This window comes from Eretmochelys imbricata, chromosome 28 (genome assembly GCF_965152235.1).
Source record: "Eretmochelys imbricata isolate rEreImb1 chromosome 28, rEreImb1.hap1, whole genome shotgun sequence".
NCBI classification, from domain to species: domain Eukaryota; kingdom Metazoa; phylum Chordata; order Testudines; family Cheloniidae; genus Eretmochelys; species Eretmochelys imbricata.
Genome location: NC_135599.1, coordinates 3717719 through 3785360, shown reverse-complemented (window position 1 = coordinate 3785360; position 67642 = coordinate 3717719). Strand labels below are relative to the sequence as shown.

The window sequence follows — 67642 nt, the reverse complement described above, 5'->3', positions numbered from 1 at the left end:
ACCTTCCCTTGGTGAATCCATGCTGACTGTTCCTGATCACTTTCCTCTCATGCAAGTGCATCAGGATTGATTCTTTGAGGACCTGCTCCATGATTTTTCCAGGGACTGAGGTGAGGCTGACTGGCCTGTAGTTCCCAGGATCCTCCTTCTTCCCTTTTTTAAAGATTGGCACTACATTACATTGGCCTTCTATTAGATTGGGGTGTAACCGTGCGGCTCAGTGGGGGTGAGTGTGTGAACACCTCTGAAATCTACACAGGGAAGATGTTAGGAAGAATCGTTCCCCAAATCTTAATAGCCTGAAAACTCTGTCCTATGAAATGACTGAATGCATGCTCCTCACCTATGGAAGCATTGCAAGGAGTTGAGCTGTCAGATATATATTGTTCAGTGAGAGCTGTTTGAATGAACTTCTTTTACTAATGTCTCTATAAGGTCTGTATGTGTTTTGGGGTGAGAGGGCGATGAGAAGTATTAGCTGCACAAGAGTGAAATCTAAGAAGAAAACTGTAATTAGCTTTGAGGTTGTAGGCTAAATGTAAGCAATAATTTGGTTTCGGTGTTGAAATATTAGCTGGCTAGATCTGGGTTGCACTGCCTGGGTAAAAGTCTCTCGTTGGGGTTTTGACATCACTAAATATGCACCTGCCTTCTTGGGTTGCTCTTTTAGGATTTGTAAGGGTTGATTTTCTGCTGTATTAATCTGATGGTTTGGCTACATTGATGACTTGATTCCAATGCAATATCCTTGTTAACTCATTGATTTACTGATTTGACCTGAACTTTATAGCTGAGTGGTGTTTATAGTCATTTAGCCTTAGTGATGTGTGCCCTTGGATTTATTTTTTCATGTTAATAAAACATGTATCTGGGATCTTGAGTCGTTTCTTTCAATAAGCAACAGGGGCTGGAACTTTTATTTGTATATTTTGCTTTAATTCAATCTCCATTTTCTGCATTTCGTTACTGTTCTAAGTTAAGGAACGTGCAGCAACGCAAACGGACACAAACCTGTTGCTGCCCCATTCTGTGCCCATCCATCAGGAGTAAAGAACAAACATCTCCTGGAGCAGGGATTGTAACACTGGACTGTAAATACAGATGCCTGTTCCCAAGGTTTGCTGTCTTTCTCAAATCATGGCATGAGGGTGACACCTACAGCTGCTTGTAATCATGCCTGGCAGGAAGGAGACCCCTATGTGTATTCCCTTGGGAGGCAGGGGGATCTGAGAGACCCTGGACATGGGGGATATTTACCCAGAGCTCAGGAGCAGTCTACTCAGGGGTGATGCAGTAGAAAAGAGCTGGGTGCTGCTTTCCCCTCTTATTTCTCCATATCGCCTTTCAGTCTCTCCGCTTTCCCTTTCTTCCCCCTCCCCCCCACCCTCTGGCAGGGAGACTTGGTCACTTCCCTGCTCCCAGGGGCACTCACTCTCCCACAGCTGGGTTGGCCCCTGCGAGTGCTAATAGGAGTGAGCACCTGGGTGCGGGTCACTCCCTGCAGCGGCTCTGGGACACACAGAGGCAGGAGGAGGAGCAGAGATGGGGCCAGTTCCCACCTCAGAAAGTCCCTGGCCCGGTGAGTGCGGCAGCTGCAGCCCGGGTTGGGCTTGAAGTGGGTTGGACTGAAAAACTTGTGGATCTAAAGGCAGAGGAGGCCTGGGATTACTTCAAGTCAAAGCTGCAGAAGCTATTGGAAGCCTGCATCCCAAGAAAGGGGAAAAAATTCATAGGCAGGAGTTGTAGACCAAGCTGGATGAGCAAGCAAGCACCTCAGAGAGGTGATTAAGAAAAAGCAGAAAGCCTACAGGGAGTGGAAGAAGGGAGGGATCAGCAAGGAAAGCTACCTTATTGAGGTCAGAACATGTAGGGATAAAGTGAGAAAGGGTGAAAGTCAAGTACCGTTGGACCTTGCAAAGGGAATTAAAACCAATAGTAAAAGATTCTATAGCCATATAAATAAGAAGAAAACAAAGAAAGAAGAAGTGGGACCTCTAAACAGCGAGGATGGAGTGGAAGTTAAGGATAATCTAGGCATGGCCCAATATCTAAACAAATACTTTGCCTCAGTCTTTAATGAGGTTAATGAGGAGCTTAGGGATAATGGTAGGATGACAAATGGGAATGAGGATATGGAGGTAGATATTACCACATCTGAGGTAAAAGCCAAACTCAAACAGCTTAGTTGGGCTAAATCAGGGGGCCCAGATATTCTTCATCCAAGAATATTAAAGGAATTGGCACATGAAATTGCAAGCCCATTAGCAAGAATTTTTAATGAATGAATCTGTAAACTCAGGGGTTGTACCGTATGACTGGTGAATTGCTAACATAGTTCCTATTTTTAAGAAAGGTAAAAAAAGTGATCCGGGTAACTACAGGCCTGTTAGTTTGACATCTGTAGTATGCAAAGTCTTGGAAAAAATATTGAAGGAGAAAGTAGTTAAGGACATTGAGGTCAATGGTAATTGGGACAAAATACAACATGGTTTAACAAAAGGTAGATCGTGCCAAACCAACCTGATCTCCTTTGAGAAAGTAACAGATTTTTTAGACAAAGGGAACGCTGTGGATATAATTTACCTTGATTTCAGTAAGGCGTCTGATACAGTTCCACATGGAGAATTATTAAATTGGAAAAGATGGGGATCAATATGAAAATTGAAGGGTGGATAAGGAACTGGTTAAAGGGGAGACTACAGCGGGGCACACTGAAAGGTGAACTGTCAGGCTGGAGAGAGGTTACTAGCGGAGTTCTTCAAGGATCGGTTTTGGGACCAATCTTATTTAATCTTTTTATTACTGACCTTGGCACAAAAAGGGGTAATGTGCTAATAAAGTTTGCGGATGATACAAAGCTGGGAGGTATTGCCAATACAGAGAGGGACCGGGATATCCTACAGGAGGATCTGGATGACCTTGTAAACTGGAGTAATAGTAATAGGATGAAATTTAATAGTGAAAAGTGCAAGGTCATGCATTTAGGGATTAATAACTAGAATTTCTATTATAAACTGGGGACGCATCACTTGGAAGTAACGGAGGAGGAGAAGGACCTTGGAGTATTGGTTGATCATAGGATGACTATGAGCCGTCAATGTGATATGGCTGTGAAAAAAGCTAATGCGGTCTTGGGATGCATCAGGCTAGGTATTTCCAGTAGTGATAAGGAGGTTTTACTACCGTTATACAAGGCACTGGTGAGACCTCACCTGGAATACTGTGTGCCGTTCTGGTCTCCCATGGTTAAGAAGGATAAATTCAAACTGGAACAAATACAAAGAAGGGCTACTAGGATGATCTGAGGAATGGAAAACTTGTCTTATGAAAGGAGACTCAAAGAGCTTGGCTTGTTCAGCCTAAACAAAAGAAGGCTGAGGGGAGATATGATTGCTATCTATAAATATATTAGAGGGATAAATACCATGGAGGGAGAAGAATTATTTAAGCTCAGTACCAATGTGGACACAAGAACAAATGGATATAAACTGGCCATCAGGAAGTTTAGACTTGAAATTAGGCAGAGGTTTCTAACCATCAGAGGAGTGAAGTTCTGGAACAGCCTTCCAAGGGAAGCAGGGGGGGCAAAAGACATATCTGGCTTCAAGACTAAGCTTGATAAGTTTATGGAGGAGATGATATGATGGGATAGCCTAATTTTGGCAATTAATTGATCTTCGACTATTAGCGGTAGATATAACCAATGGCCTGTGATGGGATGTTAGATGGGGTGGGATCTGAGTTAGTACAGAGAATTCTTTCCTGGATATCTGGCTGGTGAGTCTTGCCCACATGCTCAGGGTTTAGCTGATCGCCATATTTGAGGTCGGGAAGGAATTTTCCTCCAGGGCAGACTGGCAGAGGCCTTGGGGGGTTTTCGCCTTCTTCTGCAGCGTGGGGCACAGGTCACTTGCTGGAGGATTCTCTGCACCTTGAAGTCTTTAAACCATGATTTGAGGACTTCAATAGCTCAGACATAAGTTAGGGGTTTGTTACAGGAGTGGGTGGGTGAGATTCTGTGACCTGCGTTGTGCAGGAGGTCAGACTAGATGATCATAATGGTCCCTTCTGACCTTAAAGTCTATGATTCTATGAAGGAACCAAGAAGGGGCCAGAGCAGCAGGGAGCTAGTAGGAAGGAAGGAAGTATCATAAGGTACTGGTGCGGCTGCCTCCAGTGTGAGCTGGGAGCCCGGGCTGAGCTCCGGGCTGCTGCTGCGGCCCCAGAGGGGCTGGCCCACGGACAGACTTTCACTGAAGCACTTTCTGTGCCCATCCGAGGGGGGGACTTTCCCCAGCTGGGCCAGTCCCAGGCTCTGCTGCCCTCAGCTAAGGGCTGCCGGCACCAGGGGCCAGAGAGACCCCAGGGGCAGCGTTGGGTTGGAAGGAGAGAGACTCCACACAAAGGCCCCAGAAGCCGAGGGTCTCGCAGCCCCTGGGGATCTGCTCCTGGGTGGAGCCACTGCCCTCATGCTGCCTCAGGTGTGGTGTGAGAAACTGCTATCTGTAGGACTTTGCTACTTAGGGCGCACTGAGCATGCTCACATGAACTGAGCATGCTCAGTAACATCTGCTGAAGCCACTTCCCTTCACCCTGCCCTTACTTGGAATCAGATTCTGCAGACTGCTATTTACAGCAGTTCAAAGGGGACAAATCGGAGGAGGGGGTGGCCTGAGGAGGAGGCAGAAATTGACTGGTCCAGGGGGTTAAGCAGCTGGAGGCAGGGTTAGGAGAGGGGCTGAGGAGCAAAATCGGGGATGGGGGGAAAGGAGCTGGCATTCTACACCCAAGCAATGGCACATGGAAAAGCACTAAGGGTGGATTGAGAGGCAAAAGCAGTTGCAAAAGGCAATCGCCACTGGTGGATTGAATGAAAACAAAGTTCGGAGGCCAGGCCAGAAATTCAGTCCGGCTGGAAGTCGGATGATCCTGCAGAATAAACTTCTGCTCTGAAAATAAGAAGAAAAATTTAGAATTAAAAATTCCAAATGAGAAATCTCATTAAAAAACGTAGCCAGAGCACTACTAGAAACAGCTGTCGTTGCTAAAACTAGACTGCTGCAGATTTTCAATGAGTACTTGTTGGTAAAATATAAATTAAATAGCGCAATGACATGCATCTGCAGAATAACAAAGTGAAATGATGACGTCTTAAGAGTAATTCAGGGAATCCAGTAATTCAGGGAATCCCAGCAGCAGGTAAGACAAATTTGTGAACTGCTCTGAGACGTTATGCAGCCAGATACACTGATAAGGGATTCTTTTTGTTTCCGTAAAATATTTCACTGAATTAAGTCTCCAGAGCACCTACATCAGACAGAGAGGAGCTGCAGTGACTAGGCCTTGGGTTGCCTCTGCCTTTAAGAACCCAGCCCTGGGACGCCTATGCTGAGAGATGCTGTCTGTGGGAGGGGAAATAAAAAAGCCCTTCTGCCCCCCCCCCCATTTTTGGGAACACTGGTGTCTCAGTCCACTGAGGTACCTGTTACTCCTCTGTCCTTGCCTGTGCAAGGGTTTTGCCCCCTGTCACCATCTGGCAGCGCTTTCCCCCTGGGCTTAACTGTTGAGAATAGGCCACTTCCACCTTAATTGAATTAGTCTCATTAGCACTGATGCACCCCACACTTGGCAAGGCAACTCCCATATTTTCATGTGGTGTAATATTTATACTGCTTTCTGTGTTTTCCGCTCCATGCATCTGATGAAGTGGGTTTTAGCCCACAAAAGCTTATGCCAAAAACAAATGTGTTAGTCTCTACGGTGCCACAAGGACTCCTCGTTGCTGTTGCCGGCACCCAGTGCCGAGAGGCAAAACAACAGCAGGGTTTGGTTCGCTACCCGGTGTGCTTCACCCAATAATCACAACGGGGTGGAGAAGCAGAAAAGTTTATTTGAAGCTTCAAAAAGGTGCAGGGAGAATAGAATCTCAAAGCCTGCACACAGAGCAGGAAGTTACACAGGCTTTTATACATCCTTTCTTCAGCATACTTATACAATAGCAAGCTGCCCTAAGTATCCATATAGCCAGCCAATCCAGTTACCAGCTAGTTCCCTTGTTTTTTGTATTATTTGTTAAACTATACATAAAGCTGCTTTATTCAGCATTTTTCTTCCATATCTGCCCTGTTTGGCCTTGTTTAGTTTCAGGCAGTCTGACTCTGCAACATATTGTTGCAGATCCTCAGCATAATTGCTGGGAGTGCCTCCAGGCTGGGGGGGGCAAGGACACTTGGGCCTAGTATGCAGAGCTGCTGTGAGTGCCTCCAGGCGGCCGTGGGGGGGGGGCAAGGACACTTGGGCCTAGTGCGAGGGGGCTCCATCGACACTCGTGGTCTTCCATCCCCTCGAGTTACCTAGTGACCATCCCCAGTGTCCCCAACATTATCTTTGCTGATACAGACGAACCTGGCTGCCCCTCTGAAACCAGAGTCCCTGCTGCTGATCAGGAACGAGAAGCACATTCCCTTTAAACACCTGGTATTTGAATGCATCTGAAAGTTACAAGGAACAGCGATCTGTGTTAAAGGAAGGTTGCCATTTATTAGAGCCCCAATTGGTATTGTGCGCACAAAGGGAGGTTTGAATGTGTAACAGGTAGTTTGGTAAATCTTGGTTATTTTATTTTTGTAAGAGGTTCCTGTCCACCTCCAGTAGAGTTTTCAGTCCCAATGGCAACTTACTTAGCAAATGTAGCACAAACTAGTCCATTCCTCCCAAGTGGATGGGGTTCTTGTTCTTCTGCACATTGTAGCCCATGGAGACCAAGGACCTGCAAATGTGCCTTCATATTATACCTTTGTTTAATGGATGAAAACATAAACTAGACACTTAGAGGATTGGAACTGATTTCAGCTGAGGAACCTGTTTGCTAGGTTTTTATGCGTTTGCACAGGAAAACATTGAGTGTTTCCATTCATTTCAAGCATCCCCATTAGGTGAAAATCCTGAACAAAATGGCAATGGATATTCAAATATTTTTGTTAAAGGAAGAAGGTTTTAAAGGGGCACTTGGATTTGAACCAAGGACTATTTGATCGCCAATCAAACACTCTGCCACTGAGCTACACCCCCATACCATTTGCATAGGGGAGTCAGCTCTTAAGGATCTTGAAGGACAGGCCCTACCTCAGCGAGCTCCTTTTCCATTCCCAGACCACAGTGGTTTTAAAAATGGGGTTCGATTAAACTTTATCTATGCAGGTAAACACCACAGCTTGCCCACCCACCAACAGAGCTTCTCCCACTGACATAGCTACCGCCTCTCGGGGAGGTGGATTAACTACACGGACAGGACAGCTCTCTCCCATCCCCTTAGAGCATCTTCATTATTTATGAATAAGTAGGAAATCACCTACTGAATGGACAGCCACCAATTTATCAAACATTGCTGTGTCTGCATTCAATATGGGTAACTGGGCAGTGAACAAGACTGTTTTGAATAAGATGTACCTCAGTTAGGATGCAGTGTTACTGACCCCAGATTGTGACTGGTCCTAATGGGGAATTTGTTTTAAAAAACTGGCACATTGCCGATTCACTACTGTTTGGTTATACTCTAAGGGGAATCCCAATTAGCTGTTTATTGCTAATAAGGTTTGTCAACTTTCCTCACCATTGTTTTTTAAAGTTCTATCATGAGCTGTTATGGTTGTTGCTGTATAACTCTGCTAAGCAGTACAAATAATTTCTTTAAGAAATTGTTTTATTCCTTGCCTTCATATTGTTTCCTGAAATTAGTTTATTAATTTTCACTTGTGTTCGTTAAACAGTTTAGCAATGCCATGCACATTTTAAAAGGTTTCTTCAGTAGCCAAGCCCTTAATACCATGAATTATAGTTGCAAAGACAGTTTCTGCTGCACAGTGGTCAAAATAGTAAATGTTTTGTTTTACGTATATATGTATATATATATATTACTGTGCTCCAAATAGATGCTCCAGATTCAGATAACCTTGAAACGAAACCCATAATTCCATTTCAATTTTGGAGTCTCCTAGTTTAAGAGACACCAGAGTGTGGAATAGTCGTTTGCCCAGTCATTAGTCTTGTGCATGTTCCTGATAAGAAAGGTACAGTTGCCTTTACATAGTAATAATTTGCTTGGTAACTTACTTTGTTCTGTCTTTTATTACTTGCAACCACTTAAATCCTACTTTTTGTATTTAATAAAATCACGTTTTACTTATTAATTAACCCAGAGCAGGCAATTAATACCTGGGTGAGCAAACAGCTGTGCATATCTCTCTATCAGTGTTATAGAGGGGGGAACAATTTATGAGTTTACTCTGTCTAAGCTTTATACAGAGTAAAAGGGATTTATTTGCGGTTTGAACCCCATTGGGAACTGGGTATCTGGGTGTTGAGACAGGAACACTTCTTAAGCTGGTTTCAGTTAAGCCTGCAGCTTTTGGGAGAGGTGGTTCAGACCTGGGCCTGTGTTTGTAGCAGGCTAGCATGTCTGGCTCAACAAGGCAGGGCACTGAAGTCCCAAGATGGCAGGGAAAACGGGCTCACAGGTAGTCCCGTCACATCAGGTTGCAGTCCCAAGGGGGGCTCTGTAACCCAAGTGTTAGGATATAGATATTCAGGCCTGTCTGCAAAGGCCTGTACTTTAAGAATTTAGGTGTATTCTTATCACTTGGCTAGTTCTAGAGGTATATATTATAGTTCCCACTTTGCTATTGTTTGTCTGTGTAATCTCTGTCTGGTTCTGTGATTGTTCCTGTCTGCTGTATAATTAATTTTGCTGGGTGTAAACTAATTAAGGTGGGATATAATTGGTTATATAATCTGTTACAATATGTTAGGATTGGTTAGTTAAATTTCAGGAAAATGATTGGTTAAGGTATAGCTAAGCAGAACTCAAGTTTTACTATATAATCTGTAGTCAATGAGGAAGTGAGTGGGTGTGGGTGGGAGGGGATGGGTGTGTGGGTGGGGGGATGGGAACAGGGAATGGGGGTGCAGAAATTGGAATCATCTTTTGCTAAAGAGGGGACATGGGAACAGGGAATGGGGGTGCGGAAATTGGAATCATGTTTTGCTAAAGAGGGGAAATGGGAACAGGGAATGGGGGTAAGGAAATTGGAATAATGTTTGGCTAAGGGCAGGAATGGAAACAGGGACACAGGTGTAAGGCTCTGTGGTGTCAGAGCTGGGAAGGGGGACACTAAGGAAGGAAACTGGAATCATGCTTGCGGGAAGTTCACCCCAATAAACATCAAGTTGTTTGCACCTTTGGACTTCGGGTATTGTTGCTCTCTGTTCATGCGAGAAGGACCAGGGAAGTAAGCGAGTGAAGGAATAAGCCCCCTAACAGTAGCTACAACATGAGATTGCTTGTGGCATTCTCAGAAGTGCTGACCACAGTGGAAGGCCACTTTTGGGCTTGGGAAACAAGCACTGAGTGGTGGGATCACATCGTCATGTATATCTGGGATGAGGAGCAATAGCTGCAGAGCTTTAGGATGAGGAAAGCCACATTCCTGGGACTGTACGATAAGCTCGCCCCAGCCCTGCAGCACAAGGACACGAGAATAAGAGCTGCCGTAGTTGGAGAAGCACTTGGCAATTGCACTGTGGAAGCTGGCTACTCCAGACTGCTACCAATCGGTCACCAACCAGTTCAGAGTGGGAAAGTCGACCACTGGACACGTGTTGACAAAAGTGTGCAGGGCCTTTAATTGCATCCTGCTCCGAAAGCCTGTGACTCTAGGCAACATGAGTGACATTGTGAATGGCTTTGTACAAATGGGCTTCCCTAACTGCAAAGGGGCGATAGATGGCACACATATTTCAATTCTGGGACCAGATCACCTAGCCACCAAATACATTAATCACAATGGGTATTTCTCTGGTTCTCCAGGCACTTGTGGATCACTGTGGGCATTTCACGGACATTAACACAGGCTGACCCGCTAAGGGGCATGACGCATTCATCTTTCGGAACACTGGCCTGTTCAGGAAGCTACAAGCAGGGACTTTCTTCCCGGACCAAAAGATCACCGTAAGGGAAGTTAAACTGCCCATTTTGATCCTGGGAGACACTGCCTACCCCTTAATGCCGTGGCTCATGAAGCCATACACGGGGCACCTTGACAGCAGCAAGGAACAGTTCAAAAAGAGGCTGAGCAAATGCAGAATGACTGTTGAGTGTGCTTTTGGCCATTTAAAGGCCTGCTGGCACTGCCTATATGGAAGGCTGGACTTGGCCGATGACAATATTCCGATGCTTATAGCCACATCCTGTATGCTCCATAATATTTGTGAAGGGAAGGGTGAAAGCTTCTCTCAGGACTGGACCACTGAGCCTTAGCACCTGGAGGCTGAATTTGAATAGCCAGAGACCAGGGCTATTAGACGGGCACAGAGCACGGCCATAAGGATCAGGGATGTCTTGAGGCAGCAATTTGAAGCTGAAAGCCATGAATATTTGTTGCTATCCACAGGAGTACAATGCTTCTAATGCTAGGAGGTGATTGTGATTGGTGGAGACAATGCACTATGGAGGTTTAAGAAAGTTGCCCGTCGCTTTGCAGGGCTCTGTTTGCTTTCAGTTAATGGAATGAAGATTGCTTTCAAACAAAACCATTCTTTTATTTAAAAACAACCACTGGAGAGAGACCAAAAAAAGAAAACAAAACAAAAAAAAACCCACATCAGCACTGTGGGGGATGGGGAAAGGAGGGTCCCATGAGGAGGTGGGGTCCTGGGACCATTAAAGATTTGTGTATGTCCATTTATCATATCCAATCTTATCCTTCGGAGTACAGTGCAGCGGGTATCTGTACTTCGGCAGGAATAAACTGCCGAGGGACGGGTGTGGAGTGCAGTGGGTACTGGGAGTCCACGGGGCTGGACTGTGATGGGGCAGGAGTGGAACGCAGCAGGTACCGACTGGAGCCAGGAGGTTGAGAAGAGTGTGTTGGCGGGGTCTGGGGGCACATGGGAAGGAGTTTTGTGACAGCAGGTGCAGGGGAGGGCGGGCGCGGAGCTGCTCAGTTTGCAGAGCTAGTAGCACCTGGAGCGTGTCCGCTTGGCAGTCCATAACGTTTAAGAGCGGCTCCGCGGCTTTGTTCTGGGGCACCGCGCTCTCCTTTCGGTCCCTCTTCTCGCTGTCCGGCCACTCCTGCAATTCTTGTTTGTCGGCCATGGAGTGCATCATGACATCATGCAGAAAGTTCTCTTTAGTTCTTCACGGCTGCTTTCAAATTCTGCACAGCCATTCAGCCAGTGATAACAGAGAGGGCAGCTGGGCTCCCAAGGTCATATCTGTGAAGCCAAAATGAAACATTTGACAGAAGCAGTCTTGTCTGCAACACACAGATCACTGATGCAGTGATTTAAAACACAGCCACTATGCACATACCTATCACTAACTGGCTGACCCCAGGCAATCACATATGAGCCACAAGACCCCCAAAATGGTGAGTAACCACACGGGCAGGGGAAATCGCTGTTCCAGGATGGTACAGTACACTGGGCACACAGCTCTTGGGGAGAGCCAGCACTATGGGGGGGCCTTAAATCATTCCTGTACCCACATTTTCCACAGACTGTGTTCATTATAGAAGATATCTCGCTGCTGAAGGTGAGCAGGGAATCAAGGGAGGGTCTTCTCCAAGACTGTGGCTTCCACCCTGGCCCTTATGTGGCTCACCTGTGTGCAGGAATGGTCTCCACCACCCACCCTGTGACAGCAGAGTGGCATTGGAAAGTTACCCTTAGTGGGGCAAGGAACAAAGGAGCTCTGCCAAAGAACCCGCGGCAGTGGATTTCCCAGTATCTCCATGAGAGTTTCAGGGAGATCTCTGGGGCACATTCCCGTGAAGTGAGGGAGTCAATCAACACCCTGTTCCGCCGCTCAGACTAGGCATGTGGTGGTACACACATCATACAGACACAAGTCTCCTTTCTGAAACCCCCCTGCCCCCAACAACTCGCTTCAGCGATTCCCAACATCAAAGGCACTTACCAGGGGCCTCCTCTCCTGTTTGCGCTTCACCAACCTCCGACAGCTGTGACTTGCTAGCCTCCTCCGGGAAAGAAAAGAACTCCTGGCTGCATGCATCTCTGACCTCCGAGTCGTCCTCTGCCTCTGGGTCCCTCTCTGCCTCCACATCCTCATCTAAGATTTCCTCCTCCTGTCTTGGTCCACTCTCGACTGGCACGCGAGCCACCGAAGTATCCACAGTGGCCTTTGCAGTGGAGGTGGGGTCACCACCTAGTAACGCGTCCAGCTCTTGGTAGGACCGAGAGCTTATGGGCGCAGCACTGGAGCGGTGGTTTGTCTCCTGTGCTTTGTGGTAGGCGTTCCGTAACTCCTTCACTTAGACCCTGCACTGCAGTGTGTCCCGGTTATGGCCCCTTTCTCTCATGCATTAAGAAATCTGTCCATTGTTATCATAATTCCTATGGCTGGAGCACAGCTGGGACTGGAAAGCCTCCTCTCCCCAAATGCTGATGAGGTCCAGCAGCTCAGCATTGCTCCAAGCGGAGGATCACCTGGTGCGTGGAGCAGGCATGGTCACCTGGAAAGATGCGCTGAGACCACTGCATGTCTCACCGAGCAAACAGGAAGGGGACTTTCAAAATTCCCAAGGAATTTAAGGGTGGGGTTCATGGTTGGTCACCTGAGGGCAGTGCAGTAGAGTTCAAACTGATGATTAGAGAGGCGAGAACAGGGATTGTGGGACACCTCCCGGAGGCCAATCACAGCACTGTCATCAACCAGGGTGTCTACACCGGCCCCGCGCGCTGTACCCCCGGCGCAGAAAGCTCTACGCCGCTCGTCAGGGTGGCTTTTTTTTACAGCACTGCAAAGTGCAGTTTCTGCGCACAAAGTGGCTTGGCCGTGCGTACACCTCAGACGTTACACTGCAGAAATTAAAAAAGCAAAACAAACCAAAAAAAAGAACCCAGAAAAGCTGCCATCACACATCCGTCACCATTTTATATTTTGACATCTCCTGCCTGACATCTTTGCTTTGCAAACAAGAGACCTGGGGAACTCTGTGGCTGTTACCGTCTAACTGGGTAAAAGGTTACACACCTTGTCTCAAGTAATTTTCCTCCTAACAGAAGATTTATTTTAAAATTTATCAAAATAAATTCCATTTTAAATAGAAATAATTACAGTCTACACTGGGTCTCTATTCTCATACATGCTTTTTCTCTCACATATTCCCCCACTCTAATTCCTTTGGAGTGAGGTTTTAATTTCAGGATTAGCCACTATTTCCGAGATAGTAGGAGGGGGCAGGGAGAGAACTCCAAGAAAAATCTGAATTATGCTGTAACACTGAAAGTTATCACAGAATCAGCCTCTTACGTTACACTAATTAACTTCATGTTTAATTTCCATGTCGCTGGTAACAACTTATTCAAAGATTACAAAATATAAACCTATAGGGCAGTTTTCTCTTAATTCCCATTTCCACCCAGTGAGCTTTGTGTGAAGTCACATTCTACAATAACCTAGGAGCCTTCCATTTCTGTGAGTTCATGTCTCCCCGGGTCTTCTCCCGTAAGCGTGGGTGGAAAGGGTCTAAAACTACATAGGAAGGTTGCAGCATGAGAAAAACCACCTGTGCTCTATTTTCACACTTTCTAATCTTTCAAAGTAGCGGGAGGTGGAGAAGTGATACAAATGTGTTAGATTCAAGAGCAAAACTAAGAGACAAAACCACAGCATCAGGACTTAGCATTCATGGATCCTGCAGTCTGAACTTGGAATCTGATACATTCCCCCATTGGCTACCATCATTTGCCCAGCATGGAAGTGCTTCTTGTCCAACAAGTCAGCCAGACTGGGACCCATAGGCACAGAATTGTTCTGAAGCAATCAGCTGTTTCTCTCTGTGCTTCATGAAGCTTTGGATCCAAATGGTAAAAGACAGTTGAGCCCAATTTAATCACGGCATCCTTTAGGACCATGATCAATGCCGCTTAACTAGGGAGCAGCATTCTAAAAACAGTTTACCTGGGCCACAGGTCACCATAGCGTCCATCTCTGGGGTGAAAATCAACTACTCGTACCTGCAATTTCTACCTGAGTTCTTGTCAAAACATTGACCTTATTTGGAGTAATTTTACACTTCTCTGGCGTAGAATTCTTCACCAACCACACAAGATATCAGTAGCAACAGTGAGGTATAACTCCCCAAACATGCCCTTTTATTTCTTTAATCTGGTGGCGCAGTTTTAAAATAGGGACTAAATTAAGGTGCAGTTTAGAATCCCTGTAAGACATCAAATGTCAGTTAACTATTAAAAATAGGTATATTTCTGCAGCTCTATCACATTCAACATGGATTTCATTTTCTACACATTTGCAGCATCTCCCAGGGGTGAGAGGAACAGAAACGTCACTTCCATTTTTCCCATCCCACCTAGCTAGGGATTGTATTTCCCAAATAATAGGCATCATGCATCTGATTTGGAAGGAAATATCTGCAGGAGTCACCTCCTGCAGGGCCTGGGTCACAACTGCTTTGGGAGCCAAATGCATGGGTATGTTGCTTAGTTAAAAGTCATTTACTAGGGAATCCTCTTCCCAGCCCTTTTGAAAAAAATATTGACCTAACCGATTGAGCAACAGGGGGATTGGGATGGTGATGGGGAATAAGGGAATCCCTCTGACTTATCCTATCTTCTTCTGTTGTTACAGAGGGTGAAATGACATTTTTCCCTATCCCAGCCCTGTTCCTGCTCTTTGTTATAGTTCAATATATTTTAAGTGAGGAAAATGGTGGTAAAAATATCTGCTCTCCAGCACAACCTGAAGCAACATGAGAGCCACCTGAAATGAAACAGGAACTCGATGACTAACAATTGCTTTGAAATGGGGGAACAGTAGAACCGTGATGCTCAGGGTTTCTTTAGACTAGGAAAAGTGATGGAGTTTAGGTCAGGTCAAGGGGAAAGCTAATGCAACCACTGCACCTGGGCTGCATCAGCTCTACAACTGTAATTGTCTTTTTACACCAAGATCACTAACTTGAGCAGCCAACGCTATGTACAGTTCTAGTGGATGTAGGGGACAGGTAGTTTTTGCCTCAGTGTAGCTTGTTGGGAATCAAACCTTTGTCCCCCACCTGGAGCAGTTGAACATTCCGGGCTGGAGGGCCTTCTATGATGAGATAACTGGCTCTGTGGATATGGGGAAAGTGGTGGAGGTGATATATCTTGACTTTAGCAAAGCTTTTGATATGGTCTCCCACACTATTCTTGCCAGCAAGTTAAAAAAGTATGGATTGAATGAATGGACTGTAAGGTGGAGAGAAAGCTGGCTAGACTGTCGGGCTCAATGGGTAGTGATCAACGTCTAGTCTAGTTGGCTCCATGTCTAGTTGGCAGCTGGTATCAAGCGGAGTGCTCCAGGGGTCACTCCTGGGGCCGGTTTTGTTCAACATTTGCACCGCTACAGACTAGAGACCTAATGGCTAAGCAGCAGTTCTGCAGAAAAGGACCTGGGGATTACAGTGGACGAGAAGCTGGATATGAGTCAGCAGTGTGCCCTCATTGCCAAGAAAGGCAACGGCATATTGGGCTGTATAATTAGGGGCATTGCCAGCAGATTGAGGGAAGTGATTATTCCCCTCTATTTGGCACTGATGAGGCCAAACCTGGAGTATTGCGTCCAGTTTTGGTCCCCCCACACTTCAGAAGGGATGTGCACAAATAGGAGTAAATCCAGCGGAGGGCAACGAAAATGATTAGGGGGCTGGGGCACATGACTTACCAGGAGAGGCTGAGGGAACTGGGGTTATTTAGTCTGCAGAAGAGAAGAGTGAGGGGGGATTTTATAGTAGCCTTCAACTACCTGAAGGGGGGTTCCAAAGAGGATGGAGCTAGGTTGTTCTCAATGGTGGCAGATGACAGAAGAAGAGGCAATGGCCTCAAGTTGCAGTGCGGGAGGTCTAGGTTGGATATTCGGAAACACTATTTCCCCAGGAGGGTGGTGAAGCACTGGAATGTGTTACCTAGGGAGGTGGTGGAATCTCCATCCTTAGAGGTTTTTAAGGTCAGGCTTGACAAAGCCCTGGCTGGGATGATTTAGTTGGGGATTGGTCCTGCTTTGAGCAGGGGACTGGACTAGATGACCTCCTGAGGTCTCTTCCAACCCTGATATTCTATGATTCTATGACACACAGTCATACAACTCAAAAGGAAAGGAGGTAATAGAAAAGATCAGAGCACTGACCCCAAAGAAGGGTGAGCTGCAAATGGCAGAAGCAGGCAACTCCTCTGGGGGAGCTGAGAGACCATGGTGAAGATGCTTCAAAGATCACTATGTGGGAATTAGCAAATGTGATTTTTAAAAAAATTTTTTTTTTTGGCCAGCCCTAGTCAAGGCATTTATTACAGTTCCCTCTTATGTGGATTTTCTGGTGTCTAGTAAGGTTTGAGCTCTGATTGAAGCTTTTCCCACACTCAGAGCATGTGTACGGCGTCTCTCCTGTGTGGATTCTACGATGTGATATAAGATTTGAGCTCAGATTGAAGCTTTTCCCACATTCAGAGCATGTGTAGGGTTTCTCTCCTGTGTGGATTCGCTGATGTGTGACAAGCTGTGAGCTCCGACTGAAGCATTTCCCGCACTCAGTGCACGTGTAGGGTTTCTCTCCTGTGTGGATTCTACGATGTCTGAGAAGGTGTGAGTGTCGACTAAAGCTTTTCCCGCACTCAGAGCACGTGTAGGGTGTCTCTCCTGTGTGGATTCGCTGATGTGAGATGAGGGTTGAACTATGAGTGAAGTGTTTCCCACACTCAGAGCATCCATAAGGTTTCTCACCTGTGTGGATTCTACGATGTCTGATAAGGTGTGAGTGTCGACTAAAGCTTTTCCCACACTCAGAGCACGTGTAGGGTGTCTCTCCTGTGTGGATTCGCTGATGTGGGATAAGGGTTGAACTATGAGTGAAGTGTTTCCCACACTCAGAGCATCCATAAGGTTTTTCACCCGTGTGGATTCTCCTATGTGTGATAAGGTGTGAGCTCTGACTGAAGCGTTTCCCACACTGAGAGCATCCATAAGGTTTTTCACGCGTGTGGATTCTCCTATGTGTGATAAGGGTATAGCTCTGATTAAAGCTTTTCCCACATTCAGAGCATGTATAGGGCCTCTCTCCTGTGTGGATTCGCTGATGTGAGATGAGGGCTGAACCATCAATGAAGTGTTTCCCACACTCAGAGCATCCATAAGGTTTCTCACCAAAGTGGATTGTCTGATGTGTGGTAAGGTGTGAGCGCCGATTAAAACGCTTCCCACACTCAGAGCATCCATAAGGTTTCTCACCCGTGTGGATTCTCCAATGTGTGATAAGGGTAGAGCTTCTATTGAAGGTTTTCCCGCACTCAGAGCACATGGAGGGTTTCTCTCCTCTGTGGATTCTCTGATGTATGAAAAGGTCTGAGCCCCCATTGAAGCTTTTCCCACACTCATGGCATGTGTAGCGTGTCTCTTCCAAGTTGATTCCCTCACGTGTAATAAGGTCTGAGTGGCTACTGAAGTTTTCCTTTGGCCTCTGCTGACTCTCACAGGCTTTTGCTTTTTCTGCGAGTGCACAACTCCCGGAAACATTCCCTTTGGATCTTCCTGATAACGTCCCATGTGGTTCTACTTGCTCAGCATCTTCCTTCTGGGGTTTCTCCTCCTCATTCTCAATCACTATCCCATCACCTGATGGGAGACAGAGAGAATCCAGACATAGGTCACTCCCTGTGCCAGAGAGAAAGGAAATCTCAGAGACAGGAATGGAAAAAGGGATGAACAAACCAAAACGTGTGCAGGAGAGATCAAACCTATCAGGAGCTGATTTTCCCCAAACCTTTCCCCAGAGGAGAGAGGAAGGGATCAGTTTTCGTCTGCATCTCACCAGAACACTCTGGGGAAAGCGAGATTGGGGAGGGACCTGCTGCCAGTTGTCAGTCAGGATAGGTGGGAAGCCATGAGTGACATCTACCTAATGATTCCACATCGCAGGGAACAATCCTGAACTTGGAGAGCTCACAAGATCTCTGTAGGGCATCGCAAATGTTTCCTGTATTCATGGACAGTTTTTGAGTTGGTTTAACCAATTCCTCACCTGTGGAGGCAGCTCTCGGGAGCACTTCTTTCTCAGAGCCCTGGAGGTCTGGGACCCAAGGCTCTTCCCCTCGTTCCAGCTGCAAGATCACATCAGGTTGGGAAACTGGAAACCCTACTAAAGGCAAAGAAAACAAGGGAGGTCAGTGGAATTTGTGGGATATTTGTCACAAAGTATATTCCATGGTTTTAAGCCCAGCTCATTTTTAAGCAGTAACATCCCAAGGCCATCTTTCTTGGTTCAAAGTATCAAGAGAGTTATTACTATAAATCATTTTCATTACCTTAGTACCTAAGGACCAACTAACAGTGGGTCCCCATTATGCTAGGCACAGTACAAACACAGAATAGTAGATGGCCCATGCCCTGAAGAATTTACAATCTAAATAGACAAGACAGACACAGAATGGGGGAAGGGGTAGAACCCACTGTTAGAATGTAGATATATTGAGGCCTTCCTGTAAAGCCTATTCTTTAAGAACTTAGGTGTATTTTTATCACTTAGCTAGTTACAGGGGTATAAAAACAAAGAATCAAAATCACAGTCTGCCTGCATATGGACCTTCTCTCACTAGGATAGTGTTGGGGACACTGGGGATGGCCACTAGGTAACTCGAGGGAATGGAAGACCATGAGTGTCAATGAAGTCCCCACGCACTAGGCCCAAGTGTCCTTGGCCCTCCCCGCCTGGAGGCACTCGCAACAGTCATGCTGGGGATTTCGCAACAATATGTTGCAAAGTCAGACTGTCTGAAACTAGACAAGGCCAGACAGGGCAGATATGGCAGAACAATGCTGAACAAAGCAGCTTTATATATGGTTTAACAGATGGTACAAAGAAAAAGGGAACTAGCTGGTATCTGGCTGGCTATACGGATACTTAGGGCAGCTTGCTATTGGATAAGTATGCTGAAGAAAGGATGTATAAAAGTCTGTGTAACTTCCTGCTCTGGGTACAGGATTTGAGGTGAATAGCTCCCTGTACTATATTGAAGCTTCAAATAAACTTTTCTGCTTCTCCACCCCGTTGTGATTATTGGGTGATGCACACCAGGCAACGAACCTTGCTGTTGCTTGCCTCGGGCACTCTGTGCCAGCAACAGCTTTTGGCGTCCCTGGGTGGGCTCGAGGCTGCTATTTAGCCTTGCCCGGACCCCTCCCGGTGGCCAACGGATTGCAGCAACAACCGACGACCAGCGCGCACCAGTGAGTTCATCGGGGGCCTCGGAGGAGACGCAATTTGATTGACCCCGGAGGGCACAACGGTGCAACGAACTTATATAGTGGAAAAGCAGCTGCGGGCGACGGTGGGGAACCGGTCCCTTGGACATAGGGGAGGAGCAGCTGCGGGTGACGGTGGGGAACCGGTCCCTTGGATAAGGTAGGAACCTTTTGAAATCCGGATTGTATGTCTGTTGGAATCTGGGGACGCCCAGAGTTACCCTGTAGGTATGGGGCAGGGACAGAGCTCAGGAGGCAGGGCACAGTGTACGCCCTTAAAGTGTATCCTAGCAAACTGGAAGGTATTTGGTTCGGATCCGATGACTAAGAGTCAATTAAAACGATTCTGTACAGTTGACTGGCCTCAATATCAACTAGAGGACCAGGAGTGGTGGCCACCAGGAGGGTCAATTAATCATAACATGATCCTCCAGTTACTCCTGTTCTGTCAGCGAACAAGGAAATGGAATGAACATATGTATGCACATTTGTTTCTGGCTTTATGTACTTGACCAGATATTTTACAGCAATGTAATTTGACTCTGACTGGTTCGGTAGCAGCTAATGTTAGTCCCCAGACCCCCACCCCCACTGTAATGGCAGAGCCGGTGTCCCCTTCGGCCCCTACACCCACACCTTGTAAGTCCCCAATGGTTGGATTATACCCCTTAATCACCGAAACTAAAGTCGCCCGGTCTGGATCGGACAGGTGTCCGGCCACGACTATGTAGGTCTATACTCATGTGCCCTTTAATCCTGTGGATTTGGCTGCTTTCGAAGCACAGGCAGGGGAGTTTTCCACCAACCCAAGCAGGTTTATTTCAGTTTTTGAGGGGTGTCTTAGCAGCCATAAGCTGGACTGGGATAATTGTAACATCCTCCTGCGAACCTTATGATCTGAGGTTGAAAGACAACAGGTTGTGTCCAAGGCAAGGGACGAGGCACAGAAACGGTACGACTGGGATCGTATTAATGTTCCTGACCTGGATGCACAAGTCCCCCGAGCAGACCCCAGGTGGGATCCAAATGATCCTGGGAATATGACCCGACTTACCTCCTATAAGGAGTTGCTTTTGCATGGACTCCGTCACTCGGCTGTCTGACATAATAATTGGGGAAAACCATATGAAGTAATGCAGGATCTAAAAGAAAACCCAGGGGCCTTTCTACAGCATATTCGGAACACGATTCGACAGAACACAAATGCAAATCCCAATGATCAGGCAACTGAGTCAATCATTAAGGGAACTTTTACGAGCAGAGCAGCCCCTGATATTAAGAGAAAGTTACAAAAAAAGGAGAATTTAATGGGAATGACCATGGCACATATCTTAGAAACTGCAAAGCAAGCTTATAGTCTGAAAGAAGCAAAGAAGAAGAGAAAGCAAGTGAGACTGATGGTAACAGTTGTACAGGCCGGCACTAAGGGAAGTAGCCGGGGAGGAAGGGGCCATGGACGTGGATGTCCGGGCTCGCAGGAGAGATGACTGGGTCGCAACCAGTGTGCCTTGTGTCGACAAGAGGGACACTGGAAAAATGAGTGCCCAGAGAGGAAAGAAAAGGGGGGTGCCTCTATAATGGCAATGGGGAAGCAGGAATAGGGGTGTCAGGGGAGACGGACCACCCTACCCCCGGAACCCCGAGTAAAAATGCGGGTAGGGAGCTCGGAAATAGATTTTTTAGGAGACTCTGGAGCGGCACGAACTGCCGTAAATCGACCCCTGCAGTTGCCAATAGCAAATTCCCTTACCGTGGTGGAAGCCACAGGCAGGGACACCAAGTGCCCAGCGTATGCCCCAGTGGAATGCGCTTTGGGAAACAGGACTATATCCCAGAAGCTGGTATACCTCCCTGAGTGTCCAACACCTCTGCTGGGATGGGACCTGCTTTGTCGCCTAGGTGCCACCCTGCATTTTACTGAGGATGAAATAACCCTTACCTTACCCCCTGAGAATGCATGGATTATAAGCCTTGCAGTTAAGCCCTCAGCTATGCAAGCCCCAGCATGGAGCCCGTGGGAAGACCAGGTGTACCCCCTCGTGTGGGCATCAGGGATCCCAGGAAAGGCCACCCACCAAACCCCCATTACTATTCAGCTCATACCAGGAAAAGGCCCGGTGCAAGTAAAACAGTATCCAATCAAGAGGGAAGCCAGAGAAGGTTTACAGAAAACTAATAGCCCTGACCCGTGCACTTAAACTGTCAAAAAAAAGCGGGTCAACATTTTTACCAATTCAAAGTATGCTTTTGGGGTGCTACATGCTCATGCTGGCCTATGGAAGCAAAGGGGAATGCTGACAGCCCAAGGCTCCCCAGTCAAGTACGGGCCCCAAATCCTCCAGCTCCTAGAAGCCGTACAACTTCCCTCAGAAATGGCGGTGGTACACTGTAAAGCCCATCAAAGGGAAGATCAAAATGTGGCCGGGGTAACGCCGTCGCAGATAGAGAGGCTAAGCATGCTGCCACCCTAACATCCCCTCAGACTAAAAACGCCCATATGCATGCCCTTATCCCATCAGTAGGAAAGCTTCCAACCCCTCAGTACTCTGGGAAGGAAAAACAGCTAACTAACAAACTCGGTCTCCGGAAAAAGGAGGGATGGCTCCATTTCCCGGAAGGGAAGGTCCTCCTACCAAAGGGCCTGAACTGGCTGGTACTGCAAAAACTACATCAAACCACTCATGCTGGCAGGGAAGCACTTATCCAACTAATGGAAAAATACTTTATCACATTCGGACTCTGACCCCTGGCTGCCCAGGTACAAGCGAACTGCTTAGTCTGCCAAAAGAATAACCCCCAACCGGGACATCCTGTGCCACCAGCTGCCCTAAAACCCACTCCGGGCCCCGGACGGGTGTGGCAAATAAATTTTACTGAGTTTCCCCGAACCCAAGGATTGAAATATCTCCTCGTCTTAGTAAATCAGTTCAGCAAATGGCCAGAAGCCTTCCCATGCCATAATTGCACTGCCAGAACAGTGACCCTCAAGTTTGTTAAGGAGATCGTTCCTCGCTTTGAACTCCCACAGTGGATGGAATCTAACAACGGAACACACTTCACATCAAAAATCATCCAAAGCATCTCAAATGCCTTACAGATCCCCTAAAAACGCCATACGCCCTGGAGACCGCGAGCCAGTGGTTAGTGGAGCGTACCAATCAGACCCTTCAACAACATCTCTCAAAAGTGTGCCAAGAGGCCTCCCTACAATGGCCTAATGCTTTGCCCCTCGTCCTACTCCATATCCACGTTCTCCCAAAGGGTAAATTAGGGCTTAGTCGCTTTGAAATTATGTTTGGAAGGGCATGGCCTATAAATGGCACCCCAGTTCTGTCAGGGGAATGGAAGTTGGGTAATGGTTTTTTGTCTCAGTATATGTGTTCCCTGTCTGCTGTTCTCTGGTCTCTTCACAGGTATACCAAGGATTCCCAGCCTCTCCCCTTGGACTCTCCCGTACACTCCTTACAGCCCTGTGACTCTGTGCTTGTTCGTATCTGGAAAGACGAGCCTCTCCAGGAAAAGTGGAAAGGACCCTATACCGTCCTGCTGATCTCCCATACGGCGGCAAAGGTCAAGGAACACAAGAACTGGATCCATCCCTCTCGTCTAAAGGCAGTACCTGCCCCCTCGTCAGCAAACAGTGGACCGTCCAACCTGCTAACTCCTCATCTAGTAACAATCTCGGGCTAAAGCTCCTGTTTAAGAGACACAAATAGCGGGCACCTTAACGCCAAAATGGGCCCAACCAGGTACTGGAGACCCTGGTTTGGGAAAACTCTGGTAATAATTAATTGGGTAACATTGTTATTCTCTGTATTGTTATTTCCAAACTGCGCATATCGGGAGCATAACTCCTTTGTTTTACTTGAGCTCCATGTTGCTAATTTAACAAACCAGACTGATTGCTGGGTATGTGCTCCGACTCCACTGTCCCCCAAAACGGAAATGCCCCTTGACATGCTGCCCTTAACCCTAGCAAAATTAGCCGCCACCAAAGAGCAGGAAAGAATGGACTCGCCGTTCTGGAACAAGACCTCTTTACAGCAGGCCACCTATCAGGACCAGGAGTATTCAGTTGCAGTACTCACTGAGGGAGTATTTTGTTTCACCCGAAACCAATCTGATCACTATGGGCGTCCTGTGGGAAAGAGCTCCTGTGTTCTTACACAGTGGGCTGATGGGTATTAAATAAAGACCAAAAGGGGAGGTCAGCAGTGTGGGTGTAATGGTTCCTCCCCTTTTGGGAAAACTCTTACGAATAATCTTACCACAAAAGAAGGGTTTGGAAATATAACTTCCATCCAGTTAATATCTCCAATGTAGCAAGCCAATGGTGGGTTTGTAGTGGTCCCTATGGCAAGTGTAATTTAAACGGCACAATTAAAAACACCCCCACATGTACCCAATCAGGAGAATGGGATGCCCCCTTAGGGGCATATGAACTGTTTAAAAAAAGCAGCTTAAATACCCCAGGAATCCCCTTTAAAAACAGTCCTTATTGGGCCCTACAGGGTCACTATTTTGTATGTGGCCGAAAGGCTTACAAGGTGCTGCCAGCCAACTGGACAGGTAACTGTTATATAGCTCATGGAGTTCCTCATCTGTCAATAACTACCACACTGCCCAAAGGAAAAATCAGAAATGCCCGAAATACCTCTGTTAAGTCATGGAAAAAGACCCTGTGGCAAATAACTGCAGCATTGGAGGGCAATATAAAGAATCCCTTCACAACCGAGAAGCTTGTAGGGTGCTCTGTACTGGGAATAGCGCCACTGTTTACCGGGCCAGCCCTGGCATGCATAGGTCGCTATACTGTAAGGCTGCAAATGGTACTTGAGAAAGTTGCCTTAGAGTTAGAGGACTCGGTTAGTAATTTAGGGTCGGCAGTAAAAACATTAAATAAAGAGGTACAGAAGCTCAGGACGTTTTCCCTCCAAAACAGGCTGGGTTTGGACTATCTCTTGGCATCCCAAGGGGGGTTTGTGCCCTTGTCGGGCCCCGATGTTGTATATATGTAAATGATAGCAGTTATGAGATCTATGAGAAGGTGGTACAGGCTGAGGCCCATGCCTGAGCCGGAGCACAGGTTGCCTATACTGCCCCTGAGAGCAATTGGTTGCAAACCTTGTTTTCAGGCTGGGGTTTGTCGTCTTGGCTTGGTGGTTTATTTAGCCTGTTATTAAAACTTCTCTTTCCTGTATTGCTTGTATTAATGGTATTATGCTGTGCAGTATCATGTGTCAAGACCCTTTTGCAAAAGTTAATAAGTCATTCTCTTCAGGGCTATCACAAAGTGCTTATGCAAAGTCCTATTGTAAAAAAATAAGTAGCCCAAGTAAAAAAACTCAGAGCTAAGGCTGTTGAGTGTTCTCAAAGAAGGAAGTTGTTGGGGACACTGGGGATGGCCACTAGGTAACTCGAGGGAATGGAAGACCACGAGTGTCAATGAAGTCCCCTCGCACTAGGCCTAAGTGTCCTTGCCCCCGCCCGGAGGCACTCGCAACAGTCATGCTGGGGATTTCGCAACAATATGTTGAAAAGTCAGACTGTCTGAAATTAAACAAGGCCAGACAAGGCAAATATGGCAGAACAATGCTAAACAAAGCAGCTTTATATATGGTTTAACAAATGGTACACAAAAAAAGGAAACTAGCTGGTATCTGGATTGGCTGGCTATACGGATACTTAGGGCAGCTTGCTATTGGATAAGTATGCTGAAGAAAGGATGTATAAAAGTCTGTGTAACTTCCTGCTCTGGGTACAGGATTTGAGGTGGATAGCTCCTTGTACCATATTGAAGCTTCAAATAAACTTTTCTGCTTCTCCACCCCGTTGTGATTATTGGGTAACACACATCGGGCAATGAACCTTGCTGTTGCTTGCCTCAGGCACTCTGTGCCGGCAACAATAGTTTGAGGCTTTGTTCTTAGGCTAAGGCCTTTGGCTAAGCTGCAGGGGCAGCCATAAGCTGAGAAGCGTACGGTCACATTGTCAAATCCCAAACCAGTCACATTGAAATAAGGTGGTATTGGGTTATTAGGAAGATGATCCTGTCCTGATAGTGCCCATCACCATCAGATAAAGAAACAGATCTTAAGATGGTTAAAGAAAACTTAGTTTGATAGCATCCTGTCTGGCAAGAAATCACTTCTCAATCGTTATCATTGTGAAACCCTCATTTCTGTATTGCTTTATCTTTATGTCTTTATGTCCCCCACTTTTCTGTTGTTAATCAATCTGGTTCTCTAATTGTTTCTCTGTGTTGTATAATTAATTTTGCTAGGTGTCAGTTAATTAGGGTAGTGGGATATAATTGGATAGAGAATTATGTTACAATATGTTAGGATTGGTTAGTTAAATTTCAGTAAAATGATTGGTTAAGGTAAAGCTGAAAATATTACTATATAAACTGGTGATAAACAGGACGGGGAAGGGAAATTGGAATCATGTTTGTTAAGGGGGGGAATGGAAACAGGGACACAGACAAGGCTCTGTCAGAGTTGGGAAGAGGGACACGGGGTAAACACTGGGAAACAGACTGTATTGGCATATAGAGATAAATCTGACTGGTGTGAAGGGCTTCGGACTATGCTTGCGTAGAAATGAACCCCAATAAACATTGCATTATCTGCACTTAGGACTTCTGGTCTTTTGCTGCTTGCTGTCTGCATGACAAGAAACAAGAAAGTGGAAGGGTGAGGGGAAAGCCCTCTCACAAAACTGACATGACCTGATAACCAAGAGGTAAGCCTTGAAGGAAGGTTTTAAAACACTTTGGAACAAATCAGGGATTCCCATGAGGACTGATGAGGGGGTGATGGTAAATACGCATTTAGATCCTTTCCTTGTTTTATATCTTTTCCCCATAAGGCTTAACCTCTGGCCCACTGTCATGGATCCATAGGATCTGTGCAATGCCCTGGCTTTTAAACAGTCCTTGGGAGGTGCCCCAAGGGGTCCCACTCTTCCACAAGGATGGGCCGTGGAGCTTCAACACCTGAGACTGAGCCTCTGGCTTCAAGACTCCTATTTCAACCCGTGAACTCTGCCAGCAGGCCCAGCTGAACGACACTCCTCTTCAGAGTCCGTTCCTCATTCATGCTTCAATGCACCTCGGCAAGTTTTTGCTGTGACACTGGGCAGACTTTTAAAACATAGCAGGGTTTATTAATCAAGCGAAACACAGCATTGGAAAGTCCTTAGATGGGGACAGAGAAGCAAAGAAGACAATATAGCCCATACTGGACAATGCCCTTGAGCCGTGCTGCTGTTAAAAACAATTTGGTTTCCTTTCACTGTGCCTGTCCGTTTGTCTTCACTCCAGTAGACCTCCCTGCGTCTGCGAGCCCATTTCTTCCTGCTCCCAAAAACACAATGAGTCCATGTATGCTTCACTCAGCCAAGCGGAGATCCTCCCATGGCCAGGTGATAACTATTCCCTTGTCTCTGTTGGGTACTCCATTGATGTAGTTTGGGCCCAGGCAGTCCTTAATGACCCATTCAGATCACCCCATGACAGCTACGTGACAAAACACCTCACATCTCCTGCTCTTTGTAATCATAGCAATCCCAAACACAGGGGGAAACTGAGGTGTGTATTCGCATCATAGAAGTATTACCAAAATTCCCACCTCTATCACACACACACACACACTGCTCACCGCCCTTGGAGAGAAAGCAAAGCACAGGAACTGGACATTAGTCCAGTGAACACAGTGGAGGACAAGCTGCAATCCTCAAACCCTGGTCAAAAAGGAGAGGCATGTGGGTCCCTAGCCATAGAGAGGGGCTGGCTAGAGGCCTGATACTGGAGAGGGCATTCCTTGAGCAGAGCATGGAGGCAGGACAAAGGGTGAGCAACCCCAGAACTGTGACATTGCAAAAGCACATTTTGGGGAATGAGGAAATCTAGTGACTCAGTTTAATGGGAGGGAGATGTGTAATGTGGAAAAGGCTGGGGAATTAAACACTAAAATTCAGGAGCAACAGCCTCTAATTCTTCTGGAAAAGGAGAATATAAGAAACAAGAACTGGGCCACACAACTTCAGGAGGGTCAGGCTCAGAGATCCACAGAGCCTGGAGGGAAGACAGCTGGTGGCTGCTGCAGATGGGGAGAGGAGGACAAGGCTACCCCAAACTCTCACTCCTGTTGATCCCGACCTGATTTTATGCTCTATGACCCAGTCTCAGGTCTTGTGGGTAATTTTTTACTCGCTAGTGGTAAAATGTCATTATCAGAGTATTGCTTATTAGCTTGGAACATACATGGAGGGGCAAGGAGGCGAACATAAATAAATGGGTTATTAAGCTTACTACAGTTAAGGGCCTGTTATATTAGGTTGAGGCTTTGTGGGAGTAGTTATATTAAAGTATGGGATTTACCTGAATAGGCCTAAGGCCAGATATTTTGCACCCTCATTTTGAGAGACTAATGAGTAACTACAAACAGGTGCAATAAGCCACAGGATTCTGAAAGAAGGAAGTTTGGGGCAGGCTTTAGCAATTAGGTTGCTATGCAGTATCTCAGCAGTTGGACTGCATTCATATATTGGAATTATTAATAAATAAGTGATGTAAATCATGAGTAATAATGCTTGATGCTTAATTACGGACTTCCCAGAGGCCACATATGGGATGGGGCAGCTATTGACATTACTATAATCAGAGTAAAGGAGCAGATACGGTATATAGTTGTACTATTACCATAAGGAAGCAGATAAAATACCTCTCCTAGTTACCATTTTTTCATTAAAAGAAAAGGAGGACTTGTGGCACCTTAGAGACTAACAAATTTATTTGAGCATAAGCTTTCATGAGCTACAGCTCACTTCATCGGATGCATTCAGTGGAAAATACAGTGGGGAGATTTATATACACAGAGAACATGAAACATTGGGTGTTACCATCCACACTGTAACGAGAGTGATCACTTAAGGTGAGCTATTACCAGCAGAAGAGCGGCGGGGCTGAGGGTAAAAAACCTTTTGTAGTGATAATCAAGGTGGGTCATTTCCAGCAATTGACAAGAACATCTGAGGAACAGTGTCGGGGGTGAGGGGAATAAACATGGGGAAATAGTTTTACTTTGTATAATGATACATCCACTCCCAGTCTCTATTCAAGCCTAAGTTAATTGTATCCAGTTTGCAAATTAATTCTAATTCAGCAGTCTCTCGTTGGAGTCTGTTTTTGAAGTTTTTTTGATAAAGAATTGCCACTTTTAGGTCTGTAATCGAAGAGACTGAAGTGTTCTCCGACTGGTTTTTGAATGTTCTAATTCTTGATGTCTGATTTGTGTCCATTTATTCTTTTACATAGAGACTGTCCAGTTTGACCAATGTACATGGCAGAGGGGCATTGCTGGCACATGATGGCATACATCAGATTGGTAGATGTGCAGGTGAACGAGGCTCTGATAGTGTGGCTGATGTGATTAGGCACTATGATGGTGTCCCCTGAATAGAAATGTGGACACAGTTGGCAACGGGCTTTGTTTGAAGGATAGGTTCCTGGGTTAGTGGTTCTGTTGTGTGGTGTGTGGTTGCTGGTGAGTATTTGCTTCAGGTTGGGGGGCTGTCTGTAAGCAAGGACTGGCCTATCTCCCAAGATCTGTGAGAGTGATGGGTCGTCCTTCAGGATAGGTTGTAGATCCTTGATGATGTGCTGGAGAGGTTTTAGTTGGGGGCTGAAGGTGATGGCTAGTGGCATTCAGTTATTTTCTTTGTTTGGCCTGTCCTGTAGTAGGTAACTTGTGGGTACTCTTCTGGTTCTGTCAATCTGTTTCTTCACTTCAGCAGGTGGGTACTGTAGTTGTAAGAATGCTTGATAGAGATCTTGTAGGTGTTTGTCTCTGTCTAAGGGGTTGGAGCAAATGCAGTTGTATCGAAGAGCTTGGCTGTAGACAATGGATCGTGTGGTGTGTTCTGGATGAAAGCTGGAGGCATGTCCAGTCCCCAAGACAGTGTAAACTGAATCAGGACCTCCCTTCTCATGGGCTCCTTTGCCCATCAATCTTTGTTTCCAATGGTGCCCATAACCCTCTTTACTGTACTTATCTTAGTCTAATCGTTAGGTGCATTGATCCTTGCCTATGATTTCAATTATAACTGTCTGTATTAAATCGAGTTCTGGGTCTTTCACCAAATTTCATCTTCTCAATTAACTTTGAGTAGCCAGGTACAGGGGCGAGTTGTACCCCAAATACGTAATCTTATAGGTGTAAAAATTGTTCAGGCTACACTAGCACCCTGAGACATCATCAACAAAGTGCCCATTTGTGCCTGGGTAGTCACCCTGCTATGGAAGGGAGGAATGCAGCAAGGACTCAGAATCGGAGGCCAGGGTCACTGTGCATAGAGATGGGGAGGTTATATGTGGGAATGGGTTAATGAGTGGGAGAGGGAGGTCAAGAGTTAAAATAATAATATTTGAGAAAAAAATTATAATGAAGTGAAACTGAACAGAAATAAAAATGGAGTGCAGCCTCTAAAGTAACAAGGCCTGGGTAGGGATTCGGGGTTAAAGGTCTGGGATCCCCCACAGCTCTAGATCCCCAAACCTCTCCTTCCCACTGACCCACCCAGCCCATTTCCTGAGTGCCCTTCTTCCACACTCCACTCCCCTTCTTTCCATTACTCTCAGCCGTCACCATCTCCCTGCACCTGGGACCTTCTTGTGTTCCCGCCTCAACTCTCACTAAATCATCCCTCCCTGCTGCTTCTTAAGTCTTATCCTGCACACACCCTCCCCATGTCCTGGCACTCCAGAATTCTCTACTCCCTGTTTCTCCTCCCCTCCTACAGCTCTGTTTTCCCTTCACCCATGGGGTCCTGAATGGCTGTCACACAAGCCATGCATGAGTCATACACCTATTTACTGAATTTAGAATTCTACAGGTGGCATATCTTCCTCTTAAAATGAGGAAAAGGCATGAAAGCTCTAGTTATTAATATAGTTATTAATGTATCCAATATGGATACATTAAATGCAATTTCAAAATGACTGATGGCACCAAAAGGGCACATGTCCAAAAATTATTCTACTGGGTGGGAGATAAGGCAAAAAAAAAGGGGGGGGGGGCAAGGAAACTTGTCAAAATTTGTATGAAGAATAAAAGTATAAAGTAATTACTACTCAGGTTCTTTATACACCCCACAGCTTCTAATAATCAAGTGGACCAGACTCCTTACTCAGCAAGACCACCGTCTCGTAGTTCTCCCGCATGACATCTCTGTAGAGGGCTCTCTGAGTGGGGTCCAGCAGAGCCCATTCCCCCTTGGTGAAATACACAGCCACTTCCTCGAAAGTCACTGGCCCCTGAAAGAGCAAGAGTCCAACACTCAGTACCTGCTGCCCCACTCACAGCCCCACTATTCACGGAACAGCAGCGCCAGGTAAATGGAAGCTCTGGGAGGTACATGTTAACAGAGTCCCACCCACACCTTGCTTAGAGCAGCCAGAAGGCATCAGAAGGTAGAAAGAGAGAAACGTTGTGTCTCCCAGATGACAGATGGAGGCAGGGTCTTCACACGTATCACATACCTACAAGCCAGAGCTTGATATAGGAGATGGGGCTGTCTCTGGACCCTGCTGGTGGCTCCCTGGTAGGTATCACAACACTCTCCAAATAAAATATATGGAAGGAAGGGGAAGTCAATAGGAAATAATATAAGTGAGAAGGTCAGAATTGTAGAAAATTGGTAAGGGATGCTATCAGAAATCAATGACCAATCAAGGAAAATAAGAAGGAAGTATATAAAGCACAAAATGAATCCTAACAATGGTAGTGGTAAATTACTAGAAGGAAATGGCAGAATTATCAAAAATAATGCAGAAGAGGTAAAAGTGTTCAATAAATATTTATCTCCTGGATTTGGGGACAAATAGATGATGTACTCATATCATAAGATGTTGACGATGACACTCTTTCCATTCCAACAACAACTCACGAGGACGTTAAACAGCAGCTATTAAAATTAGACATGTTTAAATCAGCAAGTCCAGATAACTTCTATCCAGGAGTTTTAAAGGACCTGGTGGAGGAGCGTGGTGTTGATTTTAATTAGGACTTGGTACACTGGGGAAATTCCAGAAGACTGGAATAAAGCTAATGCTGTACCAATATTTTAAAAGTGTAAAAGAGATGACCCAGCTAATTACAAGAGTGTCAGTCTAACATCAATACTGACCAAGATAATGGAGCAACCGATACTGGATTTCATTAATAAAGAATTAAAGGAGGGTAGTATAATTAGTACCCGTTAACAATGGTTTAGAGAAAACAGATCCTATCAAACTAACTGGATATCCTTACTGGATGAGATCAAAAGTTTGGTTGGAACTAAATTATTGATGTAATATACCTAGACTTCTGTAAGACGTATGACTTGGTTCAGCACAATATTTTGACTAAAAAACTAGAATAATACAAAATAAACACGGCATACATTAAATAGATTAAAAACTGTGATTGTAAATGAGGAACCATGGTCGAGTGGATTTATTTCTAGCAGGTTCCAGCAAGGATTCGGTCTTGTGCTATTTAACATTCTTATCAATGTCCTAGAAGAGAAGATAAAATCGTCACTGAAAAGTTTACAGTTGCCACAAAGATTGGGGGTGGTGGTGACTAATGAAGTGTCAGTAGATTCAGGCTCCAGCACAGGGAATCTGGGAAGTTTTCCCAGCCTTGGCTGGAGGGTTATTTCCTGTTCCACAAAGAGGGGAAGTTCCATTCCCAACTCCTGTGCCTTGAAATTAGGCCCTACCTGACACTACACTTCATATTCAGCATAGTGGTATGATTATAATATGATTAGGACATAATTATAATGCATTTTCTGCAAGATGCGTCATGTGCAGTATCATTGGAAAAGTTATGATTTGCTGAATACGATTATCCTATTTGTGTGCATGGATCATGTCTGTATCTGAAGTTATGGAAATTGACTATGTATCTGTATTTCAAATGTGCTTACTCTCGGTAACACCCACAACTGCAGGTTTCAGAGTAGCAGCCGTGTTAGTCTGTATTCGCAAAAAGAAAAAGAGTACTTGTGGCACCTTAGAGACTAACCAATTTATTTGAGCATAAGCTCCACTGAATGCATCCGATGAAGTGAGCTGTAGCTCACAAAAGCTTATGCTCAAATAAATCTGTTAGTCTCTAAGGTGCCACAAGTCCTCCTTTTCTTTTTACCCACAACTAGCCTTTCAGGTACAACAGTGAAGAAGCCAGACAGTGCTGATGGCTCATCAACAAAGACAATGGACCATGGAAGAGCTTAGCCTTCCTGTGAATGTTTCAGCCAGCCTATGTGTCATGGCTACTATGACTCATCAGGGAATGCTAGGGCATGTGACCAGACCACATGACACTGAACTCCATTTTGATACCTGTATTTTTCCACAAACTGGACTGGGAACTGAGTTTGGAACAAAGGGGTCCCACCATATGGAAAAGCCACAAAAGGTGGGGTGTGACATCATCTCTTGGCCCCATTCCCCACACAAGAGAAATCCTGGAAACACCTGAGGAACAAAGACTGAACTGGGGGAAGTGCTGGTGCCAGGGCAAAGGGATTTCTAGCTTGTGTATGGAAACTTGGTGGACTGCTTGTATCATCAGTTAGCGTGAGAAATTGCTAATTGAAATTCTGTCCATTTAGTATGTTAGGCTTAGTTTGAGTTTTTGGTTATTTGCTAAGTAATCTGCTTTGATCTGTTTGCTACCACTTATAATCACTTAAAATCTATCTTTCTGTAGTTAATAAACTTGTTTTATGCTTTATCTTAAACAGTGTATTTTCAGTGAAGTGTCTGGGGAAATTCTCAGCTTGGTTAACACAAGTTTGTTGTGCGTATCTTTCCCATATTAAGGGGAAGGCGAACTATATTTATGAACTTACATTATACAGATCCCTGTGTACTATGAGATGATATAATTCTGGATTTATACTACAGCAGATGTGCAAGGATGGGGAGCTGGGAAATTGGTTGCTGTCCTCTATCTGTCCTTGAGTGGCTTAGGTAAAGCACTCAGGTAACTTAGTTGGGTGTATGGCACCACCTGCTGTCATGTTGGGTGATAACAGGGCCTGGAGAGGCTGGCTGAATCTCCAGCAAAGCAGTGTGACAAGGGCCAGCCCAGCTTGAGGGTTAGAGGGCACACCGGTTCCCAGGACCGCCCCCCCAGACTGCACCCCAGGGGTGACAACCCATCACACCCTAGATTACACAAGCCTCAGCAGGTTTGTCACATCCTGTCCCCTCCCTTTCTCCACCCTAGATATTTCCTGCCTACCACCACCTCTAGCAGCTCCCACCCTCCTATGCATTTACTGCTCCTCTCCTTCCAAGCAGAGCCCATCACCACCTCCCTGATAATCCCTTACCTGAGTCAGCTCCATTGCAGCCATTTCCTTCCCCCTGGGAGGACAGGATGATCTGGAGCAAAATGTGGATGTTATTCTGTAGCCTGCCGGGGAGAGAAGGGCAATGTGAGAGAATTCAGACGGGGCTTTTGTCTGTTCCACAAGCCAATTCCCCCCCAGGATTTTTCCCTGCTAATGGACATCCTAGGTTCCGCCACACTGTGAAGCACAGAGTGACCTTATTCCAGTACAGGCCTAGCCCCCTCCCACCAGGGTGGAACCTTCTAAGACATGGTGAAACCCTTCCAGTAACAGAGTCTCTGTTACACTTATCAAGTTTGCAGATGATACCAAGATGGGAGGATTGCAAGAGATTTGGAGGGTACGATTAAAATTCAAAATGATTTGGACAAGCTGGAGAAATGGTCTGAAGTAAACAGGATGAAATTCAATAAGGACAAATATAAAGTAATCCACCTGGGAAGGAACAATGAGTTGCACACATACAAAATGGGAAATGAGTGCCTAGGAAGGAGTACTCCGGAAAGGGATCAGGGGGGTCATAGTGGATTACAAGGTAAATATGAGTCAACAGTGTAACACTGTTGCAAAAAAAGCAAACATAATTCTGGGATGTATTAGCAGGAGTATTATAAGCAAGACACGAGAAGTAATTCTTCTGCTCTACTCTGTGCTGATTAGGTCTCAACTGGAGTATTGTGTCCAGATCTGGGCGCCACAATTCAGGAAAGATGTGGAGAAAGTCCAAAGAAGAGCAACAGAAATGATTAAAGGCCTTGAAAACATGACCTATGAGGGAAGATTGAAAAAGTTGGGTTTGTTTAGTCTGGAGAAGAGAAGACTGAGAGGGGACATGATCACAGTTTTCCAGTACATAAAAGTTTGTTACAAAGAGGAGGGAGAAAAATTGTTCTTCTTACATTCTGAGGATAGGATAAGCAGCAATGGGCTTAAATTGCAGCAAGGGTGCTTTAGGTTGGAGATTAGGAAAACCTTCCTACCTAGCACTGGAATAAAGTGCCTAGGGAGGTTGTGGAATCTCCATCATTGGGGATTTTTAAGAACAGGCTGAACAAACACCTGTCAGGGATGGTCTGGATAATACTTAGTCCTGCCTTGAGTGCAGGGGACTGGACAAGATGACCTCTCAAGGTCCCTTCCAGTTCTATGATTCTATAAACAAAAGGTCAGAGAAGAGCAGAATCAAAGAGGTCACTATGTGGGATTCTCCCTGTCATTGTCCCCAAGGACAATGTCCCCAAGGCAGCTGTCTCAGGTTTAAAAAGTTGTTTGATGCTCCAGCCTTTATACAATCTCTCCTGGGAGTGCCCCCTTTCAAGGGCTGGTTTTAGCTTATGACAAGCGTGACCCTGGGGGCTCTGAGACTGGGCCTTCTTGCCTCAGCACACCTTGTTTCTTTCTGTGGCTGCCCAGTGATACCAAATGAGTAGATACTCCTGATAGAGACTGTGAACATAAGAACGGCCCACTGCGTCAGAACAATGGTCCATCTAGCTCAGTGGCCAATGCCAGGTGCTTCTAGCAAACAGGGGGCTAGGGACACCATCCTTGCCCATCCTGCCTGTGGCACTGGCAGATGGGGTGTTAGCTCTTGCAAAAGCCCCCATGTCTTAATTGAACATGGACAAACGCAGAGCTGGAATCAGTCTGCCTCACCTGTATTAGTACTGTTAAAACAGGTATTAGAATGATAAGAATGTGTTTAGACGTTATTGAATGCTTGTGAGTTGCTGCCTAGGTTAACATCTGACTAGTTGCATCGTGAGCCTCTGTGGCTCTGTAAATCACCAGACAGGAGAGAGACTTTACCTGTGTGAAGTGCTGATTGTCAATGGAATGCATGACACCCTGCCAGGCAGGAAAGGTCCATCAACGCTAGATAGACTATTATGGGATGTTAAAGAAGGCAAAAGACTGTTGTTGTGCTCTTGACTTCCCATTAGCTGAGTTTGCAGCTCAGAGCATATGGCAGGAAGGGGATTAAAAAACCCCATACAGAAGGAACGGATTATCTGAATGCTGCTTGGACTCTGGGGGGCAAAGTTTCTAGGCATAAGCAAGAAATCTCCAGCTGCTTAGCCTGGGTTAGTCCTAAAGGGTATGTAGAGCTTGCTTATTATAGAAGCTTCTATTATCTTTTGAAATTTAAGACTGTAACTTGTCTGCATCTATATGATGACCTGCTTTAACTTTGTAAACAACTTTTGTTTTCTTTTTGATAATCTTAATACAGGTTATTACAGGACTGGCTACAAGTGTTGTCTTTCTTGTGAGATCGAAGATTCAATTGACCTAAGTAAGTGACTGGTCCTTTGGGACTGGCAATAACCTGAACATTGCTGTGATTCGTGGTGAAAGGCAGTGGTTCTCAACCAGCAGTCTGCGGTTCCCTGGGGGCCGCTAGCAGCTTTCAGGGGGCGGCCAAGCAAGGCCAGCATTATGAAGTGAGCTGTAGCTCACGAAAGCTTATGCTCAAATAAATTGGTTAGTCTCTAAGGTGCCACAAGTACTCCTTTTCTTTTTGCGAATACAGACTAACACGGCTCTGAAACCTGCCATTAGATTCACTGCGGCCAAGGGCAGAAAGCTGAAGTCCCAGCGCGTGGGGCTGAAGTCCAGGGCCCTGAGCCCCACCCCCCGGGGCTGAAGCCAAAGCCTCAGCAATGTAGCTTTGTGGGGGCCCCAGGCAGTTGCCTTGCTTGCTATCCCCTAACGCCAGCCCTGGCTTTTATATGCAGAAAACCAGTTATTGTGGAGTTTTTATAGCATGTTGGGGGGGGGGGCTCAGAAAGAAAAAGGTTGAGAACTCCTGGTGGAAGGGACCATCTGTCACAAAGGTGAGCTCACCTGCATGGTGAGATCTAGGGGATGACCCAAGGGGGCTGTCTGTGATTCCATGTTCATGCTGTTACAGTGTATGATGCGTTTACACTGGATACTTGGTTGGTGAAATCTACATATCGACCTCACAACCAATCTGGAGTTTGTGCCCTGCTTCTTACCAGTCTGCCTGAGGCTGGTGCTCATGCTCTCAAGTCACTGAAGACAGCGTTACAGAGACTTATGGGTGCAAAGCCACCAGCAGCAATTTGCAGGAATGTAGAGCAGGCTTTACGGTGACACAGTGTGGGCCAAATGGTCTATGGCAGGGGGGACCAACCTGAGCCTGAGAAGGAGCCAGAATTTACCAATGTACATTGCCAAAGAGCCACAGGAATACATCATTAGCTCCCCACCTGCTCCCAACGCCTCCCACCCACCAGCCACTCTTCCCTCCCCATCAGCTGTGTCGTGGCACATAGGAGGCTCTGGGGGAAGGGGGAGGAGCAAGGACATGGCAGGCTCCAGGGAGCGGGCAGGAAGGGCTAGAGTGCGGGCAGGGCCCGTGGCAGAGCCAGGGGTTGAGCAGCGAGCTCCCCCCGGCACACTGGAAAGTTGGCATCTGTAGCTCCAGCCCCAGAGTTGATGCCTATACAGGGAGCCGCATATTAACTTCTGAAGAGCCGCATGGGGCTCTGGAGCCCCAGGTTGGCCACCCCTGGTCTGTGGGCTCATCCAAGCTCCAGTTCTCCTCCAGTGCACATCAGCATCCCAGTAACCTTCAGGGAGGGTCAAGGCTGACACTCCCTCAGTGATGAGGATCTCCAGCATAGCATCACCCGTGCCCCATGACCCACCTTGTCTCCTGAGACACAGGTGAGTGACAGAGGGTGCACAATGGATCCTGGGGGGGTAGGGAAAGGGATAACAACACACACCTTCTGGGGGTCACCCTTCAGGAAATGAAGGTGACAGGCATTGTGGTGGCAGTAAAGGGGGAGGGGAGGGAGTGGGAGAAGCACCCTCAAAGGCAATGCTGCCAGTGGGTCACCCCACCACATCAGGCATGAGGCTGATAGGGGGCCATTCCCTGGGCCAGGGTGCCTCTGAAGGGCTATATAAAACCCACGCTGGCACAGAAGGGGTTAAACTGCCACTGTAGTCTAGACTGGCCCAGCTCCTCCACACCTGCAAACCATGTCAGGACTGGAGCAGGAGTTAACAGGAGAGACCTACTCTACTCAGAGGGGAGCAACCCTGGGAAGGGAACCATCTGTGAAGCATCTCCAGCCCCAAAGAGAGGGCTGGCAGTATTCGGGGCTCTGGCCTTCACAGAGGGAGGGTGGAGATACCCGGAGCTCAAAGGGGGAGCAGGCTGAAACTTGTGCTGGAGACCCAGTCAACTCTGAAGGGGACTGAGAGGCTCCAAGCGCCCGCAGAAGTAAAAGGGGCCCATAGTCTGAGGGGATCTGTCCAAAGTTCCCACCTCCATTTCTTTTCTTTTGTTCCTTTATTTACCCTCGTTTGCTGACAGTTGGCTCTTTTGCTATTTCATCTGGTACCCCGAGAGACGAAGAAAGTGCCCCAAGGCCTCAGCCAGAGGGTTGAGCCCTGACGCACTCCTGGCTTAGATGTTCTCTGCCAGTCAGGAAGGGGTAGCAGCGAGGGAAGACTGGTAGCTGAGAGTTGGGAGGGTGAAGAGGTTTGGGTGTATGGTGCAGGTAGAAGCAGCTGGGACTGGGCAATCTCCATGCGGGACACTTGCTCCTCCTGTGTCCCTTCCGCACCCTCTTGCGCGTAGAGAATGACCACCCTCTCCCCACCCCCAGAGGGAGCCATGTCTCAGGACTCTCCCAAGTTGCACCCACTAACTCTCTTCCCATTTGGGGTATTGCTCAGGGCAACAATTTCCCACCAAGATGAACCCGGCTGGCTGCCAGCTGTTCTGGTGCCACAGGGGCCTCTGGTGGGTTAAAGGCAGAACTACAGCACTTCTCGGGGCAGAACGTATCTTCTTCATGCAAAAGAAAAAAAAAGAAATTCTGCGCTGGACACGAATTCTGCGCATACACAGTGCTGCAGAATTCCCACATGAGTAACTCACACCCTGCACAAACATAGCCTGCTCACTCCCATCTCTTCTCCCTGTGTCTCTGAGTCCCAGAGCTGCTGCTGGCATTAATGCACACAGGCTTTCACTCCCATTAGTGCTGGCAAGACCCAATCCAGTGACAGGACTGAACCCTTATTTTCCAATCACATGGGACAGTCTCAGCTGAGGGGGAGGAGAGAGTGGGAGGGGGTACAACGGGAAAAGAGTTGTTGTAGCCATGTAGGTCCCAGGATATCAAAGAGAGGTATTTTTAATTGGTCCTAAAAATTACCTCACCCACCTTGTCTCTCCAAGAGATCTGAAGGTGGCAGAAGGAGAAAAACAGGAAGACAGAGCTCAGGACTCTAAACCAAACATTTTCAAGCCCCTGGAAGAAACTACATTTCCCTTCTGCCCCTGGGTATGCTTCTGTCCTGTATGAGGGACCACCCCACTCCTCTCACAGCAGCAAGGGGAGACTGCAGCCAGCCCAGATGGTCCTTCCCCATCCTGGAATATGTGCTGTGAGGAAGTGTGTGTGTGTGGTGGGTACACAGGCTGGGTCCTCAAACTGCTAGATCCTTCTACAGTCTGGAAAGCCAGGGCAACTCCAGCACAGCAGGGCTGTCAGCAGGGGTAGCAGTTGTGGGGCTGGGCTTCTGCTCCGTCTAGGTCCCATGGCAGATGGCTCTGGTAGCATCAAGTGGGTCCATCACTACAGGGGAAGGTTGGGGTAGTGTCCGAGATCGGGGTGAGGATTGTAGAGGGGGTCCATGCCTAGGAATGGGGGATGGAATTCACCTCCCCACCCCGCTGCAGAGCCCAGCAACCAGGGATTTATCCAGTGAAGTGGATGACACTGAGCCAGCCACTGAAAGATCCTTGTGCCTTAGGTTCCACACCGGCCAAAGCAGTTTACTAGCACTCCCTCCTCAGACTGCTGGGGACAGCCAGGGATAATTAGTGGGTTATGGGAATTGTAAAATGACAATTCATTAAGAACTAGGATATGAGTGCGTGTTATTAAATCCCCAGACACCCACCAATCCCCGCACTTCTTCCAATGAGCTGTAAATAGCGAAGAGATTCTGCTACTGATCCTGCAGTGAGTTTCTGCCCCTCCCCACTTTCTATAGCAGCACTTTTAAGAACAGGCCAGGGAAACATGTAAATACCTTGAACCAAGTTCCAGAAGCCGCTGAGCATGGACAAGTCGGTATAACCTAATCTGGAACTTTATATAGTAAAATGCCTTATTCGTAGCCCTATGGCGATTGCTGAGTGTCACTACAGGGCAGAATTAAGCTTGGGTGCCTTCGGTGTGAATTTCCATCCCCTAGCATATTCTGATTGCTGTTAAGTGGGTTTGGGAAAATTCAGTTTGTCTATTTCTTTTTTCAGTTTCAAGAGATGATATCAATATTTATTTTAAGTCCTTTTTTTAATGTTTACAATTTCATTGTTCAGAGCGGTGGGAAGTTATGGGGATGGTCAGACAATTATTTAATTACAGTAAATGTTGAGATTCCAAAAGCCAAATCATAACATTGTACAAAACAAATTGTCAATGTCACATGCAAAATATACAGTGTAAATATCCTTATATCAAACTTGACACTCTCCAGAGGCATTTCTGTATTTTACCTATATAAATATACTTTCATCTCTGTGTGTACAGTGAAATCAACATTTACTGCAATTTATTCATAAAAATCCAATCCTTTCAAACATAATTTTAAGTAATGAAGTACTTGAATTCTTTCACTTCCTGCACTGTAATGCTTGCTTTGAGGATAATTACACCCTCCCTGTGATGTATTTGACTCTCAGTACCATAACCCCATCGTGAAGTAGCTCCTGTCTGGGAGCTCTGCTGAGGCCAGCGGCATTATGATCAGAAGGTGACACTCTGATGCATGAGCAGAGACACATGGGGGAGGGTGGAGGATGAGGTAACATGGAGGCCAGCAGGGTTGAACATGGCCCTACAGAGCGTGGGGAGCAAACTCCCTCTCAGCCTCTTCTCTCCCCCACCTCCCAGAGTCAGTAAACGCTGATAAATCGTTCCCTGAAATCTAAATAGCCCCAGTATGTGAGACAGTGATTAGCGCACGCACATGCCTTAGGGGCTGTAAGTCAGTAACTGTCAGTAACTCAGCACCACTCCCTGCCTGGGTGAGGGGGATGAAGAACTGTAGTAGAAATGGATTAGGCTGGGAGTGAGCATAGCTGATGTGGGACTGGGAACCAAGTTGATCAAGAGGCCAGAACTCATGGGGGGGTTGGGACTAGAAGTCAACAGGACTGGGTAGAGGCACTTCTGTGTAATTTCCCCGTTTACCATCCTGCCATGTATTTAATTTAGAAACTTTTCATTCACATTTAAACACATTGGAACTAAGCTTTGTTGATGCATTTTCATTTACAGTGGTACAGTTTTAAGTAGGTGCTTAATCAGATGCTTATGAACACCAGAGATTCTCAAACTGGGGGTCGGAAAGTTATTACATGGGGGGGGGGGATTGCAAGCTGTCAGCCTCCACCCCAAACCTCACTTTGCTTCCAGCATTTATAATGGTGTCAAATATATAAAGAAGTGTTTTTAATTTACGCAGGCGGGTCGCCCTCTGAGGCTTGCTGTGTGAAAGGGGTCACCAGAACGAGTTTGAGAACCACTAAGACACAAAGCAGTCAATAATTGGTGTGCTTTCATTAATGAACTTCAGAGTAACAGCCGTGTTAGTCTGTATTCGCAAAAAAAGAAAAGGAGGACTTGTGGCACCTTAGAGACTAACCAATTTATTTGAGCATAAGCTTTCGTGAGCTACAGCCCACTTCATCAGATGCATACTGTGGAAAATACAGAAGATGTTTTTATACACAGACCATGAAAAAATGGGTGTTTATCACTACAAAAGGTTTTCTCTCCCCCCACCCTACTCTCCTGCTGGTAATAGCTTATTTAAAGTGATCGCTCTCCTTACAATGTGTATGATAATCAAGGTGGGCCATTTCCAGCACAAATCCAGGGTTTAACAAGAACATCTGAGGAACAGTGTGTGTGTGGGGGGGGGGGGGGGGGGGGAAGGGGATAAACAAAGGGAAATAGGTTACTTTTTATAATGACTCAACCATTCCCGGTCTCTATTCAAGCCTAAGTTAATTGTATCCAATTTGCAAATTAATTCCAATTCAGCAGTCTCTCTTTGGAGTCTGTTTTCGAAGTTTTTTTGTTGAAGGATAGTCACTTTGAGATCAGAAATCGAGTGACCAGAGAGATTGAAGTGTTCTCCGACTGGTTTATGAATGTTATAATCCTTGACATCTGATTTGTGTCCATTTATTCTTTTACGTCGAGACTGTCCAGTTTGCCCAATGTACGTGGCAGAGGGGCATTGCTGGCACATGATGGCATATATCACATTGGTGGATGTGCAGGTGAAGGAGCCTCTGATAGTGTGGCTGATGTGATTAGGCCCTGTGATGGTGCCCCCTGACTAGATATGTGGGCACAGTTGGCAATGTCCCAAATACAAAATCCCAGATACACCTCCAACACCGCATCCCTTCCCCCACCTCCACACTGTCTATCACCCCCTTCCCCCATCTCCACATGGCCTTTCTCAGCCTATTGCGAACAGCTCCTTCCAGCCTTCAGCACTATAAATAAAGAAAACATCGTGTTACAAAACGTAGCTCCTCCCAGAGAAACCCGATCTCCTTCTGTGAGAAGGTAACTAATTTTTTGGACAAAGGAAATGCAGTAGCTCTCATCTACCTGGATGTCAGGAATTTCCACAGGGGAAACTATTCGTTAAACTAGAGAAGATGGGGATTAATACGAGAACTGAAAGGTCGACAAGGAATTGGTTACGTGTTTTGAGATCAGGAAGGTGCCGCTTTTTAATTAAGTAATTCACAATTTGTTCTGGGAATCCCAGTGATGTGAGAGACCAAAAGCATCAGATTAAAAGGGGGTCATACTGAACAGTGTGTTGTCAGGCTGGAGGGAGGTTACTAGTGGAATTCCTCAGAGATCAGTCCTGGGACCAATCTTATTCAACATTTTTATTAGTGACCTTGGCACAAAAAGTGGGAGTGTGACACAAAGCTGGGAGGGACTGCCAATATGGAGGAGGACAGGAATATCTGCATGACCTTGAAAGCTGGAGTAATAGAAATGGGATGAAAATTAATAGTGCAATAATTTTTGCAATAAGTACTGTAATACAAAGCACCAATGAGACCTCATCTGGAATACTGTGAGCAATGCTGCTCACCCATGTTTTAGAAGAATGAACTCAAAGTGGAACAGGTGCAGAGAAGGGCTACTAGGATGATCCGAGGAATGGAAAAATCTGCCTTATGAGAGGCGTCTCAAAGAGCTTGGCTTCTTTAGCCTAACCAAAAGAAGGCTGAGGGGAGATATGATTGCTCTCTATAAATACATCAGAAGGATAAATACCAGGGAAGGAGAGGAGTTATTTAGGTTAAGCACCAATTTTGGCACTAGAAAAAATGGATATTGGTCATCAATAAGTTTTGGCTTGAAATTAGGCGAAGGTTTCTAACCATCAGAGTGAAGTTTTGGAACAGCCTCCCAAGGGAAGCAGTGGGAGCAAAAAGCCTAACTGGCTTCAAGACTGAGCTTGATAACTTTCTGGAGGGATTGGTACCATGGGACAGCCTACAATGGCTGTAAGCCTATGTACAACAGCCGGTGATGGGACACTAGATGGGGAGGGCTACTGAGTTACAGAGAATTCTTTCCCAGGTGTCTGGCTGCTGGGTCTTGCCCACATGTTCAGGGTCTAACTGATTGCCATATTTGGGATGGGAAGGAATTTTGCCCAGACTCAGATTGGCAGAGACCCTGGGGTTGGGGGTCTTTTTTTTTGCCTTCCTCTGCAGCTTGGGGCACGGCATGGGTCATTTGCAGGTTTAAACTAGTGTAAATGGTGGATTATTTTGTAACTTGAAGCCAAGTTACAAAATAATGATTTGAGGACTTCATTAACTCAGCCCGAGGTTAGGAGTCTATTACAGGAGTGGGTGAGTGAGGTTCTGTGGCTTGCGATGTGCAAGACATCAGACTAGATGATCATGATTGGTCCCTTCTGGCCTTAAAGTCTGTGAGGCTATAAACTATGCTTTGTGTTGCAGAGACAGTAATGGAGATCAGGGCCCCATCGAGCTGCGCATGGCAGAGAACCTGATTGAGATCAGCACCCCCATTGTCCTGGGCGCTACACATACAGAGAGGGATAGTCCTTGCACCAAAGAGATCATAATCCAAGCAGACAATAGGTAGGAGGAAGACAGAGAGGGGATGTGACTTCCCCAAGGTCAACAAGCAGGTCAGTGACAGAGCCAGGAACAGACCCCAGTAACTCCAGAGCCCAGTCACCTGCAGCTTGGAAAGGTCCCCAGACCCCATTGTTTTAGGCTGCAGGAAGAGGTGGTTTGTCCATGGATGCACGGGCTGTCCTGGCAGGGCAGCTCAGCTGCAGTCACTGCACGCAGCTGGTGGGGGATGTGTCATGGGTCAGGAGAAGTCAGTGTCCAGTCCTGTGGGGCTGTGCTCCTGGCTTATACCTCCAGCACTCACTGCTGCCCCTCTGTTACCAGCTGCACTGTTCAGCCAGCCCCTGGCCTCAGTGAGGTCACTATTCCCCCCACCGCCGCAAGCCTTCAAACTGGGACATGGTGCACCAGTGCCAATCAGAGTGCACTCGTGTAAATTCTGTCTACACTACGGGTTTTCACCAGTGCCTAAAACACCAGTGTGGCAGAGACCTTCAGTACCCACAACAGCAGTACGGCGGCACTAGAACTGGGATCTATTTCTAGCTCTCTCACGGACAGCCTGGGTGACCTTGGACACGTCAACGTTTCTCCTCCCAACTTTAGTCTATTCACCCAGCTGCCCACTCCCTGGGGTCTCCTCTCTCTCCAGAGCTGCTCACCACTAAAACCTGTGTGGGTGTCACCAGAGCTAAGGTAGTTGAGCTCTGAAACAGGCTCACAAGGGTGGCTGTGGAGGTTGTTAAGAACAGGGAGGAGAAACCTGTGTCAAGGATGATCTACATATACTTGGCCCTGTCTTGGCAGAGAGAGCTGGACTTGATGACATCTTGAGGTCCTGTCCAGCCCTACATTTCTATGATGCTATGCAATATATATGTACAAAACCACAACATACAGAAAAATCCCCACCACAACATAATGTCAGGCAATTCAGCTCCCCCCGCTCCTCCCCCCAAAAACCCATACACTCCACAACATCAAATGACCAAATACAAAGGAGATCAAAGCAACACAATGCAAACTAATACAACCTAGGACAAAAGTACACTCCACAAAAGAACTCAGCTCAAACCAACACAACACAGGCACAAACCAACCTGAGGGAAAACAATGTACCATAAAACTATGCAGCACAGCATGGTGTGATAACAGTTCCAAATGGCACAAAGCAAAACAGCTCAGGGTAGAACACGGCACAGCACAAAACAGAATTAGTTCAACGTAGGCATTGAGAGGTCGTCTACTCAAGCCTCGTGTAATGAGACAGCACCAAGTATCCCTAGACATTCCCAGACTGGTGTACCTCTAACCTGCCTTCAATATACTTCTATGATGGTGCAATCTCTGATCGTTACAGTTCATCAACTCAGCAGACAGGCATGGGCAGCAATTCACTTGTCCTGTTGCCTTGACTGAGAAAGGTTTCTGATCAAAGGGAGCATAGATTCCAGCAAGTTCGTGGGGTAATATCTCATTGGAGATGAAAGGGCTTGTTCAGAAAGAGGTTTTGACATCTGCAGGGTAAGGATGAGCCAAATGGGTTTGTCTCCATGCAGGTATATTTTAGTCTCTGTGGGCTAGGTAGAAAGGAGAGAGAAGTATTTGGGATTTCCTATTTACCTTCCTCAGGGTGATCTATGCTCACCTGAAATTTTTTATGGCAGAAGCAGTTCCTATCAAAGGTAAATGATGCAGTGCTAAGAGTAATTCAGGGAATCCCAGCAGCAGATAAGACAAATTTGTGAACTGCTACGACACTTTATGCAGCCAGACATACTGATAAGGGATTCTTTGTTTAAAAAAACAAAACAAAAAAAAAAGCCTCTCTGCCCCCCCCCACCCTATTTTTACAAACACTCGTGTCTCAGTCCACCAGGGTAACTGTGACCCGCTCTGTCCCTGCCTGTGCCGGGGTTTTGCCCTCTGGCACCATCTGGCAGCGCCTTTCCCCTGGGCTTAACCCCGGCTCCTTTCCCCCGATCCCTGATTTTGCCCCTCAGCCCCTATCCTAACCCTGCCTCCAGCTGCTTGACACCCCCACCCCCCCCAGGCAATTTCCACCCCCTGCTCAGACCCTGGCCAACCCCCTTTGCCCCATTTTAACCCCTGTAAAAAGCAGTCCGTGCAATTCGATGCCAAGTAAGGGCAGTGGCTTCAGCAGATGTTACTGAGCATGCTCAGTCAGTTCATGTGGGCATGCTCAGTACATCCTAAGTAGCAAATTAAGACAGAGAGCAGTTTTACACACTACACCTCCTCGGGCACCAGTCCAAGGTCTGGCATCCTCCCACGGTCCTACAGCCTGGCTCCAGCCCAGGCCCAGACATCTACACTGCAATTAAACAGCCCCTTCGCCCGAGTCCTGTGAGCCTGAGTCAGCTGGCATGGGCCAGCTGTGGGTTTTTAATGGCAGGGTGGACATACCCTTGGTGTGTGCAGCACCTGTCACAATGGGGACCCTGATCTTGGTCAGGGTTTGTGCAGGGCCCTGTACAACAGAGGACCTGATCTCAGATGGGGGTTTATGTAGCGCCTGGCAAAAGAGAGCTAAGTTCCCTCTAAGCTGTGTGGCCGCAGAGCAGCTTATCAAGGGCTGTGCAGTGCTCAGGGCTGCAGCAAGGAGAGATATCTCTCCCCCAGCCCCAGACCTGCCATGGCAGGGAAAGACACTCTTCCCCAGCTCCATAGCTGCTGCAGCCGGGGATAGGTGCCTCTCCCCAGCCCTGGATCTGCCGGAGCAGGGAGAAATGCTCTCCCCCAGTCCCGTAGCTGCCAGGGAGAGGCACCTCTTGCCCAGCTGCAGCCCAAGAGCTGCCGCGGAAAGGGAGAAGCACCTTTCCCCCCCAACCCAGATGCTGCTGCAGGGAGAGAGTGCGGGGGGGGGGGGTGAGTCCTCACACCCCCTCCCGCCACATCCCAACCCTCGACCCCAGCCCTTCGTCCCCTCCCACACTCTGAAACCCTCAGCCCTACTCCCGTCACACATCTCCGCCATATTGAGACGCATAACAAAATTCATTCTACACATGCATGGGAAAAATGAAAGGGAACGTCGAAAGAGGGTCTGTGATGTCAGTCGGGGTCTCTGCACCCTGTTCTTGGACCCTGCAGCACCAGGCAGAAGGAGCGCCCCAAACTTGGTCAAGGTCTGTGCAGAACCCGGCACACTGGGGGCCCTGAGCTCAGTCCAGGTCAGAGCCATGTTTAGTACGATAGGAGCCATGACCTCAGTCACAGTTTGTGCCATATTTGTCACAATGCGGATCCAGCTCTTGGTCAGGGTCTGTGCAGAGCCTTCCACAATGGGGGGGGCCTGATCTCTCTTGAGGTCTGTACCATCTCCAGCACATCAGGGGCCCAGATCTCTGTCTGAGTTTGTACAGGGAGGGATTGGGGTGGGGAGGAGAGACACAGAGCCTGATCTGAGGGCGAGGGTGGGATTCCAAGCATCCGACTGGGGAGGTCTGGGAGCGAAGGTAACCCTGCAACCTCCAACATGGAGAAAGAGTCAGGCAACAGGTTCCCTCCAAAAAAGTAGAAGAGTCTGCAATTAAAACCCATGAGGAGCACCTCCAAAACAGTGAGGATTTCTTTTTAAATCAGAGCTGGATAATAATACGGGAAGTGGTAACATCTGATGTTTGAAATCTGTGTTTTGTAACAAAAAGAAAAGGCTTCAAATATAGAGAACTTTAGCATCCTTATCACAAGTTAGAGGAAAGTGGGAAAAGTTTGAGGAATTTTCTAGCAGGAGTTGACACAAGGGAAAGAGGTAAAATTTGAATGGATTTCAGGTCAAGCTAGAGAGTAAAGGGCAAAATTCACAAGGGTTTTATAGCAATCAATATTGAAAGTTGAGAAAAGGGCAACACCTGAGAAGGTTTGATGTTCTCAGATAATTAGATGGGAAAATCTCCAGGGATAATAAACCAGTGAGACACCTGGAGAGAAAAGCGGGAAGATTTTCAAGAATTTGATATCAGTATTTCAGAACTGAGGAGAAAATGGGGCACAAACGAAATATTTGCCAATATAAGAGATGTTTCAGAGTAGCAGCCGTGTTAGTCTGTATTCACAAAAGAAAAGGAGGACTTGTGGCACCTGAGAGACTTATGCTTATGCTCAAATAAATTTGTTAGTCTCTCAGGTGCCACAAGTCCTCCTTTTCTTTTGCAATATGAGAGAGAAGCAACAACATCTGGGGAGATTTTATGTCACCAGTTCAAGAGAAAAGAGGGGAGATTTGAGGGGATTATACAGCGATATTCAACCAACAACAGAGTGGGATGGATTCTTCTTGCCCCACACTCACATGGCCGGCAGGGAGCCCTGGGTGATGTGGCTTTCACAGAGGAAAGGAGTGGGGCTGGAGTCAGAAGGTCACTGGCTGTGGGGTCTGGGAATGTGACTAGCCGGTGGTGTCTTGGGGGGGTCGGGGGGCTGCTGGGTTGGGCAGGGTGGGGGCGGGGAAGTAGCGGGGGCTGGGAAACCGAGGACTGGGCCGTCTCCATGGGGGGGGGGGCACTTGCTCCTCCCTCCCCTTCCTGGGCCCCCCCAGCCCAGCGGTGTCCCTGTCCCGGGGCTCTGCCCCCCTCTGCCCGTTTCAGAAATCACTCCGGGGAACGATCCCCCCTAAACCGGGACAAGTCACTGCAAGTAAAATGGGGGGGACACCCCTCCCCGAAGCTGAGATTTGAAGTGGCCACGGGCGAAATGGGGAGGAAACGGGGTCCGGGGGGGCAGAGCCCGTCTCAGGGAGGTGGGGGAAGGGGGGGGGTCACCCGGGCTGCTGCTCGTCGCTGCCGGGAGCGAAAGGGGGCAGGGCGGGAGCGGGAGGCCCCCGGGGGGAGCAGTGGTAAATCCGAGGGGATCTCAGCCCCCCCCTTTCCCTCCCCGCCCCTCGGGGGGCCCCGGCTCTTCTCCCCCCCGGCCATGTCCGGGCTGCGCCGACATTTTCCCTCCGCCCCTTTCCCCAGGTCTCCCCCCGCCCGGCCCCACGCAGGGACCCCGGGGGGGCTGGTCCCCCCCGGACACTGGGGCAGAGTCACCGCCCGGCCCCGGGGCTCGCTCCGGTACCTGGAGGCTGCAGCTCCGCAGCGGGGCGGGCGGAGCCCGGGGCGGCCCCAGGGCGGCTCCGTCGGGAGCGGGGCTCGGTCCGGGCCCGGGGGTGAATTAAGGTCTCCCCGGCACAGACCCTTCGGCCCAGCCCGGCCCCGCAGCAGCAGATGAGCGGGTCACTTCCGCTCCCGAGAGAGTCAGGAACTACAACTCCCAGCCTGCCCCGGGGCGCGCTTCCGCCCTCTCCAGCTCAGGTAAGGGAGGGTTTCAGCAGGTGTTTCTGCGCATGCTCAGTGTGCGCCCCAGCAGGGTTTACAGCTGGGCCCAGAGGGGGGGAGAGCACCTTGGGGGGGGGCCGGGAGAACAAAGTCTAGAGCCCGGGGGCGGGGCAGCTCCTGGGGGCGGGGCTCGGGCCCGGGCCAGATGCTGCTTCTGCCTCCGTGGGACCCGGGAGCCCGGGCTGGGCAGCGGCTGCTCCCCGCCCCCTCGCGGGGTCTGTGCTGGGGGGGCCTGTCATTAACCTCTCCGTGGCCGGCCGGGGGCGTTTCTCCAGCCGGGACCAGCCCCCTGGGCAGCCCCGGGCTCTGCCCGCCCCCGCCCCCAACCGGAGCCCCCCGGTGAGCGAGAGACCCCGGGGGGGGAAGCGACTCTCTGCCCCCGGAAACCGGGGAGAAGCCTCGGAGCTGCCTCAGCCCCAGCGGAGCCGCCGCCAGGATCTGCCCCCGGCCCCGCTGGGATGGGGGGGGCAGAGACTGGGGCCCGGCGGGGGGGTCCCCTGGGGGGTGTCGGGCGGGGGGGGGAGAAGCCGGAGTAGCGGGGGGGGGGGGTTGAATTCCCGGGGGGGAAGTGGGGGGCGGGGGAAGGGGGGGAGTTAATTGGATCCTGTCCCTGTTTGTGCCACTCGCCTCTCAGCCCCGATACAAATTCCCTCCGGCTCGTCCCCTTTTCTCTCTCAGCATCTCACACGTGGCTGCAAACTCCGGGGCGATTCCCCCCCTTTCCCCTCAAATGATCCGCTCTCTCGTCTCTCGTCATCCCCCCCTGGTCTATCCCTAATTTTCAAATGTCCATTTAAAATCTCCTCCCATTTGGGGGGGGTTTCCCACCCCTTTTATCTGCAGTGATTTGTCCTTGTTTAGGTGGGAAATTGTTGCCCGGAGTCATTCCCCAAAACATGGCTGCCCCTGGAGTGGGGATGGGCAGGGAAGAGAGGAGCACGTGTCCCCCAGACTGCCCCAGACCCCGGTTTCCCAATCCTAGTTGCTGCCCCCTAACTGCAAACACAGTTGCCCCCAGCCATCAGTTGCTAGTCACCTGCCCATCCCCCACTGCTGGCCCCTCACCTCACCCAGGGAGCCCTCCAGCTCCCCCCTCTCTTGTCCTCTTAAATGAGCTCTTCAAAGGGCTCCCTGCTGCCCATGTGAACGGTGGCAGTGGGGGGACCATCACTTTCTGTTTATGTATTGGACACTCATATAAAATCTACTCAAACAGTCCCTCTTTCCCACTAGTTCTTTAATAGCAAAATAAAATCCCCTCCGATCTTGGTGTTTTTCTCATGTTATTAATTGCATAGTTTGTGACACATATTCTCTGCAAATATACCCTAAACATTTGGCCCACTTTTTCTCTAGTTATCTATTCAATACGTTTTGAACTGTAGTGTGGCATTGTCCTTCCCTCCTCCCCTCATCCACTACTCCACCTGGTGTCTCCCCCCCTCCCCCACCCCTCCCGGGCTGCCTTGCGAGTTATCCCCCTATTTATGTAATGAACTAATAAAGAATGCATGATTTTGAAACTTTATTGCCTCTGCAAGCTGTGATCGAAGGGGGGAGGGTGATTGGCTTACAGGGAAGTAGAGTCAACCAAGGGGGTGGGTTTTCATCAAGGAGAAACAAACAGAACTGTCATACCGTAGCCTGACCAGTCATGAAACTGGTTTTCAAAGCTTCTCTGATGCGCAGCACACCCAGCTGTGCTCTTCTAATCGCTCTGGTGTCTGGCCATACAAAATCTGCCACCAGGCAATTTGCCTCAACCTCCCACCCTGCCATAAATATCTCCCCCCTTACTCTCACAGATATTATGAGCACACAGCAAGCAGCAATTACAATTGGAATATTCGTTTTGCTGAGGTCTAACCCAGTCAGTAAACTCCGCCAGCAACCCTTTAAACATCCAAATGCACATTCTACCACCATTCTGCACTTGCTCACCCTGTAGTTGAACTGCTCCTTACTACTGTCCAGGGTGCCTGTGTATGGCTTCATGAGCCATGGCATTAAGGGGTAGGCTGGGTCCCCAAGGATAACTATAGGCATTTCAACATCCCCAACAGTTATTTTCTGGTCTGGGAATTAAGTCCCCTCCTGCAGCTGTTCAAACAGACCAGCGTTCCTGAAGATGCGAGCATCATGCACCTTTCCCAGCCATCCCACACTGACGTTGGTGAAACGTCCCTTGTGATTCACTAGTGCTTGCAGCACCATGGAAAAGTACCCCTTGCAGTTTATATACTAGCTGCCAAGGTGGTCCGGTCCCAAGATGCATTTCGTCTATCGCCCCACCACAGTTAGGGAATCCCATTACAGCCAAGCCATCCACTATGATCTGCACATCTCCCAGAGTCACTACCCTTGATAGCAGCAGCTCAGTGATCGCGTTGGCCACTTGGATCACAGCAGCCCCCACAGCAGATTTGCCCGCTCCAAATTGATTCCCGACTGACCGGTAGCTGTCTGGCGTTGCAAGCTTCCACAGGGCTATCGCCACTCGCTTGTGAACTGTGAAGGCTGCTCTCATCTTGGTATTCTTGCACTTCAGGGCAGGGGAAAGCAAGTCACAAAGTTCCATGAAAGTGGCCTTAAGCATGCGAAAGTTTCACAGCCATTGGGAATCATCCCATACCTGCAACGCTATGTGGTCCCACCAGTCTGTGCTTGTTTCCCGGGCCCAGAATCGGTGTTCCCCGGCATGAACCTGCCCCAATGTCACCATGATGTCCAAATGCTTTGAGAGAAGTCCATGTCCATGTCATAGAATCATAGAATCATAGAATATCAGGGTTGGAAGGGACCCCTGAAGGTCATCTAGTCCAACCCCCTGCTCGAAGCAGGACCAATTCCCAGTTAAATCATCCCAGCCAGGGCTTTGTCAAGCCTGACCTTAAAAATCTCTAAGGAAGGAGATTCTACCACCTCCCTAGGTAACGCATTCCAGTGTTTCACCACCCTCTTAATGAAAAGGTTTTTCCTAATATCCAATCTAAACCTCCCCCACTGCAACTTGAGACCATTACTCCTCGTTCTGTCATCTGCTACCATTGAGAACAGTCTAGAGCCATCCTCTTTGGAACCCCCTTTCAGGTAGTTGAAAGCAGCTATCAAATCCCCCCTCATTCTTCTCTTCTGCAGGCTAAACAATCCCAGCTCCCTCAGCCTCTCCTCATAAGTCATGTGTTCTAGACCCCTAATCATTTTTGTTGCCCTTCGCTGGACTCTCTCCAATTTATCCACATCCTTCTTGTAGTGTGGGGCCCAAAACTGGACACAGTACTCCAGATGAGGCCTCACCAATGTCGAATAGAGGGGAACGATCACGTCCCTCGAACTGCTCGCTATGCCCCTACTTATACATCCCAAAATGCCATTGGCCTTCTTGGCAACAAGGGCACACTGCTGACTCATATCCAGCTTCTCGTTCACTGTCACCCCTAGGTCCTTTTCCGCAGAACTGCTGCCTAGCCATTCGGTCCCTAGTCTGTAGCTGTGCATTGGATTCTTCCATCCTAAGTGCAGGACCCTGCACTTATCCTTATTGAACCTCATCAGATTTCTTTTGGCCCAATCCTCCAATTTGTCTAGGTCCTTCTGTATCCTATCCCTCCCCTCCAGCGTATCTACCACTCCTCCCAGTTTAGTATCATCCGCAAATTTGCTGAGAGTGCAATCCACACCATCCTCCAGATCATTTATGAAGATATTGAACAAAACCGGCCCCAGGACCGACCCTTGGGGCACTCCACTTGATACCGGCTGCCAACTAGACATGGAGCCATTGATCACTACCCGTTGAGCCCGACAATCTAGCCAGCTTTCTACCCACCTTAGAGTGCATTCATCCAGCCCATACTTCCTTAACTTGCTGACAAGAATACTGTGGGAGACCGTGTCAAAAGCTTTGCTAAAGTCAAGAAACAATACATCCACTGCTTTCCCTTCATCCACAGAACCAGTAATCTCATCATAAAAGGCGATTAGATTAGTCAGGCATGACCTTCCCTTGGTGAATCCATGCTGGATCCATGCTGAATCCATCCATGTCCTCATTACTCTCGTCATCCTGCTGCCGTCTCCTCCTCACCTGGTTTTGCAGGTTCTGCATAAACTGCAGGATAATGTGCGAGGTGTTTACAATGCTCACAACTGCAGCGGTGATCTGAACAGGCTCCATGCTTGCAGTGCTATGGTGTCTGCATGGGCAATCCAGGAAAAAGGGTGCAAAATGATTGTCTGCCGTTGCTTTCATGGACGGAGGGTGGGAAGGAAGGGTGACTGACGACATGTACCCAAAACCAACTGGTACAACATTTTTTCCCCATCAGGCATTGGGAAAACCCAGAATTCCAATGGTCAGTGGAGACTGCGGGAACTGTGGGATAGCTACCCACAGTGCACCATTCCAAAAGTCGACGCTAGCCATGGTACTGTGGACGCACTCCACCGACTTAATGCGCTGAGTGGGGACACACACAATCGACTGTATAAAACCGCTTCCGAAAAATCGACTTCTATAAAATCGCCCTAATTTTGTAGTGTAGACATACCCTAAGGGTTCCTCTCCTTTGCAGTGTAAGCCCAGGTGTGGCATGCTGTGCGCAAAGGAGCACCCTGGAAGCCCCATATTCACCACTCTCATATAATGATGTTATGTTTTGTACAAAGTCTGCCTTGTGAGGTATCATTGTAAAAGTCTTGATCTGTTGAACGTTAATACCGGGTTGGATGGCGTGTGCTAGCCTTGTCTGGGAAGTGATGAAGTTTTACTCTGTGTGCGTTATTGAAATAGGTTATGAGGTTGGGAAATGCCCACCACCAGCCTTTCAGGTGCATCAATGGAAAAGCCAGACTTGCTGCTGGCCCGTTAAAGGTATCCACACTCCCAAGGTCTATCCCAGGAACTGTGTACAATGCAGACTTCTCCAAGATAGCACAGAGACAATGGACACTGCTTGACTCACATCCTAGCAAAGGAGCTTTCTAGAAAGTTGGAAGAAACTATGAAAGAGGGGAAGAGACATCATGACTTGGCCTTTCTCCCCCACAACTCAACACCTGGAAACACATCTGGAGGACAAAGACTGAACTGAAATAATTCAGAGATCAGAAGAGAATAATAATAATCCATTCAAATCAAAGTCCCCAAACAGACTAGTATTGGTTTCTCAGCAGAAAATCTTCAATTTGGGGGATTTTGTTTTCCCAGTCAGACCTTGCCAAGGGAAGCAGAGAGAAAATGTTTGAGTTGCCTCCTTCAGAACAGCTTGGCCTAGACTCTCTAGGTGTGGCTCACTGTCGTGGCCTTTCTGCTACTCTGAAACCTGGTTTCTGAGGTGGGGGCATTTTAATAATTTGGGGAGATCCCAGGTGTTTAGGAGAGATTATGAGGATGTTACCTTTTGAGTTAAAATTTAAGATATGCAGAACTAGACATATGTCATTAAAAGTAGGGGAAGTCTGAGTTCTTGGGAAGGTTTTTGTTTGCAGGAAGCAACATTGTTTAGTCAAAAAGAAAAGGCGGACTTGTGGGACCTTAGAGACTAACAAATTTATTTGAGCATAAGCTTTCGTCAGCTACAGCTCACTTCATCGGATGCATTCAGTGGAAAATACAGTGGGGAGATTTATATACACAGAGAACATGAAACAATGGGTGTTACCATACACACTGTAAGGAGAGTGATCACTTAAGATGAGCTAATACCAGCAGGAGAGCCGGGGGGCAGCGGGAGAAAACCTTTTGAAGTGATAATCAAGGTGGGCCATTTCCAGCAGTTGACAAGAACATTTGAGGAACAGCGGGGGGGGGGGGGAGAGGGGGTCAAGGGGAATAAACATGGGGAAATAGTTTTACTTTGTGTAATGACCCATCCACTCCCAGTCTCTATTCAAGCCTAAGTTAATTGTTTCCAGTTTGCAAATTAATTCCAATTCAGCAGTCTCTCGTTGGAGTCTGTTTTTGAAGTTTTTTCGTTAAAGAATTGCCACTTTTAGGTCTGTGACCAAAGAGATTGAAGTGTTCTCCGACTGGTTTTTGAATGTTCTAATTCTTGACATCTGATTTGTGTCCATTTATTCTTTTACATAGAGACTGTCCAGTTTGACCAATGCACATGGCAGAGGGGCATTGCTGGCACATGATGGCATATATCACATTGGTAGATGTGCAGGTGAACGAGCCTCTGATAGTGTGGCTGATGTGATTAGGCCCTATGATGGTGTCCCCTGAATAGATATGTGGGCACAGTTGGCAACGGGCTTTGTTGCAAGGATAGGTTCCTGGGTTAGTGGTTCTGTTGTGTGGTATGTGGTTGCTGGTGAGTATTTGCTTCAGGTTGGGGGGCTGTCTGTAGGCAAGGACTGGCCTGTCTCCCAAGATTTGTGAGAGTGTTGGGTCATCCTTCAGGATAGGTTGTAGATCCTTAATAATGCATTGGAGGGGTTTTAGTTGGGGGCTGAAGGTGACGGCTAGTGGCGTTCTGTTATTTTCTTTGTTAGGCCTGTCCTGTAGAATGTGACTTCTGGGAACTCTTCTGGCTCTGTCAATCTGTTTCTTCAGTTCAGCAGGTGTGTATAGTAGTTGTAAGAACGCTTGATAGAGATCCTGTAGGTGTTTGTCTCTGTCTGAGGGGTTGGAGTAAATGCGGTTGTATCATAGAGCTTGGCTGTAGACAATGGATTGTGTGGTGTGGTCTGGATGAAAGCTGGAGGCATGTAGGTAGGAATAGCGATCAGTAGGTTTCCGGTATAGGGTGGTGTTTATGTGACCATCGCTTATTAGCACCGTAGTGTCCAGGATGTGGATCTCTTGTGTGGACTGGTCCAGGCTGAGGTTGATGGTGGGAAGGAAATTGTTGAAATCATGGTGGAATTCCTCAAGGGCTTCTTTTCCATGGGTCCAGATGATGAAGATGTCATCAATGTAGCGCAAGTAGAATAGGGGCTGAGGAAGCGTTGTTCTAAGTCAGCCATAAAAATGTTGGCATACTGTGGGGCCATGCGGGTACCCATAGCAGTGCCGCTGATTTGAAGGTATACATTGTCCCCAAATGTGAAATAGTTATGGGTGAGGAAAAATTCACAAAGTTCAGCCACCAGGTTTGCTGTGACATTATCGGGGATAGTGTTCCTGACGGCTTGTAGTCCATCTTTGTGTGGAATGTTGGTGTAGAGGGCTTCTACATCCATAGTGGCCAGGATGGTGTTTTCAGGAAGATCACCAATGGATTGTAGTTTCCTCAGGAAGTCAGTGGTGTCTCGAAGATAGCTGGGAGTGCTGGTAGCGTAGGGCCTGAGGAGGGAGTCTACATAGCCAGACAATCCTGCTGTCAGGGTGCCAATGCCTGAGATGATGGGGCGCCCAGGATTTCCAGGTTTATGGATCTTGGGTAGTATATAGAATACCGCAGGTCGAGGTTCCAGGGGTGTGTCTGTGCGGATTTGTTCTTGTGCTTTTTCAGGGAGTTTCTTGAGCAAATGCTATAGTTTCTTTTGGTAACTCTCAGTGGGATCAGAGGGTAATGGCTTGGAGAGTTGCTGAGCAGCCTCTTGTTCATATTCCGACCTATTCATGATGACGACAGCACCTCCTTTGTCAGCCTTTTTGATTATGATGTCAGAATTGTGTTCTGCACGGCTGAGGTTATGGGGCAAGTGATGCTGCTTTTCCACAATTTCAGCCCATGCACATCGGCGGAAGCACTCTATGTAGAAGTCCAGTCTGTTGTTTCGACCTTCAGGAGGAGTTCACCCAGAATCCTTCTTTTTGTAGTCTTGTTAGGAAGGTCTCTGTGGGTTAGTATGTTGTTCAGAGGTGTGCTGGAAATATTCCTTGCGTCGGAGACGTTGAAAATAGGATTCTAGGTCACCACAGAACTGTATCATGTCCATGGAGGTGGAGGGGCAGAAGGAGAGGCCCCGAGATAGGACAGTTTCTTCTGCTGGGCTAAGAGTATAGTTGGATAGATTAACAATATTGCTGGGTGGGTTAAGTGAACTACTGTTGTGGCCCCTTGTGGCATGTAATAGTTTAGATAGTTTAGTGTCCTTTTTCTTCTGTAGAGAAGCAAAGTGTGCGTTGTAAATGGCTTGTCTAGTTTTTGTAAAGTCCAGCCACGAGGAAGTTTGTGTGGAAGGTTGGTTTTTTATGAGAGTATCCAGGTTGTACCAAAGGGGAGATGGTTGTTTGTCAAGGAGGGGAAAAAACTAAATGCATCCAATGAGGATGGGATTCAAACCCATGCATGCAGAGCACAATGGATTAGTACGCCATCACCTTAACCACCTCAGCCGCCTCATCTGAGCTGTCAGAGAAGGGACAGGAGGAGAAATCTAATGCCAGCAGAGATAGGGACAATAAGGAGTTTTTAAATATTAAGTGTAAGCAGGGTCTGAATGAGCTCCTCCTTCACATCTAGTGAGGAGCTGGGGGAAAGACTTCAGGAACAGACCGTATTTGCATAGAGACGCCTACTCTGCCTAGCTATGCAGCATGATGGGTCTGCTTTGCCAAAATGACCAGCCCAGGGGAGAAAAGTGACCTGGATGCAGGGAGCTCTGATGTTGCTCCTCGCCCCGCTTCACCCCTGCAGCCCCAGAGGGGTGCACAGAGGAGCTGCATTCCAGGGAGAAGAAGGCAGCAATGCCAGCTGCTCCATGCACACAGGTCAGTTTCTCCACGTGGGTGTAGGAGGGGGTTCAGGGGTTGGGGTGAAGGGGGTGCAGGAGAGGGGCAGCAGCTGGGGCCACAGGAGGGGAGTGCAGGAGTTAAGGGCAAAGGGGACACAGTGTAGGGTTTAGGGCACAGGAGGGGGCAGGGGTTAGGGGTGACGGAGGTGCAAGCATTGGGAGTGCAGGAACTAGGGGCAAAGGGGGAGTGGGGAGCCCCCAGGGGCAGTGGGGATGTGCCAAAATACAAGTTTTGCCCAGGGCACCACTTTCCCTAAGTCCGGTCCTGGTGGGGAGTTTCCCCATTGATAACATTTCTTGCTGGGTGGGGAAGGGGAGAGAAAAGAGGCATTTTCTCTCTGTTTCTTTCCCCTCTATTTGTTCCCTGTTCCTTCAATTCCAGAATCCTCCCTTGTATTTCAGACTGTGCAGTGACGCCCTCCCCACCCCAGGACTCTGGAGCTTTGGGAGCAGAAAGATCCCAGGAGTTGAGGATGAATCCAGGGGGTGAGTAGCTGGCAGGAAGGAGTCCTAGCAGCTCTTCTGGGAGCGCAGGTGAGGAATGACTCCCCCTTCTCTAGTTTCTCCCCGTGGGGCTCTGGGGAGCAGGGAGGGTTCTGTGATAAATTCCATCCAACATCCCCCTTTGATCCAAGGGACGTCTCAGCTGTCCATGATTCCCTTGGCAGCAGCAAACAAGGGATATTTTCCATTGTTCAGGAGACCCCAGCCAGGGACTAAAGGCAGCTCCAGAGTCCAGACTTTCCCTCTTGCCCTTCCTGGGAATCAAGTTCAAGTTTCTACAAAGAGCTAAAGAAGCCTCAATCCCGCATCTGAATTAATGTCACATTTCTCGCCATTTGGGGGAAAGAAACAAACATCATTTCAATCCCAGGTGAGTCCATTTCAATCATTGCTCAGCCTGATTCCTGCACGCCCATTCTTTAGGGCATTGTGCCACCGTGTGGGCGTTTCATGTCCCTCCTCAGTTTCACACAGCGACACAATTCCCTTTGCACAGATGCATGAACAGGAAAACCTCCCTGTGTCTCTTGTCTGAGCCAGGGCATTCAGTTCCATTGAAACCTTCTCTCCTGCAATGGCAATGGTCAGACAGAGAGGACATGGCCACCTTCAGCCCTGACAGTGAGATATTCCCTCTCCTCTTTCTTCCTGCTGCTGCTGCTGTTCCTTGAAAGGTCAAGGATGGAATAAGAAGCAGAGTTTACTCCCTGGTGAGGAAAGAAAGGTGCCACCAACCCCCTGGAAAGTCTTAGCATCCCAGCAAAACCCGGCCCCCTGCTATTGTCGTCGCTGAGGTGCTGGTGATACGACGGGACAAGGGACTGTCCGAATTGTTGAGGTGGGGAATGGAAATAGTCGACAGCAACGTCATTAACCACAAACACACTCTCCTCATGCTCCAGCCAGAAGGGAAATGGGCAGGAATTCTCGCTGTTCAGCCACGGGCCCACTGACACAATGGCACAGCCGTCAGTGTGCTGGGGAAGCTGGTCTGGTTAAAGAATTGGAAATGTCAGTTCAGTGAGAACAGAGAGTGCAGTGAGGAAAGGCTTTCAGTCAAGTGATTTTGGCTGAGTGGTTAAGGGAATGGACTAGAGATCCATTGGGGTCTGGCTACATGGGTTTGAATCCTGCCAATTACAGAAGGATTAGAGCTCTGGTTGCTGACATGCCTGTAGTTTGCTGAAGTTTCCCAAACTACATGATGCCATAGTTGAAGTAGTGACCTGTCTTCTGCGTAGGAGGCTACCAGTTACAAATGAAATGGTAACCTGGGGAACATTTCAATCCTTAACAACACAAAACAGAAAAACGCTCCCGAGTCTCTCCCACAGAATTAACATTTCTTTGCAAAACGCTAAAGGTTTTAACAGAAATGAGTGAAACCAAATGGCCACATGATGGAGCCAGAAACTAGGGAACGAAAAGCCCCAGGATTTCTTTGTGTGCCTTGGCTCTGAAAAGGGATTTGATTCCACTCATTGTATTGCTGTGGCCGATAACATACCAGGAATGAGCCATTTCAATGACTGTGACACTGGGTGTGAGGACGCTTTAATCTGATTCCAACGAAATAATGATTTTACACCTAAGTTATTAGTGGCTGCTTCCCAAAGGCAATTCCAATTGCTTCCTCCCAGAGATGGGTGGTCGGGCAACAGGGAATCCCTCTGGCTCCCACTGTCAGTTCTCCAGTCTTTCTCCCTCCCTCCCCCACACTATCACATGCCCCCACTATTAATGAACGTATGGATCACCACCAGCAAGTTTAACCTTGAAATTATGTGAAGATTTCTAACCACCAGAGGAGTGAAGTTCTGGAACAGCCTTCCAAGGGGAGCAGTGGGGGCAAAAAAACCTAACTGGCTTCAAGACTGAGCTTGATAAATTTATGGATGGGGTAGCGTGATGGGACTGCCTACAATGGCGTGTGGCCAATCTGTGATTGCTAGCAGCAAATATCTCCAGCTGGCGGAGATGGGAGAATAGGTGGGGAGGGCTCAGAGTTACTGCAGAGAATTCTTTCCCAGGTGTCTGCCCAGTGTGACTTCTCCGCATGCTCAGGGTCTAACTGATCACCATATTTGGGGTTGGGAAGGAGTTTTCCCCAAGGTTAGACTGGCAGAGACCCTGGTTTTTTTTCATCTTCCTCTGCAGTATGGGGCATGGGTCACTGGTGTAAATGGTGGATTCTCTGTAACTTGACATCTTTAAACCATGATTTGAGGATGTCAATAACTCAAGCAGAGGTTAGGGGTCTATTACAGGAGTGGGTGAGTGGGGTCTTTTGGTCTAGAAGGTGCAGGATGTCGGACTAGATGGTCACACTGGTCCCTTCTGACTTTAAAGGCCCTGAGTCTAAAAGGGAGAGGGAAGTAAAGGAATTTAAAAAAAATAAAATAAACCAAACATTGTAATACAAGGATGACTCCAACAGGTCATTGTATAGTCCCACCCCTTTCTTCCTCCACTGTGTGTTTAATGACCTGCTGGGATTTGGGACATTATCTGAGACATAATTCTCTCATTCATAAATTGAAATTAAACCAATTCCCAGCCAAGAAAGCATCACATCACTGCATTGCCTGGGAATCAAACCCCAATCACCTGCTTGGAGGACAGCTAGACTCACCACTATACCAACAATGCATCTGGCCAAAGGACATCTCCTATGTGCCACTTATGCTTGCCAAATGACTCACTCCCACAGAGCTAAGGAGCTGGCTGGAGAGGCTGGAGCTGGCCTGTCAGCTCTGACCAGAAACAGGTTCCCAGAGTGACTGACAGATGGGGGCATGGACTCCACATCCTAGCCTGCCGTGGCACCAACCCCATCTCTGCCCTCAGAGAAGGGCAATGAAAATTGATGACCATAATGGCAAATTTTACCCCAGAAGGAAGGAGACAGCTCCTTTTAAAGCACGTTGTGCGTTGGTTCCTGCTACGTACAGATGGTTTTATTGCTTCTGCTGATGCCAATCCTTGGGCTCTGCTCGGATAAGGAACGATTCAGGCTGTCACTCAAGTGAAGATGGGAGATGATTTTTTTGACAGGGACAGCTGCCTTGTCTTAAGGGTGTTTCTCGGTCACCTTCTAATCTAGTGGGTGCTTGGTACATGCAGGCAGCCCCCACTCCTGGGTCTCTCCTGAGGAAATAAAGTTTCCACAAAATACCAAAGCTTTTTACCAAAAGGAGGGAAAGGAAATGGCCACAAGATGGTGTCAGGACAAGGAATGTAACACAACCCCATTCTTAGGGGTAAGCCATTATTTTTTGTCGATGTCCAAAATTGTTGGTTAAGGTTTGGGTAGGGTGGGTGCAATGGGCTAGTACACAGTACTTATAGAGCAGTGATGTTGCGGTTGTGAGTTCAAGCCTCATCTAGAACACCAGTTTTGGGGGATTTGATAGCAGCCTTCAACTACCTGAAGGCAGGTTCCAAGGAGGATGGAGTTCAACTGTTCTACAGTGGTGGCAGATGACAGAACAAGAAGCAATGTTCTCAAGTTGCAGTGGGAGAGGTCTAGGTTGGATATTAGGAAACACTATTTTACTAGGAGGTTAGTAAAGCACTGGGTTCCCTAGGGAGGAGGTGTGTCATAAATATAAAGGGAAGGGTAAACCCCTTTGAAATCCCTCCTGGCCAGGGGAAAGCTCCTCTCACCTGTAAAGGGTTAAGAAGCTAAAGGTAACCTCGCTGGCACCTGACCAAAATGACCAATGAGGAGACAAGATACTTTCAAAAGCTGGGAGGAGGGAGAGAAACAAAGGGTCTGTATGTCTGTCTATATTCTGTCTTTGCCGGGGACAGACCAGGAATAGAGTCTTAGAACTTTTAGTAAGTAATCTAGCTAGGTACGTGTTAGATTATGATTTCTTTAAATGGCTGAGAAAAGAACTGTGCTGAATAGAATAACTATTTCTGTCTGTGTATCTTTTTTGTAACTTAAGGTTTTGCCTAGAGGGGTTCTCTATGTTTTGAATCTAATTACCCTGTAAGGTATCTACCATCCTGATTTTACAGGGGGGATTTCTTTATTTCTATTTACTTCTATTTTTATTAAAAGTCTTCTTGTAAGAAAACTGAATGCTTTTTCATTGTTCTCAGATCCAAGGGTTTGGGTCTGTGGTCACCTGTGCAAATTGGTGAGGCTTTTTATCCAACATTTCCCAGGAAAGGGGGGGTGCAAGTGTTGGGAGGATTGTTCATTGTTCTTAAGATCCAAGGGTCTGGGTCTGTAGTCACCTAGGCAAATTGGTGAGGCTTTTTACCAAACCTTGTCCAGGAAGTGGGGTGCAAGGTTTTGGGAAGTATTTTGGGGGAAAGACGCGTCCAAACAGCTCTTCCCCAGTAACCAGTATTAGTTTGGTGGTGGTAGCGGCCAATCCAAGGACAAAGGGTGGAATATTTTGTACCTTGGGGAAGTTTTGACCTAAGCTGGTAAAGATAAGCTTAGGAGGTTTTTCATGCAGGTCCCCACATCTGTACCCTAGAGTTCAGAGTGGGGGAGGAACCTTGACAAGGTGGAATCTCCATCCTTAGAGGTTTTTAAGGCCTGGCTTGACAAAGCCCTGGCTGGGCTGATTTAGTTGGGCTTGGTCCTGCTTTGAGCAGGGGGTTGGCCTAGATACCTCCTGAGGTCTCTTCCAACCCTGATATTCTATGATTCTAAGGTCTAGACTGGTAAACAAGCAATGTTATCGATGGTGACACTAGGATTGAAGGATTATAAAAAATTGTAAATAAAAATGTAATCTGAACTTGAGCTTTCTGTTGCCTTCTAGAAATGCCCCTGGGATCCCCCCACTCCCCAGCAGGAGTGAAAGGAGAAACCCCCAGCACTGCACTTAGCTCCAGGCTGATTCATCAGGGGTGGGGGGAATTGACTTCTTAGCTGCTGAGCAGGGAGCTAGGGCAGTTCTCTGGGAATCAAGGTTCCCAGCCTGACCCAGCTGCTTCATTGCCCCCTGGGGCCCTGCAGGTTTAGACTGTCCCTGAGGGCAGGCAGGTGCTCAGTGAGCTTTCCAGGTGTAGCTGGCAGTACCTGAATATCCCACTCTAAGGGCCTCAGTTCAGCCATCAGGAAAGGCAGCAGCTTTGCTCCCTCCTTCTAAACAGAGCTCCAAGGCACTGGTTCTCAACCAGGGGTCCAGAGCCCCCTGGAGGGCAGCAAGGAGGCTTCAGGGGGGTCCACCAAAATAAACCAGAAAGCAGGGCCGGTGTTAGACTAGCTGGGGCTCAGGGCAGAAAGCTGAAATCTGAGCCCTACCGCCTGGGGCTGAAGCCAAAGCTGGAGCAAATTCAGTTCATGGGGGGCCCTGTGGTGTTGGGCCCTGTGCAATTGCTCTGCTGGCTACCCCCTAATGACAGCCCTGGCTTTTAATCTATTGGCTATGCAGAAAAACAGTTGTTGGGGCACAGGTGGGTTGTGCAGTTCTTTAGACCATGTTGGGCGGGGGCCACAGAAGGAACAAGGTTGGGAACCCCTGCTCCAGGGAATCCCAGAGAATGAAGATTCAGTCCGACTCAGTGCTGCCAACGCTCATGATTTTGCCTTGAGTCTCATGAGAGTTATTGCTTTCCTTAAAGCCCCAGCTCCTGGAGTCAGGTGGAGATATGATGATTTCAGCCTTTTCTCTCAAAGAAACAGTACGTTTCCAGCCCTTAGTGACTCCCAGGGACCCTGCAGGGACAGCAGCTCCATGCTGGGCTCTAGGGCCCCCCCCAAAGCACCTGGGGAGAGGGGGCAGGGGCACGAGGTTACCACAGGTGACTCCCAGTCAGCGGCACAGCGGGGGTGCTAAGGCAGGCTTCCTGCCTCCCCGGTACTGCAGACTGTGTGCGCCCCAGAAGCGGCCAGCAGCAGGTCCATCTCCTAGGTGGAGGTGCGCAAGTGGCTCTGTGTGGTTCTCACCCGCAGGCACCACCCCCAGCTCCCATTGGCTAGGTTGGGGGCAGCTTGCAGAGCTCCGTGCCCCCACCCCCGCCTAGGAGCCACACCTGTTGCTGGCCAATTCTGGGGTGCAGCACGGTGTCAGAACAGATAGGGACTAGCTTGCCTTAGCCAGGCAGCACCACAGACTGGACCTTTAACGGCCAGGTCGGTGGTGCTGGCCAGAGTCGCTGCAACCCAGTGCCTTCCATTGCACCGTTTGAAAAGCACCGCTCTATGCGATACAGACTGTCTGTGACACACTGACCAGGGTTCATCTCTGCATGTCCCCAGTGGGGAAGGAAAGACACTGAAGGAGGAGGAAGAAGATGGGCAGGAGTCAAACGAGGCTAGACCAGAATAGAGGAGATTTTCTGCCTGTTAAAATGTACTGGATTCTCATCACTTAAAAATATCTCCATCTTTAGTTGGGTTTGAACCAGCAGCCTTTCAGTTACCAGCCAAAGTGGTGAACCACAGACACAGGTAACTGCCTACTTCCCAAGTTAGTCTACAAAGCACCTACAGGGGTGCAGCTGGTCAGTGCAGGGAGGCACACTGCTGGGGTTGTGACTTCAGGCCTCACCCAGAGCATCAGTTTTCATTAGCCTTGTAGCTTCCCCCACTTACTTTGCCCAATTCACATGGAAAGTGCCGTACTAGGGTGATGAGAGTAAACTCTAAACTCTGAAATGCGGAGGTTGGCCCATAGATTGGGATAAGGGGTTTGAAGAGAAAAAGCTCTAAGGGTGTAAAACCAGTCTCCAGGGGCAGGTACGGTAAAACTCCTTAACAGGGAGCCATTGGTGGGAGGGGGTTTCACTTCCTCTGGTAAACGTACTGAGAGGTATTTTAAGATGAAGATAACGCCATGGCTAACCGTTGACTGGCATGTCCTGGGTTACAGAAAGAAAGGGACCTAGGGTTAATAGTCTGAAAGTATTTGCGTTACTGTCACTGTCTGACCTCACTTCAGTTCGGAGCAGGTTTGTACTTTGCTGAGTGGCGCACACAGACGCCTGGAGAGCAGTGGCAGCTGTTTCCATGGCAGAGAGCCTGGCCCCTGGGAGACTTTCTGTTTTGAAGCAATTCAATAAAATAATGGTGGAGCTACAACGTCCAGTCCAAAATTTCAGTCCCCCTGGTGCAAAAACGCTATTTTAGGATCTAAACAGGAGGCTTCCAGCACGAGGACACCTGACCAGAGAGCTCAGTGGGGGTTGTAAGAGCTGCTGACTCTGAGGTCCTGGGCTAAATCCACTTGCAGGTGGAAGTGTTTCGATTTAGTTGATCGATAATGAGTACCAGCGACCACGGGAGAAGCCCCGAGGGCCTGCTGCTGCCGGGGAGGGGGGAGCCCCAGGGGGCCAGCTGCTGCTCCGGCCACCCCGGGAATGCTACCGGGGACCACTGGGCTATGGCTGCTCCTGCTGCCCTCGGAACCGCTGGTCAAATGGTGCCCAGGGCCAGCCGCATTGGCAGCTACTTTGGCAACCCTGGAGTCAGCCACAGTGGCTGCTGCAGAAGTCACGGAGGTCGCAGGAAGTCACAGAATCTGTCACTTCCACCACATCCATGACAAACAAGGATCCCTTACAATGAGACAAACCCCTCCCTGCTGTGGCTGCAGTTCCTGGAAGGAAAGAGAAGAAGAGAAAGTGAAGAGCGAAGGAAAAAGAGAGACTCCCTGTCACCTCTCCCCCCTGCTGCCTCCTCCCTTGTGTTCTGTAACCCCATCCCACCGGATTCCCTGTGCTCATGTCATTGGGTCACACTAGAGTTCTGGGGATTGGGCGGGGGGGGGGGGGCTCTTCACTTCCCAACATTTCACACAAATTTTCTTTGTGCTGAAATTTCTCCTGTAAGGCCTCTCAGTCAGAGCTGTACCCCACCCCTCCACCCCCCTTTAGCGGTGGTGGGCGCGTAATTTGGGTAACAGGCAGAAAAGTTTCCAATGAAGGTTCAATTTGTTCTGGTGACTGGTTCTGACCTGAGCCACATGTCCTCTGACACAGGATCATGTGCAGAACATGGAAGCTCTGGCTTTTCCTAGAAGCTGTAGTCGGTGAGTTCCTGGGAAAGGACAGGGGCAGAGGGAGCAAGAGGAGAAAGGCCGAGACACTGGAGAAGAGAAATGGGGGGAGAAGAAAGAGACAGAACACAGTGAGACAATAAATGATTGAAGCAGAAGAGGTGTCCCAACTCGAGCTTGCTCATCACAGGCATTCAGAGAGCTGGGTAGTTGTAGGTTTTCCACAGTGTCAAGTCTGAACTTTGATTCTAGCAACGTGAGTTCAAATATCAAGGGGATTACCACATACTTGATCTCTTCTCCCCTCCCCCTCTTTAGTATTAATTTTTATTTTGAAGTGTTTGGCTTAACTGTGATCTTCTCTTTCCCTACCAGTATTGCAATTTTGGGTTTATTTTTATTTTGCCTCCCTTTCGTTCATGTCATTATAATTGTAACAGCAAAGGAATCTGCAGGAGCAAAAACTGACCCAAAACTTTATTTCCCCATCATGCAGGAACATCATGCAAACATCGCACACAGCTGGAATCAGAACAGTGAAGGCAAGCAGATGGGAGCTGCAGGTTTCCAAGCATTGTGTCTTTCTCTGATGACACAAGGATGTGCACTGCAGCTCCCTGTATGTTCCAACCCCTTGTGTACCTCCATCCTGTATGACCTGTATGACATTTGGGGAATGTATTGTCTCATTCTATTGATAATGTGATTACAACACAATGTGACTGAAATTAAACCACTTCCAGACAAGGAAACAACAAAGAAGTAGACCTAGTGTTCCAGGCTCAAACCCAGGTCAACTGCTTGGAAGGCAGCTCTGTGCACCACTATGCGACCAATGCACCTAGCACAAACGTCCTTCCTGCATGCTGTGTGTGCTCGCAAAGGCGGTGACACATAACCATGGAGCTAGTAAGCAGGCTGGATGTGGTGGAGGTCGCCTGACAGCTGGGAGCAGAGTTACTATCCCAGAGTGACTGAAAGGGGGCAAAGGTGAAAACAGAGCTCATTGGGAGCTGGCCCCACATCCAACCCGCCCCTAGGAGAGGGGAACTGAAGCTCAATTTCAAACATAGAAAAATTTGCCCTGAGAAGGAAGGGGACAGCTTGTTTTAAAGACAGGGTTTGTGTTTTTTCCTGCTACATAGAGAGGAGCTGGATAGGTCTGATTCCAGACAAGACTCTGGGAGGAATAAGGAACAAA

At 47.9% G+C, this 67642-nt stretch overlaps 1 protein-coding gene and 1 non-coding gene across 6 annotated transcripts; both read right to left on the bottom strand.

The window, feature by feature from the left end:
• Nucleotides 1-6999: 6999 nt before the first annotated feature.
• TRNAA-GGC (transfer RNA alanine (anticodon GGC)) lies at nt 7000-7071 on the bottom strand. The gene has a single exon. It is a non-coding gene; the product is annotated as a tRNA-Ala (tRNA).
• A 7097-nt stretch (nt 7072-14168) lies between these two features.
• Nucleotides 14169-49181, bottom strand: LOC144258286 (uncharacterized). Of its 5 annotated transcripts, none has more exons than XM_077806742.1 (5): nt 49020-49181; nt 33704-33786; nt 30500-30626; nt 18090-18206; nt 14169-17722 (listed from the first exon to the last, which is right to left on the bottom strand). In XM_077806742.1, the coding sequence occupies exons 2-5, from the start codon at nt 33725-33727 to the stop codon at nt 16347-16349; spliced, it is 1644 nt and encodes a 547-aa protein (XP_077662868.1). In that variant the 5' UTR covers nt 33728-33786; nt 49020-49181; the 3' UTR covers nt 14169-16346. The 5 variants fall into 5 exon arrangements, with proteins under 5 accessions (XP_077662868.1, XP_077662870.1, XP_077662869.1 ...); XM_077806744.1 differs by having other exon boundaries at nt 14169-17683; XM_077806743.1 differs by having other exon boundaries at nt 18090-18203.
• Between the last annotated feature and the right edge of the window lie 18461 nt (nt 49182-67642).

Bases quoted from the DNA above. Each gene is read 5' to 3' on its own strand.
- LOC144258286 (XM_077806742.1), bottom strand. From the start codon at position 33,727: ATGGCTGCAATGGAGCTGACTCAG. The intron at 30,627-33,703 runs GTAAGGGATTAT...TTGCTCTTTCAG, and splicing joins CTGCAATGGAGCTGACTCAG to GGGCCAGTGACTTTCGAGGA. The intron at 17,723-18,089 runs GTGAGGAATTGG...TCTCTGGCACAG, and splicing joins CCCGAGAGCTGCCTCCACAG to GGAGTGACCTATGTCTGGAT.